Raw genomic sequence first — 68,142 nt, 5'->3', positions numbered from 1 at the left:
ACACATGTCCTTGCCTGGATACAGACACTGCCTGAAAAACAACTGCCTCGAAGGTTTGTTCCCAAATTACTCCCTGATGCATTAGATAACATACACAAGTGTGAATGTTCAACTTTCATTCAGGCATCTCAAGGTCACAGTCTGTAGTGTGTACAGTAGAAATCGAATGGAAAGGAGTGAGCAAGCACATCCTCCACTGATATGAGATGTAAATCAACACTAGAATTGTAAAATTAGAAAAACTCCAAAGATGTACAGTTTTAACAATTTAGTTAACATGCCACACCTTAAACATTTAAAGTTATTGTTATTTATAATCTATTTATTATATTGCAAAATAATCTTAAAATGGTAATATAATGACAGCTCATGATCCATTACCCGATAATTTTACAAGTTAGTAACAACAATCACAATAATAGTCACGGAACGCTCCCCTTCCACTGGTCACATGGTACGGCCCGCCGCGTGGGAGTTCTGAATTGACTTTGTATCATTTGTTAGTACACCCAAGTTGTTAAGCACACACCTGCATCGGTTTAGTCTTGTCATGTTTATAGGTATTTAAACCCTTGTTAGTGTGCCTGTTTCAGTCATTGCGCCTGTTAGAGTTAATGTTTGTGCCTCTGTTCACCGTCTCAATGCCTGTGTTTGTGTACACCACTTGTGTTAGATGTGAGTGCCAATGTCGTTAATGTTCGTCAATAAACGTCCGTCTGTTGAGCGATTCTGTACGTCCTGCTCCTTGCCCTGTGGCACTCGGGCCATTACAATAATAATCACAACAACAATAATAATGAAAATTATACAACAAGAACAAGAATAATAACAATAACAATAATAATAGCAAAAATAAAATCAAAGATGACAATAACAATTATTATTATTATTATTATTATTATGTCAATGTCTTCGCCTTTTCTTCTTAGGCATGGGTTCTCCACTCGTGTCCATTTCAAAGGGTGCGAAGCTGTTAAAAACTGGAGTGGAGAAGGTTTCAGTGACATGGACCTGTCCATCAGGCTTCACTTCCTTCTGCAGAGTTGGACAGAAGAGCGCCTCCCACAAGCGCTGCTTGATAATGCGGCCCAGCTCCAGGCTGTAGGGCTTGGCCTGACCGGAGGGACTCCTGAGCATCGGATCCACCACAGAGTGGTATATTTTTTGGTATTCCTTCACGCTGTGACCGTGGATCACCAGGGGCTCATCACTGCTTAGCTGCCCACCGATGCAGCTCATCTCTGGCTTCGAGGCAGCAGCAGTAGTTGGGAGATCCCTTAGTCGCACTGAAGGTTTTATGTTCCTTCGGAGGCCATATGGACCTGTAAAGGTACGCTTCTAAGTAGAAAACAGAATAAACATCACTTCTTAGGCTCATGAACCAAAGATTCTGTGAACATTTTTTAAACATTTTTTATGCTGTCGCACTTTAAAGCATTAATCTACATTAAAAGTTCTGTATCCTAAGAAAAACATTACCATTTCTGTAGAAGGTTTTAGAAGAATGCTTTTGTAGCAAAAATCTGAAAGCACATGTGATATCGCGCTCAAAATTGAGACTGATGTTTTGTTCACACTTGATTGCTGTTACCAATATTCTGCTGTATGCTAGTAAACATTCTAGAATAGCATTGAACCAATCATAAGGCCCTGCAGAATGTTGATTCAAAATTCCAAACGTATCCATAGCTACAATATCCAATAAACACTGGCCAATAGAATGTTGAGATTATTTAAATGTACACAAAACCAGTCTCCACTGGACTGGGTAAAACATCAATATACAGATAGATCATTTCACTTTACCTTTAGACAAATCCTAATAGCAACCTGTAGAAAACATTCAGGATTTTACAGACACAACAAAGTTTATATATCTATTTGAAGTATTTTTACTTTTATCATTTGTAATTTTTAAATGAATGTTTAATTTTTATAATGAGACCATAAAAACATAAAATATAAGGAATACAACTGTAGAATTTTATTGGACTGTCTCTCTTCGTAGGACATATGAGACCATAAGTGAGAACTTATTGTTCTTCCTGTTTAATTCGTGGCTCATCATTATCAAAGATTCTGAAGCACTGTTTGACAATCTTGAAATTTACTGTGGCATTATTAATACAGAGTATGAGCTGTATGATCCATAAACAACTACTGTATCTCATGGTAACTGATATGACTATCAATGACTACCGCCCTGTCGCCCTCACATCAGTCGTGATGAAGTGCTTTGAAAAGCTAGTCAGAGACTTCATCACATCTTCACTGCCAGCCTCCATGGACCCACTGCAGTTTGCATACCGCCACAACCGCTCCACTGACGATGCGATTGCACATCTGCTCCACACTACACTGACTCACCTGCACGAAGGGAGGGGAAATTATGTTAAAATGCTATTTGTCGACTACAGTTCAGCATTTAACACTATCATCCCCTCCCTACTCACTACTAAGTTGGGAGATCTAGGACTGCATACATCCATGTGCGACTGGATCTCCAACTTCCTAACAGACAGACCACAATCAGTACGGGTGGGCAACTGCGCCTCATCCACCCTCACCCTCAGCACTGGAGCTCCTCAGGGTTGTGTCCTAAGCCCCCTGCTCTACTCACTGTACACCTACGACTGCACAGCCACTTCCAGCTCTAACATCATTGTCAAGTTTGCTGACGACACTGTTGTCGTGGGTCTGATCTCGGACAACGACGAGAGGGCCTACCTGGAGGAGATTAAACACCTGGAAAACTGGTGCCAGGAAAATAATCTCCTCCTAAACGTCAGTAAGACAAAGGAGCTGATCGTGGATTGCAGCAAGAAGCAGGAGCGGCACTACCAGCCTGTGAGGATCAGTGGAACCACGGTGGAGAGAGTAGATAGTTTCAGGTACCTTGGTGTTCACATCTCGCAGGACCTGTCCTGGTCCCGCCATACCAGCTCCCTGGCAAAGAAGGCTCGTCAGCGTCTTTACCACCTCAGACGCCTAAGGGACTTCACACTGCCCTCCAAAGTACTGCGGAACTTCTATACCTGCACTATCGAGAGCATCCTCACGGGGAACATCACAGTCTGGTTTGGGAATAGCACCAAGCAGGACAGACAAGCACTCCAAAGGGTAATGCGTTCAGCAGAGCGCATCACTCACACGGAACTTCCTGACCTGCAGACCATCTACTACAAGCGGTGCCAGACCAAGGCCAGGAAAATTGTGAAGGACCCCACCCATCCCAACAATAGACTCTTCTCTCTGTTGAGGTCAGGGAGGCACTTCCGCTCCCTGAAGACCAAGACAGAGAGGCTGAAGAGGAGCTTCTTCCCACAGGCCATTCGGGCCCTGAATCAGGGAAACTGATAAACTGTGGGGACCACCACCACCACCACCATGTAACATGACTGCATATCTGTACATCTGTATATATAGATTTAGATTTATACTCAATTACCCTGTTACACAACAACAACTGTAGATATGTTATTATATAAAATGGATCTGTACATTCTGTAGATTGTGTACATATATACCCAACCATATACATTGTACATTGTGTATATAATCATAATATACATATATTGTACATACATTGTTAATATATTTTTATACATACATAGAATATATATATTTATCTGCATATATATATTTTTTTTCTCTATGCACCCCTGTTTCTCTTCCTCAGTTTGGACAGAGCACTCTCCACCATTTCACTGCGGGTTATACTGTGTATGACTATGTATGTGACGAATAAACCGAACTTGAACTTGAACTTGAACTTGATATGTGTTTGGGGTGTATTTTTCTCCTGATTCTCCATCAGTCTGTAAAGTCTGACATGAGATTATGTGAATAGATGTAATAGACCATCAGAAACATACATGGTAAGAAATACTGCTGTAGTGTGTGTGAACCACTAGAAAGAAGTTATGAAATGTTACACGTTTAAAAATACAGAAACCAAACTTATTCAAACATGCAATACATCCTTAGTTTCCTTCTATCCACAGTTTCTGCAAGGCTTATCGGTGCTTACAAATGTCAAGGAAGACATTCTAAAAATCTTTTATTTGAGGGTCTATATGTTTACTTCATAAAGAGTGTGTAGAGTACATTGTAAATCAACACTAGAATTGTACAAATAGATAAAACTCCAAAAATGTACAATTGTAATCATTTTAGTTAAGATGCCACACCTTAAACATTTAACCTTAATGTTTTTACAATATATTTATTGTATAGCAATGTCATTTTAAAATGTTATAACAATGACATTGCAACGGCCCGAATACTGCAGGGCAAGGAACAGGATGCACAGACTCCCTCGATGTGGACAGACATTTTCTTGATGAAACACGAAAAGTAAACATAATGGTATGAATTTCTCATGGAACAGTGTCCATCCCCTTCAAATTAGTAGCAGCAGGTTCTCACACTTTAGATCCAACCTACATTGTAAGACATCCTCCTGTTGAGCTGGATATCAGTGTTTTAAGCAGGTTTCTGTTTTGTAGGAGGACAGTAAGCAGCTGGAAGATTCCACCGTCTCAGCGCATCGTAGAGTGAATTATCAACACTGCTGGCGACTGTTACAACTAACACATCACTTTAAATTTTGATATGAGGCCCTTTTTAGATAGAGATTGCCTGATGGGGATTAGAATGAGGCTCTGCTGCATCTCATTTTGAAAAAGAAAGAAATAACAGAATAACAGAATAATAAAATATTTTTAGAGACTGAATACACATTACTGGGTCATAGGTCTCTGCATGTTCCAAATGGGATAAAACTGTGCATTACTTTGTAGTATTTCACTTCTTGAACTGCAGATCTAGAACAATGGCACAATATTGAAAGTCCTGCTTTATTCTCTTAATATAGTGCACCTTCGGAATGAAAAAACTTCATCCAATGGCTTCCCACAAGTGTGCAGGCAAAGTTCACATGTTTAGAATCTGTCTTCATGCAAGATCAAATGTTTGATCAATAGCTGTTACCTACATCTAATGCTTAAATCAAACAGAATGATTAATCCTATACTGAGAGTAAATACAGGAATGTCGGCTATTGGCTTTGGCACCAAAGCGAATGACAGAAGAGGTCTTACTTTACTGCTGGCAGATTTTAGTCAAGTCAGTCGTCTGCCCACCCGTGCGCGGGGAAATGACACAGTATAATTCAAGGCTCAAATGAACCGCACCTACTTTCTAGCACTGTCGATGCCCCAGCTGTGTACTGAGCTTCCTGTAGATGTTCAAATATGACGCCCTATTCCAGGACTGCTCAGAATCCGTAGAGATTCGCGCGGCCTCTGAAATCTCCCAGAGATGCTTGGAGTTGTTTATCCTCGTGTCGAGCCACACACGTTGGCTGTTCTGATGCTATTTAGTAGCTTTTCAGTTGGTGACTTAAGATAAATTGCTGCCAGCCGATCAGAACTAGTTTTAACTCTATCAACAGCAAAAGGGTAAAATAACTGAATTGATAACTTGGTGAATGAGCAAATTAGATACATTTAGACAAATTAACATTAACCGGAGAGTCAGGCAAATGAAAAATAAAACAATTAATTTCTTCTCACAAGAGGTTCTGGACTACAATACTGATTCCTTCTTTTATGAAGTCCAGGAAAGTTTCAATACTTTTTTTTTTGGAAGAGGCAGAAGAAGAAGAACAGGCACTGGTCTCTGTTGTTTTTGATATGTGTCATTTAATATGTGGCATTTTACTGTTAGTTTGGAGGCATTACAAGAAGGGAGTGGGCTCAGCTGGCCTTTCTGTGAATATTAACATTATTACACAAAATACACACACACACACACACACACACACACACACAAACAAAGCACACACAGCAAATTCCTTATTTACTTAATACAAGACTGTCACGGAACGCTCGCCTCCCGCGAGTCACGTGGTTTGGCCAGCCACATGCAGTGGGAGGAGTTTCATTTGTGGCCACGCCTGCACACACCTGTACTTCGTTTTGTCTGTGGGTATTTAAACTCACGTCAGGGTGTGCGGAGTCGTTGGTCATTGTCGGCGTAATGTCTGAATGTAACGTGTTTATGTTAGATGTATTCTTGTGTATCGTGTTTGTTTAACGTCAATCGTTTCATGTTCATGTGTTTCGTTTGTAATACGTGTGAGTGCTGCTGTCGTTTATGTTAATAAATGTTCGGCCCTGTCGAGGAAGTCTGTGCGTCCTGCCCCACGCCCTACGGCACTCGGGCCAACACACATTACAAAGACATTTAATCAAGTTTTAAAAAATGAAACTCCAGGAAATCAAGACTACTTTCAGTCTAGATTTTAACCAATTCTATACACAGTCACAAGAAGCAAAATATCAACAGTACAATTTTGTGATTCAATGTAATTTGCATCAGTCAAAAATGATCATTGCTCCTCACATCTTTCCAGACTTCTTATACACCGTGTTGATATAAAGTTTAAAATTAATACTTACATCTCACTCTGGGAAATCAACTGTGTCAATTTTGTTCAATTAGAACTCAAGGAAGGATTAAGGGAGCAAAATTCCAAAACATAAATTTACTCATTTTTAGCAAATCAGAAATGAACCATTAACTCCAGGACTGATGACTGAAATCAGTGGCCATGTTGATTCCACATTGTTGAAGGTGTACAGTTGATTTCTTTATCACAGTCATAAAATTACAGTGTGTGCTGTTCACGGTCTAAAAACACTCCCAGTTGTGTGAACCTGTCTCTGACTAACACAGAAGTCTGATCTTTCTCATGGACATAGTAACCTTAAATATTAACATGTTGAATAGTAACAGCATTATGATAAACCACATTATGTATTCCTTTCATAATGAAAACATTAAACCAAATATTTTGTAGATGCTACATGATTTTAAGATTCACATTACTGGCAGGATTCATTTTACATTTGTCTTTACCCTACTGACAGAGATTGAGTTCAGTTCACTTTCTGTTTAACTCCCATAAATAAATATGAGGGGGGGGGGGGGATTATAAAAAGTTAAAACAGAACAAAATATCCAGGTTCATACATTCATGTGTTTCCAATATTTTTGGGAAAATATTTCTGTGTAAAATCATGTTCTAATCTTGCTGATCATATGTGATATCTGTGTGACTCTTTTCTTTACAGGTAAAAATGGTGCTAATGACAGCAAACAGCTATTTCATCTCATACAGTGAAAGCAGAGACCTCCAGGCCAAAAGTAGAACAGCCGAAAAGAAGGAGGTGATCTAGGTGACCCGGAGCAACTTTCACATGCAACTTTTGTTGATATGCTATCTCTATTACCCTCTCATGCAGGTCTGTCGTGAAGTAGCTGCACGTGTACGTTTCGCTGTTTTGCTCCACGTGTGGTCCGCAGATCCGCTCGCATGCTGAGAAGGAGATGAAGAAGACTGACGGCATAGTGCACGAGGACCGCAGTGACGCCAGGCAGAGTTAAGCATGCTCAGGGAGAAAAGTGCGCAGCGCTGTGTGTCTCTTTATTTCTTTAGAAACATGCTCTCCTGAAATGTGCGTCAAATGAAAGTGTCTTTTTAGTAAAACCTTTGTTTTATTTTTCCTTTTGGCCTTTTTTGTCTTTACACACTTTTTGCCAGGATCGTGTTACCTTTTATACATTTGTAATATAAATTAGTCATCCAGCGGTATTAGAATTGTCCTGTAGTAGTCCAGTATTATTAGAAGTGTCCAGTAGTAGTCCGGTGTTATTAGAAGTGTCCAGGAGTTTTAATTAGCTACTTCTGGCTCCTTGTGGTACGTTTTTTTTTTTTGCTCATGTTGTGCCGAATAACCTCATACAAATTACACAATTAAACAGAGCAGATACACATTGACATTGACATCAGTAACACTTACATACACCCAAAATGTGAAAACAAACTAAACCACATTAAAGGTTCAGTCGTGCCTCGAGGTATCTCAGTCATCACAGGTTACATAACACTCGGTAAAAGAACAGGATTATGCACATTATGCACCGACATAAACACTGTCCAGCATTATGAGTGTTTACCAGATAAACCGCACTGGTTAAACTGGTACAGTGACAGTAAGTTCTGGTGCTGAGTCCAACATTCACCTGCCAGAGACTTTTGGAATAAAGGACATCCAGGCCAGATGTGACTGTTTCCTTCATATGGACACGGTAGACAGAAGACTGCCCTTAACCCTCAGTGCAGCTTTAAAATATTCCATATATAGCCACATGCAGCAGCATATGGACACACTTCATTTTGTTATGTAAGAACTTGGGGGAGGATTAAGGAAGCAAAACAATATATCACAATTTATTCATTTTTCGCAAAGCCAAGCTGAACACTTCTCTCGAACTCAAGGACTGATGACTGGAGTCAGTGGCCGTGTTGATTCCACGTTGTAGAAGGTATAGAGGTGTGAGTTTGTATCACAGTCATAAAATGACAGTGTTCACAAATCACTCCCAGTTGTGTGAACCTGTCTCTGACTAGCAAAGGACTCTTTCTCATGGACATCATAACCTTTTCCTCTCTCTCGTCACTGTTATACTGGTTACTGCTGTGTACCAGAACACAGGGTACATTCTCTCATCATTCTTATGAACAGTCCTTTCATTTGCAAGTAGTGCTGTCCTGTCTGGAATCTCTCGTTGCAGAGGACCTGGACAAATACAGACAGACTCTTTCTGTCCAAGTCTGATTTACAGGTAACTGTTCTAAACTGTTCTAAAGTTCTAAAGTTATCTTTACTAACTTCTAGAATAGGAGCGGCTGTTTTAGAGTCCAGCGTGAGATGATCTGAAAGAGAAACCAAGCATTTCATCTGTTAAAATCACAAGGTAGATTTGTCGGGATCTCATTGCAGATGTTTGTGGTTTGTGTATTTACCTTTTCTCAGGAGCATCTGGGTCCAGTCTGAAAATGATAATAATAATAATAATAATAATAATAATAATAATAGTAGTAGTAGTAGTAGTAGTAATACCACTACTAAGAGATCAATATGGGAGATGATGCAGATATACATGATAAGGTGGCAAACAACAGCCTAAATGAAATCAAACACTGACAAGGACTGACTTTATACACAAGGATTTAAATATGAACGTTAATGATATGAATAAATATATAAATATACACGTTAACTCGAGGGACTGGTGTAACATGTAACAGACTAACAAGGGAGGGGCACGGCCATGTAAAGACACTCACACACACACACTCACACTCACACAGACACTCACACACACACACACACACTCACACACACACACACACACACACACTCACACACACACACACACACACACACACACACACACACACACACACACACACACACACACACTCACACACACACACACACACACACTCACACACACACACACACACACACACACACACACACACACACACACACACACATCCATGGAGAGGAGTCTATGAGGAGGGGGCTATGTCATGAAAAAGAAGTTATGGGTTATTTTGTTTCAACAGAAACCCTACTGTTATTACCTAACCTCTGTGCCATGGTCTGGTATCTCCTATGAGAACTATCTGAACACGCTCTCCAGAAATACAGGAAACTCAGGCCTGGTCCTGGACAGCCAGCTCTCATTCTTTGCTGCTAATGTAACCCAGACATGCAGGTGTCTGTCAACATCAGGAGGATTCAGCCATTTCCTTCCAGAGAAGCCAATCGGTTGCTTGTCCACTCCCTCATCATCTCAAGACTGGACTACTGAACACCAGCGCACACGCCACTAAACCTATGCAGCTGATCCAGAATCATATTCAACCTTCCCAATTCACAAACCTCCCTGCTGTGTTCCCCCTACTGTTATCCTGTGGTAACCTGCATTAAAACCCTGATGTTGCCCATAAAGCCGAAAACGGTCCAGCATTCTGCCTCTCCGTGTTCCAGCTTAATGGTGTCCTTAGTCTCGCGTCTAGTGTTCTATCATAAGCATTTATTCTATGGAGACAACAGAGCACTATTGTAAGTCCCTCTGGACAAGCGCATCTGCTAAATCCTGTAAATGTAAACATGCAGTTCTGTCTGCAAAGGCCTGTATGTCCCAACACCACAGCAACCCGGTGTTCAATTCTACATTCTCATGCCAGTGGAGAGTTAAAAGTAACACAGATATTACTGGTCAGATTTGTGCACTAAACATAAAAAGCATTCCAAGTCTGCCAGGCTCAGTTCTCTCTGCTGTAACAGGGGATATACCTGGAACGGGGTCTTCTTTGTTTGCTGCCTTGTTTTCAGTGCGTTGTTCTTCTGGGAATTTTCTGTTAAAAGGAACAACAGACAAATCATTAATATTAGAATTAATTACAAGCACAATCAGAAAAGGGGTGTACGTATAGTCAGAACCTGATCACGGTGAGTTTGGATAAACAGTACACTGAAAAAAAAAAAAAATAAAATAAAAAAAAAAAAAAAAATATATATATATATATATATATATATATATATATATAATTTATTTTTGTGTGTGTGTGTGTGTGTGTGTGTGTTTGCTGTCATAAATTTGGTTTATTTGTCTGCACTTTAGGATTCCTCAGATGATCTTGTAACATTTTGTGTATTCTGTTTAATTATGTGACTTCTGTAAGCGCAATATTGACTCATTCAGGTCTATTTGAGTTACTAAAATAATGACCTGACTGGGTCATCTTAACACCTTGGTTGGAGTCAGCATTCATTCCATGTTTCTCCTCAGCTGTTTCAGCTCTTGACTTATTGGCCGGTGCTGTTGATGGAAAATTAGAAAATATGAATTGTTTAATTGAATATTTGTAAGATAGAAAGAACAAATGTACTATTAAACAAGACTAATGACTATTGGGACAAAGGTATTTACACATAGGCAGGTTAACAGTAACATGATGATGAACACATTGAGTGTTTGAACTTCTGCAGTCATTTCTGGCACAAAGACATTTGAAAATATAAATATGTAATCTTGCAAAACACAACAGAATGGCAGATTGCACCATAAATCAGAATATTTCTTGTTATCTGCTATGCCAACCATGACCACCAGAGAGAGGCACAGAGCCACTATTAGGTAATCAAGGGTGATTAGCAGTACTCATGCCAGCCTGCACTCAGGTGGTCTGGTCATTTAGTAAAGATTCCTGTTGGGTTTTTCCAGACTTAATTCTGTCAGAGTTTCTTGAGCTTCTGCTTCCTGTTTTCTGTGTTCTTTTCTTGTTACACTCATGCACTCATTCCTGACACTAAAACATGAACCTGGTGTTGTTTACACAAGAGAAGTAGACCTTCCTCTTCTGTTGACTGGAAATTAAGGAAAATCAATTATGATTAAATAGCTTATATAAATAATATCCTTAAATTATAGAACAAAATAATAAAACTAAAATTTACTTAAATAATGACATGATCAAATTTATGTCTGTCTTTGAATGTGTGCATGTATGTTTATTTAAAATTAAAGGTTTGTGGTAGGGATCACTTAACTCCAGAGATTTCAATAGTTTTTGAATGCCTTAGTCCTACAATCACAAACAGTTAATTACTTAGAAAAAGCATGTAAACATTCAATATTTTAAATTGTACATTTTCTTATATTTACATTTACCTTTAAGATGTGGGGTGAATGGTTTCTTACCTTTGAGCATAATGTAAACTGTGATTGCAGTAAAAGCCAGTAAAGTGAAGACCAGAGTAATGATGAAGGCTCTCCACGCTACAAAAATGAATGAATAACCATTTTCACATCTCTAGTAATAAACACTGAGAGGGTGAGTATGACAGACGTTTGTCATAAACATTTGTGGCTTGTCTTGTTCACATTGTGCTCAGATTTGCAGCCAAAGTAGCAGATCGCTGTAACAGAGATGTGATTGTTTACCTGGTTCTGAAGATGAGGCAGGTTCTTCCACATTGATGGGACAGTCTGAGTGGTAGCACTCTGCTCTCTCTCATCTCCTGATTAGATAAACCCACAGAACAGGAGATCCAGTCTGACGCAGAGGGAGAGAGAAGAACCCACGACATCACACTCACCAGCCCTTCAGAGTCTTAATGAGGAGCGAGAGAGGATGAATATGAAGGATATTGATTAGAAGTTTAGTATACAACACTGATATTCAGAGGCCACTCTGAACTGCTGTGTTTTAGGTTTTTACATTTATGGCATTTGGCAGACGATTTTATCCAGAGCGACTTACAAAAGTGCTTTGTCATTTACTTATAGAATACATTCTAGCTAGTACAGTAGATTAGAGTCCAAGATACCAATGAACTAGAATGCTGTTGCAGTACACATATAAATGCTGACGCCTAGAAGTGCAAAATACATAAGCTATTTCTCAGACAACAATCGGTGTAATAAACAATACACTACAATAAGGACTAAAGTTTCAGTTAGTTAACATAGGAGCAGGAACAGTGGTCATTTAAATATTCCACAAATAGATGGGTCTTCAATCTGTGTTTGAAGACCGCATGGAACTCTACTGTTCAGACAGCATGAAGAAGTTCATTCTACCATCTAGGAGCCAGGACAGAGATTAGTCTTAATGCTTGCCTTCCATGAAACTTGAAGCATGGTATTTCAAGCCAAGCCATACTTGAGGGTCAAAGTACTCGAGGTACAGATTGGGCTTTGACCATTGACATCATATATGGAGGGGCTGGTCCATGTTTGGCTTTGTATGCAAGCATCAAGCTTTAAATCTGATGCTGGAAGTTACTGGAAGCCAATTAAGCACAGCAGTGGAGTGACGTGTGAACTTTGGAAGATTGAAGACCAGTTGTGCTGCTGCACTCTGGACAAGTTGTAGAGGTCTGATGGCTCTTAGAGGAAGACCAGCAAGTAGTGAGTTGCTGTAGTCTAACTTTGAGATTACAAGAGACTGCACATGTACCTGTTTGGCTTTCTGCTAGAGAGTTACAAAGAAGAATTCTGCAAGACCAGGTCAGATTTGAAACATGAGTAGAGAACGATAACTTTGGTTGTCCAAAGTTATGACCAGGCTATGAGAGAAGAAAAAATACTGAAGAGCTTGCATGGATCAGATGCTGATGATTCAAATTTTCCTCTGTAGTAGGATGACTTTGCAGATGTTTCTTCCAGTGCGAACTTGGAAAGGAGAGCCTGGTATGAGCTGAGGTCTGAATCTAGGTGAGTTTTCCTCCACTGCCTCTTTGCAATCCTTAGTTTTCTCCTGTGACAGTGGAGTGTTTGTTAGCCAGGGGGCAGGTGGGGAAGATCTTGCAGGTCTACAGGAGAGAGGGCACAGCAGATTCACTGTGATTGTGATATGTGAGATATGTAGACAGGAATTTCAAGATACATTTCAGACTGGAAAGATGCTAGGTTTGTGGACGTATGTGATGAAAGTTTGAATGGGAGAAAGTGTGAGAAAAAAAGATACTTAAATGAGTTTGAGAGGTCTCAGTGTAGATGAGCTAAAAGAAAAGCATAACAAAAGCCTTCTACAGGTTTTGATCACCACTAGAGATGTGCACTGTAGCAGAGTCATCCTAATTTAACAGTTCAGTAAGTGCTGTGTTCGATCCCTCAATTCACACCCACAACAAATACAAAACTACACCTGCAGCGAGTAATTACAGCTAACAGCAAACAAGCAACTAGTTTCAGACGAGAAGCCTTGAATTTAACAGAATTTAAGATAAAAGTAAGTAAACTCGGAGCCTCCCTTAACCAACCAGAGGACGATCCAAGAGGGAAAAAACAAAGCACACTGTGTTCTTCTACAACTCAATCTATGTATTTGATCTGTAGCTTTAACCATGAGTTAACAGTCTTATATATGTTTTAATTATGAACCTGTTTTATAGTGATCAACACTGTTCTTGAGATCTCTTCCTCCTTTGAGGGTCGGCTTTGGTGACCATCCTTCTGACACACAGGTAATATTCACCTGATTTCCAGCATCAGCCAGTGCGAGGAGAAGAGAAGATCCAATCACTACAGAAAAGAATCCAGGCTAATGAGGGTGGTTGTCATGATTTTACATTGAATAAATAATAAAATTTGAATAAATTGTTTCCAGATCAGGATTCACACCACAAAAGTGAAATATGTGGCATAAAAGAAAATAACATGGATATGTAAAGTTCATTATTTAGAATCAAGGCAAAAGTTTAAATTTCTTACCTGTAATATTCAATGTCATGTTAGCCTTGTCATACCATTCGACAGTCTTAACCAAGCAGACATATTCTCCTCTGTCTGATAGTGTGAGATTCTCCAGTTTGAGAGAAATGTCCCCCTTCTCCAGTTCTCCTACCAGAGACACTCTGTTCCTGTATTGAGGATCTCCAGCATTCTCCTTGACTGTTAGATCCTTGTAGAGCAGAACCGGGTTGTTGTAGTTATCGGGTCGGTACCAGTATCCCCAGTATCCAATTCTGAGTTTTAAAAAAATCTAACATTCAAAATATATGTAATGAAATTGTCCCAAAAACAATATTGTGCTATATATAAACAGGACCTTTTAACCAGATTATTAGCACATATACTTTTATACTGAAAAATACCTGCATGTTGCTCTGGATAGAATCTGGAAAATAATAATAATAATAATAATAATAATAATAATAATAATAATGGACAGTAGAACTAGATGGAGCTGGGAGTTGATGAGAGGCAGTTGACCTGTTGGTGGCTTCTGACCAGGGTTATGTCTCTTTGCTTATATTGTTTGATCTGAGTGCAGAATTTGACACTATAGATCACATCATTTTAATAGATAAACTCGAGAATGTTTTGGGATTAGGGGAATAACCCTTTCTTGGTTTAAATCTTGTCTAGCTGGTCGCTACCAGTTTGTTAACATAAATGCAGACTTCTCAGCATACAACAAGTTTAGCTACGGTGTTCCACAAGGATCAGTTCTAGGACCTTTGCTTTTTTCTTCATATATGCTACCTCTAGGTGACATTATACGTAAACACTGTGCTATTTCCCACTGCTACACTGATGATACTCAGCTATGTGTCTCGGTCAAACAAGAGGACATATATTAGCTTAGTATTACTGGCAAATGCATAAAGGATGTCAGACATTGGATGTTGAGGAACTTTCGCTCACTTAATCCTGACAAAACAGAGGTGCTTCTATTAGGCCCAAAGACAGCTAGGTCCTCACTCTCTAATTACCCAATGAACCTCAATGGTCTCCCAATCACATCTTCTTATGTTATTATGGATCCCAGTCTCTCATTCGAAGCTCATGTAAATAATATTTCTAGGACCGCCTTTTTTCCACCTTAGAAACATTTCAAAGATTAGGGAAATGTTCTCCTCACATGATGCATGTATTACTTCCAGATTGGACTGTAATGCCTCACTATCTGGCTGTACCATTAAGTGCCTAAACAAGCTCCAACTAGTTCAAAATGCAGCAGCCACAGTTCTTGCTAGAACTAGAAAATTTGATCCCATCACTCCTATCTTAGCTACATTGCTTTACATTGGCTCCCTGTAAAATTTTGTATTGATTATAAAATACTTCTATTTACATACATGAATGGTCTTTCCCCACAGTACCTTTGAGAACTCTTACGAACCAGCATGTCTGCTTAGATCAAAAGGTGCAGGCTCTTTACTAGTACCAAGAATAAGAAAATCTAACACAGGGAGTAGAGCCTTTAACTATAAAGTTCCCATACTATGGAATAACCTTCCTGTAAAATTTCGAGACTCAGACACATTCTCAATCTTTAAGGCTAGACTGAAAACCTATCTGTACAGTCAGGAATTTTATTAATTACTTCTCATCTTGGGTAAAGGTGTAGATCTGGCGGTCCATGGGCATTGAGAGTTATGGTAAACTGGGATGTTGTTATGATGCTGACACTTCACCTCTCATTTTTCCTTCAAGTTTGTTGACTGGGAGTGCCTCAGTGCTGATGGAGTGCCCTCATACCTGTGGTTCCTTCTGGCTCTTTCCTTTTAGTTGTGCTGCTATAGCAGAATCCACCTTTGCTCATTATAGTTCCCTAATTTACATACCCTCATACCTGAACATGCCTAAAAATCTAGTTAACTTTTCTGCCGAGGTACACCTACCCCTGATGTTATGATATTAGTGAGCCTCAGTTGCCATGGCTACTCCCACCACTCACTGATGTCCCCTGCTGTAGCCCACGACACCTCCACCACAGCTAACTACTTCTCCATTGCCCTTATTGGATGTTCTCTTGGGGATGGGTTTCAAACACATGCACACCATCGGGACAAGACTAGGACCACTAGAAAATTGGACTAGACATGAATTGCTTATTTTTTCATTTTATTATTAGTTATTTATTTTTCTCTTAAAATTGTTATTATTGTTGTGACCATTGTCATCCAGAGGAGGATGGGGCCCCGCCCTTTGAGTCTTGGTTCCTCTCACGGTTTCTTCCTCATTCTCTAGGGAGTTTTTCCTTGCCACTGTCACCCTTGGCTTGCTCACTTGGGGCTTGGATTTGGACATTTGTAAAGCTGCTTTTTGACAACATCTGTTGTAAAAAGCGCTATATAAATATATTTTGATTTTGATTCTGAGAGTCTATGTTGTGGCTCCTCTCATTGGCTGTTGTGCTTTGACAGAAATTGCTGTTCTCTCTTCTTTCACTGGTCTCTCTTCACTCTCCTTAGACGTTCTGGGTGATGCGGCTCTTTCTTCATTCTCTGTACACATGCTGGGTGATGCAGTAATCTCTCACTCTCCTTACACACGCTGGGTGATGCGGTACTCTCTTCACTCTCTGTACACACACTGGCTGATGCGGTACTCGCTTCACTCTCATTACACATGCTGGGTGACGTGGTACTCACTTCACTCTCCATACACACACTGGGTGATGTGGTACTCTGTTCACTCTCTGTACAAACACTGGGGGATGCGGTACTCTTACTATCTTTATGCACACTGGGTGATTTGGTACTCTTTTCACTCTCTGTATGCACACTGGGTGATGCGATACTCTCTTCACTCTCCTTACTCATGCTGGGTGATGCGGTACTCTTACTCTGTACACAAACTGGATAATTTGGTACTCCTTTCATTCTCTGTATGCACACTGGGTGATGCGATACGTTTTACACTCTCCGTACAAACACTGGGTGATTTGGTACTCTTTTCAGTCTCTGTACACACAATGGGTGATGTGGTTCTCTCTACACTCTCCTTACACATGCTGGGTGATGTAACCCTCTCTTTATTCTCTATGATCACACTGGTTGACGCAGTTCTCACGTCACTCTTCATATACACACTGGGTGATGCGGCTCTCTCTTCACTCTTCAAACACAGGCTGGGTGATGTAGTTCTCACATCACTCTTCATACACACACTGGGTGATGCGGCTCTCTCTTCACTCTCCATACGCATGCTGAGTGAGGTGGCTCTCTCTACACTCTCCTGGGTGCTGGGTGGTGCAGCTGCTGAAATTATTGATTACTGAGAATATTGGGAATGTAGGTGGCAACTTAATTTCATTTAGCTAAAGTCACTCTTATTGGCTCTAAAATTTGTGAAATGAATTCAAATTAAAGTATTAGTGATAAAATGGCTTGATCAGTTTAGTTTTCATCTGCCAAAATTTCATATGTATGCTGTAGCATGCGCAGCATAGAATGCGTAGCTTTTTCTCAGAAAACTAACATTATAGCATACGCATAGAGACACTGGAAAAAAGGCAAGGGAACCCCATATTGTTTATTCTGTATTTGTTTATTATTGTTGTACTGAGTTATAAATACTCTACTTCCCAGACCGCTTTTCGAGTTTCGCGCCAGTCTCTGACCAAGGCGAGCAATCAGATGGCTGCTAGGATGGTCTATCCGTGATTAGGAGGGGCTAGTCTGGGATGAAAAGGAAGGTTTTTGGCTGGAATGTTCCAGAGCGAGAGAGAGCGGAAATTTTTCCCTGACGTTTCGGTTGTTGGAGACTTAATATACGTTGTATATAGGCCCAAACTGTAACTGCATTTTTTTTCTTTCAAGTCTAACAGTGTTTGTTAGCGTAAAAGTATATTCTCTCTCCGGTAGGCATTGTCTGTTTCGGTTCTGTGACGAGAGTTATCCATATTCGGTTGAAGCCTAGCTACGCCTTCAGGCTTTACCACTGAACTGGTTGCTTCTCAGCGGAGAAGAGTTCTCCACTCGTGTGGATAGACAAGGGGGGCCAGAGTCTTAACAAAAATCATCGCACTTCTGTCGTGTGAGAAGCTGGGAGGAGACGCGAGTAGCTGCTCGTTGCGGACACTGCGGTTCGTCTCTATACGTGTCAGAGACGCGTGAGTGTCGGAGCAACCCGCTCTGTGGGTCTCAAACACTTCATCCGGTATTCTGCAAATGTGCACCAATGTTTGGGCCCCAGCGAGTTGTAACACAGACACTTGTGAACATCCAGGCGCTAAACTGGACATAGCTAAACTCTGGTTCATGTTTGTATTAATTGTATTGACTATTTATTATTGATTGTTGCGTTTGCTCATTTCCGTGTTTACTCATATATGTGCATTAAATTTTTTTTTATTAAAAGTGTCGTTAGGGGGTTACTAACGTGAATGATGATGAAATACAGGATGCTGAATTACTGACAATATCTATGGGTTCAGAGATATCTGTGCCTGTGGTCACCTTTTAAAATTGTGCTTGTCCTGCTGAAAGTGTCCTTTTAAAAATATTAAAACATTACATTTTGATTTCATTGACAAAATACAAAACCTAAAGGTTGTTAAACTAGTGATCATTTATTTTCAGTCACTATGCTAAATAAATGTAGATATGCTAATTAAAAAAACATTTATTTACTAATGCTTCTGTTTTTATAATAAATATACATTTATTTATTTATACATTTAATTTTCCTTTGGCTTGTTCTCTGACAGGCATGCAGATTATTGAGACATGCTGCTCTTCTTAGAGAACTGTTGACATTGTAGTCAAGAGTCACTGACAGTGCAACAGTGTTGTTATTATTATTATTATTATTATTATTATTATTATTATTATTATTATTATTATTCACTTTACCTGGGGTTTGATTTTCTCCATTATCACATTTTACACTCTTCTCATCATGTTGAGGTTTTCCTACTGTATAATAGAGAACATGTTGCATTACTTAAGCATCAAGAAGTTTAAACAGAAAATAAGTGACTTAATGATTATTTAACCTGGACAAATGGAAACACTGGTGAAGTAGCAGAGGATTCATTATTATTATTATTATTATTATTATTATTATTATTATTACTTATTACTTTGCCTTACTTAAGCATCAAGAACTTTAAACAGAAAATAAGACTTAATGATTATTTAACCTGGACAATTGTTTTTTTTTCCCCAGACAAGTTATGCTGGAGCAGCCAATATGCATTAGGACTTTTTATATTCTTCTCATCCTGATTATGGTCTCCATACAAAAGGTTTTTTTTTTTACTTAATAAATAAACCCTATAATGATAAAACAACGATTCCATGATAAACATTTGCCGGCATTGAAAGAAGCTGCTTTACTGATAGCTGAGTAATCCGTAGTTGTAGTATGTGTTGTGTAACGTGAGGGTCAGTGCAAGAGCCAAATGACCTCCTTAGACACAGTGAGAAAACAGTCCAGGTCAAAATCAGAGAATGGAAATGTTCTAAAGACAACAGTGAATTATCCACTTTGTAATCCGATCCTTATCAATATAATGTTGGATTTCCATTTGAGACCCTTTAAATGCAGATACATATGAGAAAAGCCTGTTACATTCATGGAGCAGTAGGTTAAACTTTAGCTGTAAGAGTGGCCAGTCAAACAGTCTGTCTGCATATGTAGGTTGCACAAGTAAATATTATCCATTACATCTGCATTAACGCACCAATGAGAAAAGATGTTTCTTCTTCTAAAAAATAAGAACACACCACTTATACCTTGCTTACAAAATCTGAGATTTTTTTAAATAATTTTTCCTATTTAAAAATGTAACTAGTTGCCTAATATAATCAGATTCACTTTCAATCTGTCAAATCTCACAGTATATTTTACAAGAAAGTAATCAGTAATCAGAACAGAATTTATATTGAAGGTTTCCTCACAACTTTGTAGTGAATCTTACTTGCTGATTTCCCCTTTGGATTTTTTGACATTTTACCTCTTAGGGAAAAGGTACATTTAAAAATTAGTTTGTGGTGAGAATTTGAGATTTGGAGAATTATAGTTGCACTTAACATTTCCTACCTCTGATCCTGAAGATGATGCAGCTGTTATCACAGAGAAAACCCTCAAACTGGTAACCAGCAAGATGATAAGGGGTCTCCATCCAGGAGAAATATCTGATTAAAAAGAGCATGTTGCTTATTAGGATATGTGAGGAAATGTTGATGCTTAGGTGACTTTTGAACTGTCCATAGAGAGGTATAATAACCTGGTTGTAATGTTGCTGAGGCATGATTGAGTAGTAACATTCTGCTCTTTCTCGTCTCCTGATCAGATAAACCCACAGAACAGGAGATCCAGTCTGACCCAGAGGGAGAGAGAAGAACCCAGGACGGCACACTCACTAACCCTTCAGCATCTTAGCAATCAGCAAGAGAAAGAGCCAAAATAAATATCCTACAGAGATTTAGCATCAATTGATGATGGTCCACTCTAACCATGAATAAACAGTTATGTTTGTTTTATTTAAAAAGCTGTCTTATAATGGTCAATGCTGTTTGTCAGTTTTCCTTCTTTGTTTCTCCAGGTGAGGGTGATCTCCTAATACTTTAAAAGGTACAATATGGTTGAGGGTTAGTTGGTGTGTTAAACCTGAGATAAAAATGTGAACATTGTTTAAAAGTTATGGTAAACTGAATGTTATGTTGCTTGGAATAGTGGCAACCCCTTTCAAACCCTTAACTCCAATTGTCAAAACTTTTACATTTACAGTGGTCTTCCTGAAGGCTGTAGCAAGGTAAATAAAATAAACTGAAATGGGTCAAATGCTTCCATCTTTGTGATCAGCTGTTATAAATTACTTTAAATGGTTGCTCGAGAATGTAAAAGTACAATAACTTGGGTTAAAATAAGTACCTTTCAGAAGTAAGGAGAATCTAGCTAGGTCATACCACCACTTGGTCTGTACAAAGCATGCATATTCTCCTCCGTCTGCTAGTGTGAGGTTCTCCAGTTTGAGAGAGACATTCCCCTTCTCCAGTTCTCCAAACCAAAGACACTCTGTTCTTGTACTGAGGATCTCCAGCATTCTCCTGGACCTTTAGATCCTTGTAGAGCAGAATCGGGATGTCGTTGTCATTTGGACCATACCAGTGTACTTCACAGCTCTTATAATCCATTAATGGGGAAACTGCACAAGGCAGCAGAACTGAAGATTCCAACTGCCCTGACAGAAAGTCGTCAGGGACCAGCAAAGAGAATACAACTGGAAGAAACATATTACTGATTCAAATTAAATGTAAATTCCAAAGATTCATTTTGCATTCTTCTTTAACATTGCGGAAATCCATTAACAGTGGAAATGACATACCAGCATATGAACAATGGAGAAGATCCAACATTATCCATAGAACAAGCACAGCTGTTAATCGAAAACGATGTTAGTGTGCATAATATTTACATGACAACCTCCAACAACTGATTGAAAGCCAATAAAACAGCTAAGTTTTTTTTTTCTTCGGAATAATATATTTATGATTTTTGCTTGCTTCAAGGCTGCACACTTTCTGTTCACTCTCTGCTTCCAACTTGTTTTAGCTTATTTTAAATTTTCTTAGCAGAAGTCTTAACTATTTTCCCACAAACAGCACATATTGAAACTAAGTTAGGCTACCGTTATCTTCTACTGGCTGTCTGAATAACCACCGTCTTTCACAAAATGCTGTTAAACCACAGAACGATTTCCACACTACCTTCTGTAAGTGGTCAGTAAACAAGAGCTGGACTCACTACTGGTTCTGCTCAAGCAACCAACGCAAGTGTAGTTGTGGAAAATACAGGTCACCAGAACAGGCTTAACACTGGCATGTTTGTAAAACTGCCACCTGGGAAACATATCCAATGTCATTGTTACGCTCTAAAGAGTCAACGGCGAAAAACGTAGACATGCTTTTGTGTAATCTCGTCTGGACTGCTCTAATACTTTACAATACTATTTCTAGCTTACAGAGACTTCGCTGGTGTGAGAACTTTGACACCCTAGATAATATTGAAGATAAGAGATTTTAAGATACCTTCAAATACCTTCATGGTCGCATCCCCCTGTTCCTCAGTGAATTTATTATTACATGTGTATTCCTGCTAGAGCTCTCTACTACCAGTGACATCCTGGTCAATCTTACCTGACTAAAGAGAGGCAGAGCAGCTTCTGTACACATGAGCTGTATAACTGACTCTTATTGATGGAGGCATATTTAAAAGGAGGACTAAAATGTATTTGTTTAGGTTAGCCTTTAATTATCCCTGAGTGCTTCTAATGTTTAATATTCTTTATTTTAATGTCATTGAAATGTATTCTGTTTCATTTTTGGTTTTTGCTTTTCCGTTTTATCCTAATTTATGCCATTTCATAGTGTTCTTGTTTTATTTTACTTTTTTACATTTAATTGTACAATGTCCATACACCAGGAGTGCTTAAGTCTGTTCCCGGGGATCTACCACCCTGCGTAGTATAGCTCCAGCCGTAATCTTGTAAGTCGCTTTGGATAAAAGCGTCAGCTAAATGCCGTATATGTAAAGGTAAATGCAATCTAACATCCCTGCTTCAGTTAAGCAAATCCTTCAGTACCATCTAAATGATCATGCCAGGTGTGCTAGAGTAGGCTTGGAACTAAACTGCAGGGTGATACATCTCCAGAACTGGACCTGAGAAACCCTGCAAACTCTCACAAACATATCCCCAGTAGTATTTACAGCAGTTTTTGCCAAGTTGTCTAGCAGAATTTTTTTTAATGAATCCACAATTTGTTTAATCCACTTGTATTTGTAATAATGCACAAGGTCTCTGAATTTTAGACTCATGTTTTTTCATGGTTGCACGTGTCCTTATCAAAGAAACTGAAATGAAAACAAAATTACTTAGTTAAGAAAACATTAAAAATACATTTAGTAAATGTATAACATTTAATTTTGGTTAACAGTGAAAACTGCAAAAGCCCATAATTCCAAGTGTTGTAGACTCTGCCTGCCAAACACTGTAAATCGTGTTGGTAACATATTGATCTAATGGAGAACTGATTAGACTGCAGCAGCATTTACGGTCGTTCAGAGGTCAAAGAATTATAATAAAGGTCAACAATTTATAACACTGAGATGTGCACACAGAGCACCAAGTATGCATTTATTTTATTATTTATATGGATGCATTTAGTGCTGTATGTGAACAACATGTATTTTTGATATGAACATAAACATTAAAGTGAATGTCTCGCACATGTACTGTGCTCCTAGCTGAGAAATATTTCTCCCTGAGTTTGACTGTCCCCTTCTGGAGATAAAATGTATATAGAGAGAGACAGAGGGAGAGAGTATAGAGACTTTGATGGGCTAACACATTTGGGTCATTTATTAATTCTTCGGATTATTAATTTACAGGAGTACTTGTTGGAACCTTTCTATTCTCTCTTATACTTCTCTTGACTCACCCATAGGGGGCATACTCTCCCCCATTATTTATCATATTTATCTTGAACTCCGATGACAGCTGGATGACAACTTTCCAGGTGATGCTGTTTCATTGTCTGCACTCTGGTCCAACACATGGTAATGGCACACGGTAAGACTTTACAGAGTGGTGTGATAACCCATCACCACAGTGTTTGTCTAAACAGGTATTGGATTTCTAAATGGGATTGCCTCCACAACTGAGGAAGCATGTGAAGCTCTCTTGATATTCCACTGAAATAAGGTGTCTCAGCAGGCAGCATATTTAAGGTATCTGAGGACAAGCAGCCTTCTTGACATTTGCTGTCTCTGTAGAGTACCCACTAGGTATTGAGACATTCAGTTGAGACACGTACTAGGTATTGAGACACACATGAGACACTCACTCGGTATTGAGACATTCACTTGAGACACTTACTAGGTATTGAGACACACTAGCTATTGAGACACATGAGACATCACTAGGTATTGAGACACTTGAGACACTCACTAGGTATCGAGACACTCACTGGAAACACTAGGTATTGAGACATTCACTGGGTATTGAGACACTCACTTGAGACACTCACTAGGTATTGAGACATTTACTTGAGACACTCACTAGGTATTGAGACACTCACTTGAGACACTCACTAGGTATTGAGACATTCACTAGGTATTGAGACACTCACTTGAGACACTCACTAGGTATTGAGACACATGAGACATCACTAGGTATTGAGACACTTGACACTCACTAGGTATTGAGACACTCACTGGAGACACTCACTAGGTATTAAGACCCTAACTAGGTATTGAGACAGCTTTGAGATACTCACTAGGTATTGAGACACTCACTTGAGGCACTCACTAGGTACTGAGACATTCACTTGAGACACTCACTAGGTATTGAGACACTCAGTAGGTATTGAGACAAATATGTATAGTACTGAGTAAGCCACAGCCAGAGTGACAAATGTCTGGGTATCATTGTTGATGACAAACTAAAATTTGAAAATGATAAAGTGTTTATTTTTTATAAAAGCTAGGACTTTAGTTAGTTAGTTACTTAGTTAGTTAATTAGTCCAAGCATTTTTGGTCCGGAACTGTAATTTCAACGATTAGGTCTATAGCCATTTTATTGAGAATATTGTTTCATTCTCATTATTTTTTTCTGGTTTCATTCCTTAATTACAGCCATATAGAGAACCCTTTATTTTGAAGTGCAGCATTTAGTATTATAGTTAGCCAGCAAACAATAAATATTTATATACTGTGTCGATGTGATGTGTTAATTTAGATCAGGCTCTGAATTACTCTACCTTGTCCTTCCATGGCTGGATTTGACCCTTGGCCTGTAAGGGCCTGACTTTGCCACAAGAGGGCAGTCAAACCTATCAAACTGGAGTTTCACCAACACACCAGAGTCTCTATAGGAGCCAAGAGCATCCACTCCCTGCAGTGTCATTGAGGTAATAAAATAATATTGTAAGCAGAAAAATAGGGATGGCTTCAGCGTAAATCCTCAGGAGGCCTCTTTGACAGGCCTCTAGGGCCTCAGTCGAGGAGGGAGCCTTGGTTCAAGGACAGGACAGCCCGGCCAAGCACAATATGGACATCACTGGGAGAACCAATATGTGTAGCCAGTGATATAGAATATGTTCACCTTTTAAAAAATAGAAGTAGTTCAGGATGAACCTATTGGTACCCAGAACTGGTTGGTGTAAGTATTGAATATCAATTTGCATACATTCAATAATGTATTGTTTGGAGAACAATAGTGGAACCTGGCCAAGTTTTTATGAAAAAATAAAAATGGTCACGGGTTTATCACGGGTTTCTTTATTTTTATGTAACACATGGAAACGTCCAAATCTGCAAATTGAATATACTGAAACATACAGAAGAAGTAAATTAATATCACTTGGATTAACTCATAAAATCATCTATGCAGAGGAGAAACTATAAACAGGGTGAACATAGATGGAGCCACTGGTGACATATGAAGAGGAATCACTCCTGGTTTCAGTTTACAGAGAAACAGAAGAAAGTTAGGCTTTCAAATATAACCTATAGAAAGTGTGACATTCCACACACACACACACACACACACACACACACACACACACACACAGAGGACAACTAACCTTCATATGTGCTGCAGATGAAGTTGAGCGTCTGGGTCTCAGGGAGGCTCACCCACCACTGCTCTCCTTGGGTCTGCAGTGCTCCGGTTCTCTGTCCGTAGCTGCAGCCTTCCACCCCTGTCTCGTTCCCCGGGGCCCAGTAGCAGACAGACTCTCCGCTCACCCAGCAGGTGCAGGTATGACACAGACCCAGCCACGCATGTTCAGGGGAGGTGCTTTGAACCACCTCCCTCACCCAGGACTGGATCTCCTCAGTGTCCACTGACACCAGATCCAGATGATACTTCTGGCAGTGACTCAGCGCCTCTCTCTAGGTCATGTTGTGCTTCATCAATTTGAACTTATCTAGAAACAAAAGCAATTCTAAAGGATAAGTGAATGATTTTTGACTGTAGTTCAACATGAAGACCACAATATAATATCGATAAAGGGCAGCAAATACCATATAATTAAATAAGCTATTTAATAAACATAATTGCTACATTCATGCTATAATGAAGAAGTGAAACTTTGCTCACTCTCATGGCAGATGAATGGGTGCTTCTTTTCACAGCTTTCAATATTCCAGGATTCTTTCTTGTCAGCCCTTTTCACTGTAACACACTTCTCAGCTGGAGTTAAGGTATTTGGTGAGTTTGATTTCCAGTTTCTAAACTCAGAGTTACTCTGATCTGACCAGTTCCAGGGGTCATTCACCAGACCAGTCCAAACACGATCAGAATGTAGTGTCACATTCTCAATGGCCTGGTTCACAGTCTGGTTTTTCACATTGACCAGGTCTGTGTAATTCTCTCTGCAGTAGCTCTAAGCATCAAACCAGGTCTTGTTTTCTTCAATCCACAAATAAGGTTCACTGGGGAATCTTGTTCCTGAAAAATAGTTGCAGTACTTGGTGAGCGGAGTATCATATTCCAATAATTGTGAAAATGTTCATATGCAAACAAAAACTGTTGCTCAGATAGTGTTTCCTATACCATCACTGAATCGCAACAGTAATGAGTGACACTGGCCCTTGTGCTGTACAAATAATACATTATAAATCACTTTCCACTAATACCTAATGGCTTGATGTTTCCACAACATTTTGGAATTTATAAAGACTACAAGTGCGCTCAGTGAGCCTGCTCTAACATCACTGCATGAAGGCAGGGCTGTCTAATTAAAGAAAGGTGTATGCAAGCTAGGTAGGAATGAAACTCTGAAGTCAGAGTGATGCTTGGACACCTGGCTGACTGAACACAGAGGCCATTATTCCTCTGTAACCCAGACAGAGTTACTAGCAACTATACAAACAGGAAGTGGAGCGATCCCTTGTATGCGAATACCACAACATCCTGTTGTTATTGGTAAACATCAGTGCATGGCAAACGACAGCCTGACCGTTTTACATCTCTGGTTCCTCCTTATGAAACAAAATGTAATAAATATGAAGTTTAAGACAAGGAGGGAAAAAAACAGTCTTGTAGTATATTCTGAAACCTAACAAAGTGAAAGGCAAAAACACTTCAAATGCAGAAACACGTAATCAGCTCAGTGAACACAGGCTCTCACAGACCTGACCAGGTGACACTCAACCCAGCGAACCTCCTTATAGAAGTGGTGTGAATCTCTGACCTCACAGCAATTCCATAATCATTGTACAGCACTAACAATTGTTTTCTTACAAACATTATGTTAGAAAAATATCTTATGTTTCTAGAGACATTCACAGAAAATATAAATTGTTTTGGATTTCATAATTTCTCAATTTTAATTTGCAGAAGAGGTTTTTTTGTTGTTGTTGATTTGTTTGTTTAAAATAATGTACACCATAATATGTGAATTGTGAGTATTGTAAATCATTTCTAAACTTGTTGCAAAAGCACTGTACATAGACGTTCTTACCATAACACACAAAATAATGTTTTCCTTCACAGGACATATCACGCCAGCAGCCCTTTTGGTTTGAGACCATCAGAACACAGTACTCATTTCCATTTTTGTTATTTGGTTCTTGACTGCACCAGTTTGTGTGTGTCTGTCCCTCTTTCTGGTTGTCCGCCTGAGACCGCTACCATTTGCCAACATTCCCAGTGCTCAAGCCGATCCAAGCGTCATTCCGGCCAGTGCTACGTTCTTTAATATTGCAGGTTTGTTTTTTCATGTCATCCATGTTGTGAATGGTGGCCAGATGTAATGTTGTCTGCAGTGGCTCTGAGCTTCAGTCCAGGTTTTCTCCTCTCTGACAAAGTGATACTGATGAGGAACTCATGCAGCTGGACCACAGACAGCTGGGAGAAGTGAGAAAAAGACACTGAAAGGTTCTCCTTCTCCAAAAGAACAGAAACACCTCAACACAGCCATGTGCCGACTACTGTGTGTTACCATCACACTCCAACACGCAAAAGAACCAGGCATAAACACTGACATAGGCTACCAATTTTCACCAACTTCTCATACCAACTATCTCTCTCTCACACTGTCTACTTGCTCTCGTTCTATCTCTCTCTCTCACATATACACACACAAACACACACACACACACACACACAGACACACACACAGACACACACACAGACACACACAGACACACACACAAAAACACACACACAAACACACACACACAAACACACACACACACACACACAAACACACACATACACACACACACACACACACACACACAGACACACACACAGACACACACAAACACAGACACACACACACAAACACACACACACACACACACAAACACACACACACACACACACACAAACACACACATACACACACAGACACACACACAAACAAACACACACACACACACACAAACCTGAGAGGATGAAGATTAAGGTCCTTAAGATGTTTCCATCCATTTCTAGGGTAAAAAAAAATCCAAATCTGTCTTCAATATAAATTACATAAGATTACTGCACTAATATACACACTAATATCTCAACCATTACATACAATACTAAAAACATCACAATTCATGATCTCAACCCAAATGCAAAAAGCATTTGAAAAAGTAAACAAAACAAAACAAAAGCAGTGAATTCTATTATTTTCTAACAGTTTCTTAGTTCGGTGATTGCTCTTCATTTGTTCTCCTTCTCTTTACTTCTTCTCCTCCCCTGTTCTTGTATTTCCTTCTATGTCCCTCCCCTCTTCATGTTGCCCCATCCGTCACAAATGGACATCACTTCAGCATGTGGCTTTGGGTTTGTCCAGCTAGTCTCTGATTAACAAAGCTCAACAGGTCATGTATCACACATGTATATATATATATATATATATATATATATATATATATATATATATATATATATATATATATATATATATATATATATATATATATATATATATATATATATATATATATATATATATATATATATATAGTGACAGATGGGGCAGGACACACAGCTTTTGTGAAACACATTTGAATTGCAAATGCAGCGTAGGATCGGTGAGTCTATCTGTAGAAAAGATCTGTTTTTAGAGCACTGGAACCTCCAAAATATGTGTGTTTTCACGCGCAGATAAACAGAGATGAATTAACCAGTTCCTAAAAACAATAATTGACAACAGTACTATATAGTATTGGTTAACCCTGCTTTCTTCTGTGCTCAGTGTCACACAACCCCCCCCCCCCCCCCCCCCCAAAAAAAAAAAACACCTATAAAAGAAATAAATAAAAATGTTTTCATTCAGAACTTTAGTCCCTCACCCTACAAGTGTTCAACATATGGGAGAATTTCTTTAGTACTGATGTAGAAATGTCATTCCTAAATCCCCAGTCAGCTAGTTGTAAAGTTAAACATTCAATGAAGATGCAGACTTCAGAATTAGTTAAAGAGAATAGCTGGTCCATCGTTTATTGCAAGTTGACGTTAACAAGAATTATTGAGACACCTTCCAGAGAATGTCTAACAACCAAACAAAGAACCCACATTTTTAAACATTGGTCAGAATTGATTATGTATTCAGCCCACCGTTTTACATAATAGGGTTTGCATTCGCCACCATTACATCCAAACCAACATATACAAACTGACATTAAACACCCACACCAGTTGTAACCCGTTACCACCACATTCCAAGCGAAGACTTTTCTTAACCTTGTCCTAAAGAAAATTGGTTTTCTGTACCATCCTGAGCCTGGTGGAGAAGTCATATATCTTACACTGAGGTCCACCAAAGCCTACCCAGGATCCTTTGCTGAAGCCAGCAGAGGCCTCTACAGGAGCCCTGTATGCAAATCATTCTGAAAGGACAAAGACTCTCTATACTCCTTTATGTTTTACATTATTAATATGTCTAATGCAATGTTAGGCCTCTTTTCCATGTTAATGCTCTTTTATTACCTCAGAAGCCTCACAGCAGCCGCATGAAGCTGTTTAAGAGAAGACCAAGCACGTGTACAGCTGTCGTCAAAGTAAAGGATAGTTACTTTGAAGAATGTAAACTCTAACACACTCAATATTTGTTTAATGCAGCATAAATACTTGTTATTTTCTTGTTTTGATACATTGGCTGCCTTTCTAAAATGTAGAAAATAAAAATAAACAGTAGATGTGTCCAAGTTTTCAACTGGTATTGTATGTTTATTTATAAACACATTAAATATTAATATTCGTATTAAATATTACTATTACAAAAGCAGTGGCACATAGCATCTAAGTATTTAAAACAAACAAAACTACTGCTCCTCATCTTGTATTTGCCAACACCATTACATTGTTTCCATCCCTCTTCTTCTTACCTCTCCATCTGTCACATTACACATGTAGTAGGCTTGTCATGGTGTGTAGGTTTCCATGGTAATTCCCTTCAGTTCAGTTCAGGAATCACAGTCTCCAGGACACATGACAGGAGCGGTATTTTGGGTATCCTAGGTGCCATGCAAAACAAGTACTGACACATTTTCGTAATTTTGGTATCGACTTGGTACTGAAGTATCGGTTCTTGGCCCCTAGGTTCATTATACTCTTACACAGTAACACCTGCTTTATGTAAACTATTTGTAGACTTGTAATAATGTGACTATGTTTATCCTCATACTGGATACCAGCATATCGTGACTGAGACTGTGGTTGAGACTGTGGTTGAGACTGTGGTTGAGACTGTGGTTGAGATTGTGGGTGAGACTGTGGTTGAGATTGTGGGTGAGACTGTTGGTAAGACTGTGGGCGAGACTGTGGTTGAGACTGTGGTTGAGACTGTGGTTGAGATTGTGGGTGAGACTGTGGTTGAGATTGTGGGTGAGACTGTTGGTAAGACTGTGGGCGAGACTGTGGTTGAGACTGGGTTCTTCCTGATCTGTAAGTAGACAGATGTAGATGTTAATTGTGTTTCATGCTGAAAGAGTTTTTTTCCAAGTCAAACCTCAAAGGGAAGTTTTGGACTTAAACCTGAGTTCTTCAAGACATATCACATAATACCAAAACATTTTGACTTAAAAAAGCATTATTTCTTTTTTCTTTTTTACTGTATTAATATTTATGTGCACTGATGGTTTATTGTATTACTGTTTTATTACATTATCAAATGGTCTCACTTGTAGAGGCATCAACAATGAGGTGAAGCCTCTGTAAAATCCTGGCAATGAGAATGAGAGTAAGTGTTTAGGACATGAGTATTTAGGGAATGAGTGTTTAGGAAATGAGTGTGTAGGTAATAAGTTAGGATATGAGTGTTTAGGGAATTGTAACGCGAGGTGGCCCGAGTGCCACAGGGCAAGGGGCAGGATCCGCAGACTCCAACGTCTGGGACATACATTTAACATAAAACACTAACGGCACTCACAAGAATTACACACGATTAATACAAACAAAAAGCTGTTAACATTAAGCATAGACAGTAAACACTAATACGGTTAATATTGACAAAGAGAACATTACATCAAACCATTTACTACATTACAGCTGCAGTGACCAACACTCTGCACACTTCGACACTGGTTTCAATACATACAAACAAACAAGGTGCAGGTGTTTGCAGGTGTGGCCACAAACAGATCCTCCCACTACACGTGGCTGGCCCAACCACGTGATTCGAGGGAGGCGAGCGTTCCGTGACAGGAATGAGTTAGGAAATGAGTAGAAATGTACCAATTTGATTGACATTTATTTTTATTTTATAGAGTCTTGGTTGTTGTGTCAAATTATGATGCTCACTTAAAATAAACAACATTGACAAAACAAGTGACCACAAGAAGCCTTTTCTTACAGACTCTTCTTTATGACTGTAACTAGGCAGACTTCTGCACACTGACTGGGCCAGTCACAGAACACGTATACCAGTGGTAGCAGACAAACAGGAAAAACAGGACTATTTATTCTTAATAGAACATCTTAAAAAATTGTAAGAAAATAAATTCACATCACTTTTTATTCAAATATACAGGGTACTGATCTTTAATTCCTGGGCTGACTAGAGCAAAATATTTAATATTATTTGTATTATTCATTGTGAAAGTGTAGAGATGAGATTGTTTGTCTATATTATAGAAGGACAGAGTGTGATCTTTGAAGTCTAGAAGCATCCCGAGCATGGTACAGTGACCTTCATTAGGTATTAGAGTGTGACGGTCAGTACTGGCATATATGCCATAACGCTCTTCGTAACAGAGAGCTCTGATCACACCTTCAGAGGCGGGTTTTTGAGTCACGCCCACACGCCATGATCTTTTACACTTTGCATTTTTATCCACTGTTACTTCCCAGTACTGCTGTCCTGATGAGAGCTCTTCTTTACCCAGAACATGAGGAAAAGTGAGCCCCAGTCCCTCCTTGGTCAGCTGTCCACGGTAAACACCATTCCTATCCCTCGTCACGATCAGAGGTTTCTGAAGAGTTTCCGGATCAAGAGTGAGATTCACTGTCAAATAAAAAAAAGTCATTAAAATGAACAGACTGGACTGAAATACATAATGGAATGAAAACTCAGAGTGAGATTGTTTACCTTTAGATTTTTTTAACTTTTTCCACTTGCGTATTATTTCTTCATTAGACACCGGAGGTGCAGATGACTGCGACATCAGACCTGCAAGTATATCACCATATCAGACACGGTTCTCTTTCAGACATACTAGTTATAAAGCAGGCTGCTTTGCTTCCTTGTTTTAAGTTGTACACTAATATGAAAACCTTTCCCACTAGCCATAAACAATGAGACCAGCTCACCAGAGGCAACCATCTTCTCTGTGCTCTTCTCTGGAACTTTAATAATGGCAATGTTAGATCAATGAAAGCATAATATTCATTTAAAATCTTTTCTACCAAATATCATTATATGGGATAGAAATGAAGAAATATCTGATTCTTAAAGCAGGAATTTTTAACTCGTCTTGCGCATCTCTGCCCAGCAGATTTTAAGGTTTCTTGCCTTGGCAAATCCATCTGTAACAGCCAGCCAGCAAATCTCTGCACCTACTAAATCCGCACACTTAGCAGTGTGTGAACCCAACATTGACTGGCTAGCTGCTTGCTCCGTGTTTTGTAAATAACTTTGTTAGTGTTCATCTCTACCTGTTGCAGCTTTGTCGTCACACCGATCTAGCTCATGAAGGGATAATGAGGTGGCACGCATGCAGTATGCATATATATATAATAAGCGTAACCACTGTTCATTGCTGCGCTTCACCTTTTCCTAGTTTGCCTTTGTTAGTCTGACTATCTGAGCCCTGTTTGTTCCTTTGCTGCTGGTTATTGTTTGATAAGCTGTCCATGTACTGTGCCTGTGTATGTATTCCTTGTTTTCTGTATTTTGTTCAGTATTCTGCCTTGTAACCTATTAGTATCTTGCCTGTCTATGTATTTGCTTTCATGTTTTGTTTTTCACGTTTGTCAAGCATTCCGGTTCTGTTTTTCTTGGTTCTTTCACCCTTGACTGTCCTAGGGATTGTTATTATGGATTTGCCTGTAATAAATCTCACATATATTAGTGAACAATTTTAATTATTGTATTTGATTATTATTTTGATCAATCTGAATTGAGGATACCTTGAAAATTAAAGGATAACTTATTCTGTTCAAATATTTGAAACATATGAGTGAGATCAGACTAAGGGTTCTGCAGTGCCCTAACATCCCCAGACACTAACATGTTACACTGTAACGGGACTCTAGCCCGTTCCATGTGGATAAACAGGAGAGCCAAATATTAGAGGGATAACATGGACAATACACAGGGCTGAAAGACTTTTATTCTAATTACCCTACTATTAGAGGGAACAAACTTGCCGTTTGCTGGAGTTCTGTAAAATAATAATAGTAATTGTCTTACATTGTTCAAGCTGGCCAACTGACTGTAGATAACTACTAAAGTTAATGTATATGTGTAGCTATGGGTATATTTATTGTAATAAGGTAATGGGAGTTTGGGTTCAAGGCATATACCTACTTGTTTTGTTCAGCGGTTGTAAGGGTGACGAGTTAAAAGAGTTGTGCCCAGAATTGAGGGCGAGTTGTAGTCTTTGGTTCACATTACTGGAGCAGGTAAGTAGAAAGGGGAGGATAAAATTGGGATTAATGGCTCTGTGTTTGGATATGGGTATATTTATTTTAATAAGAGAATTTTGGATAATGGGCAAGTGTTTTAAATTATAGCCTTTATTTTGAACCATAGGGGAGAAATATTACGAATTTAATAATTTATATATCTAGAATGGTTCAGTCTAAGGGGTGAAGATTAAATATAAGGAGTGGCCTTGAAAAGCAATGGAGAGACGCGTTGATTGAATGCCATAATTGGAAACACACTAAGTTTCCTTATTTGGGTTTAATTCTCTGTTGGCGTTGATGACTGAATTTTTTTTTTTTCTTTGGGTTTTTTTTTAATTTAATTGTTGTCTGCTTATGGCATCATGCCCCTGCCATTGGACTTTTGGGGGAAAATAAATCTCCATTATTGGCATGGCCTTTGTTTGATCTCCCCCCGCTATCCTGTTACATACACCCTTCTGTTTTTCTAATGCAAAAGTTATACCTGTTTCTAGCTTTCCAGCTTCTGTACTGGTGCAATTGGTCAAATGAATCAGCCAGTTAAAAACTGTGCTGTTTTATGACTGGTGGGCTTCAGTTTGAAAGTGCGTTATATATTTTCTTAGACATTTTAGGCAACCCTGTCGCATATATACACATTGAATTGGAGTGAAAAGGAAGATATTTTACTTTGAAATGTAGCAGAGTGAAAGTGAAAAGCTTAACAAATCCTAAACCAACCAGTCCACACAGGTTACCTGCAAGCGGGACTGTTTCGTCTGGTGTGGGTTCCTGAGAGCTGACTGAATGACACAAATGAAAAATAAATATCATTCATTTATCACTGTAACATGTGTGACAACATTTCTGACTTATAATTTAATGTGGAATCGAGGGGCTACATAATATTCTCTCTAAGACACTGGTATTCTTCATGTATGTCACTTATAAAGCACACTTCAAAAGTGTCATATTATAGAACTTTATCTCAGTGAGATTCTCTGAGCCTTTCTCTCAGTGAGATTCTCCGAGCCTTTCTGTCAGTGAGATTCTCCGAGCCTTTATGTCTGTGAGATTCTCTGAGTCTTTCTCTCAGTGAGACGACTGAACAGCTGCAGTATTCTAATTAACATTATCATATTTCTAGTGGCAGTTAGACTGGACTAGAGGAATTACCACTGAGCAATGGAAATCATGGTATGTCAACATTTTTAAAAATGTAAATAAACACTAACTGTATGTTTTCTATTAAATATATTAAGTCATTGGACACAGTGAGATGCCAATATACAACAGAGTTCTCAAAGCATTGTAGTTTAATAGCAACGCGTTGTAGTATGATAACAACACATTGTAGTTTGATAACAAGTCATTGGGACTTTTTTAGCACTGTTTGCATCACAAGTACATTTTATCTCAACAAACCAGTAATATCATAATGCAGATGTCACTGGGCAGAATGCTAGAAAATGATCAGTTTTACCTGCCAATTTTGCATTTTTCCGAGATGAGCAGTGTGGTAGTAAACCTATTTAGAAAAATAATGATGGTATTATTGCCATGGAGTTTTGGGCCTTATGTGCAGCAATTCAGTATCAAGGAATGATTTTCTGTTCTTTTCAGTACCTTGTCTTACTAAGAGAAGAAGAACAGTGAGAGTAATGATGACAATTAAAGAAAGAAACAGAGCTGAAATGAACGCCTCTCTCCAGAACCCTACAGACATACCAACATGGATTAGTGTTGAAAATTAAACTTAATGAACCACTTTATGGTGATCTTGGGATTTGGTATTACCCCATTTGTAACCAATAGTGCTAAAACTAGATTTTGATGTAGCATCTGTTTTACCTTTGAGTGGTAGCACTCTGCTCTCTCTCATCTCCTGATCAGATAAACCCACAGAACAGGAGATCCAGTCTGACCCAGAAGGAGAGAGAAGAACCCAGGACATTACACTCACCAGCCCCTCCGAGTCTAGTACACACAGAAAGAGAAGGAGCGGAGAGAAATTATGGTATCCAGCATTCATGTTGGTTAGAAGCACAATTTCCATGCAGTAGATATCTTTTACATAGTACCACGTTTGTAGCGGCTATGGCTGTTTGTGAGTTCACTTCCTCCTTTGTCTCTCCATGTGAGGCTCGGCTTTGGTGACCATCCATCTGACACACAGGTAACATTCACCTGATCTACAGCATCAGCCAATGAGATGAGAGGATGAGATCCAATCACTACAGAAAAGAATCGAGGATAAGGGTGGGGGAGGGGGTGGTCATGATTTCACATTGAATAATAATATAATATAATATAATATAATATAAATTGAATATATTGTTTAAAATGAGATGTTTCCAGAAATTTGCCATGAAACAAAACTAAATGAATATGTAAATTATTTGGAATGAAGCCAAACTTAAAATTTCTTACCTATAATATTCAAAGTCATACTAGCCTTGTCATACCATTCAAAACTCTTAACCAAGCAGACATATTCCCCTCTGTCTGCGAGTGTGAGGTTATCCAGTTTGAGAGAGATGTTCCCCTTCTCCAGTTCTCCTACCAGAGACACTCTGTTCTTGTACTGAGAAGCTCCAACGTTCTCCTGGACCTCCAGATCCTTGTAGAGCAGAACTGGACTATCATAAGCATCATTCTTGTACCACCGAACTTCAAATAATTTATCATTTAAAGAGAGAGAAACTTTGCAAGGCAGGACAATCGACATTCCCATCTGTGCAGAAACTGAAGGAGCAGGAACAGATACAGAGAACTCTGAGAGAGAGAGAGAGAGAGAGAGAGAGAGAGAGAGAGAGAGAGAGAGAGAGAGAGAGAAGAAGAAGAAGAGCGAGAGGGAGAGAGAGGGGGGACACATGAAGTCACAGCAATTGTGATTGCTCATTAATTCATTTAATTGAATTAATTAAAGATGTTATGGAATATATATATATATAAAGTTGTGCTGTATTTACCTGCTGAGGTAAAGAGAGAGCAAGTCAGGACAAATGCAATGCTTATCAGTAGCATAGCTATAAGACATAAAACAAAAATCATAAAATACTAAAAAAGTGATATTCAGTTCAGTTAGCCACCCATTCGAAATGTCCGTGTGACCCGTTATGGTTATCAGATAGACTTGTATATCAGAACTGTTTATGTGGGACAGTGAAATTGAGCTTCATGGGTAAAAACCATGCCCAAAAGACAATAGTTGTCACTGATTCAAATTCAAATAAACTAATAACAATAATAACAAATCCATTATAAATTATACAATATATCAGAAAAACATTTAGAACGTTTTTGTGGTAATGATAAATCATAGATGTAGCAAAGTGACGATATGACTATATTTTATATAAAATGCTCCACCTCCGTTATTTGGGTAACAGCTACACAGTTACATAATGTTGCATGTTACAGTTTTTTCCTGGATTTGAGACTACATAGTTCATTTCTTTCTGTTTTTCTGTTTATTAACTTTGCGATCCTACCTGGCAGATAGAAAGCTGCTCTTGTCCTGTTTGTTTCTCTTCCTACTGCACTCTGCTCAGGGGATGAGTTTCGACTTTATCAGACAGTCAGTAGGAGCAGATAAGAAACCCATATGCACTGACTTCTCTTTGCTACGATGGATATACGCATGTTCTATGCCCTTCTCATCTGCAACTGTCACCAGTCTCATTGACTGCATTTACATTTACATTTGATTCATATTCCACATGTACAAAATACATTTACAAGTACTTCAAATAAGAAAAATAAAAAAAATTCTGTTAGTTGATGTTTGGCAAAACACAAGGAAACTATGAGCCCGTGTGTTTTACTGAGTGGCAGTAAAAAATATCATAGGTGAAAGCCCATATACTGTAAATGATTATTAATTTCATTCTTTTGACTGTTGGTGACTTTGAACCTTTGCGCACATGCACACACACACACACACACACACACACACACACACACACACACACACACAGAGAGAGAGAGAGAGAGAGAGAGAGAGAGAGAGAGAGAGAGAGAGAGAGAGAGAGAGAGAAAGAGCTCTGTAATATCAATTATAATATCAGAAAATTGATTAATCTTTTTTTAATTAATGAAATAATTACATTTAGATTTTTTAGAGTTAAGAGTCAAATATGACAGTTTTTGTGTCCGATTCACACAGTAGACAGTGTACAAAACGAGTGTATCCATTATTCATGCACACTATTAAATTCTGATTAAAAATCAAATAAATCCACTGTTGTAGCTAATTATTAAAATGTGTAATAACCAGTGTAAATACTACACTACTCACTCGCGGACTTGTTTGGGTATTCGTCTACCTTCCGCCGCTTGCTTGGCTTTTGTTTTGTATTATAATCAGGTTGCAACACCCTCCGGTTTGAAATGGTTTGATCCATTGTCACGAGGAATACCGCAAACTTCCGTGTTTATGTCCGCGGAGAAAGCCATGAGACGTTGGAGTCCTGTCAGATCTGTAGTCATGACCCGCGGAGTTTTTTGTTATTGTTTATTAGTTTTTACCTACGTGACAGCGCAGTATGTGCCTCCGGTAAGTCGTATTTACGCTATTTGTGATAGACGCGTGTTTCCGTAATTACGGTGAGTTGATCCCACCAATGGAGCAAACGTCAACACAGTACAGTGATTTAAGCTTTAGGGAGAGCTGTTGGTTAAAAATTGTGTGATAAATTAGAAACGTTAGAGAGGAAATCTCCACTGATAAACTATCCCTTTCTGGTGTTAACTAAGTACGGACTGGCTGTTTTTATTTGACAGTACACCGAAGATTGTCGCACGGGCATGTATCCACCCGAAGGACCAACGTGCGTATTTTTTGTTGTTACCGTTTTATATGCTTTCATACATGATATTCGTGGCTAACGCAAGTAAAGAAGCAGTCCTGTTAAGTAGATAATGATCGATTGGGACGTTGGGTTTCTAATTGTCATTCATATTTAGCTGCCCTTAGTTTGCGCCTCCCTAGCGCGTGACTAAGCACGCCCGTCATCCTTTACGGTCTTGACTTTAATACACATGAAACATCATCTGTTTCTTTAGGTTTAAAGGCGAAGTGCCTTGGTACACTGTGGATCTCGATCTGCCCCCTAGCAAAAGATGGACAGACGTTATCACGGACAAAAAGAATAACGTGAGCTGACCTTTGCCCTGGGTGACCTCACCCCTTCTCTCCTCTCACTGCATAAACCCTAATGCATGCTGGACTAGCGAGGAGACTCTCACGGGGTTTCATGTGAAAACACTCTCCGTTATTGTACACATTTAAAGGGTCTATATCCAGCTAAGTATGTCAGCCTGGATTTAACTTTTTAAAATAAGAGTTCAAAATTGTAAATGTTGTTGCTCCAAACACAGGGGTTTGACCCAGTGCCTTCACTGGGATAAGTAAATGTGGCCTTGAATCTGTTTGGTTTTTTTTAAATATAGATGGAGGCCATGATCCAGGCAATCAAAGACCTAGCAGACGCCTTCGTCCCTAGCGGGAAACTCACTGATCTTGTGGACAGAGATTTAGTGAGTGTGCACACACACACACACACACACACACACACACACACACACACACAGAAACATTTTGTACTAGGCCTTGTTTATTTCAGTAAAATTAACATATCACTTGCCCCCCTTAACAGTTTTCACTTGGTAGAATCCATTTAGCAGGACTGCACTGTCATCTTTAAAAGTTATGTAATGGCTTTCATTTTTTCTTCAATATTTATTATAGAAATATTAGATTCCTTCCTAAATTGTCTAAATACAACAAGGCAGTGAATAGGCACTGTTATTCATATTGGCATGTGCCCAGCAATTATTTCCCTTGTAATTTTGAATGTAGTACTTCTTTTTATAGTGACTTGGTTAAATGTTCTTAACAGCCAAGTATTGATTCACCATGTGATACGTTTGATTCCTAGCCGTTGATGGTTGATACCCTCCCGTATCCTTTCAATGAGGAGATTAAAGGCGTTGCAGCAACTTCTGGTGTCCCCTTAGGTGAGAAATTCAACATGATTTTGTTTCGTTATTTACTCTTTTGAGTGAGCAGTTGTGGTGTAGTAGATGAAGGACTACAGTATCTCTTGCATTTTTCCAAAGCCCTGTGGAAGACAGGATGAAGGCCTCATTCCTGTGTAGTGAATAGGAGCGCTAAAATGTCAGTCACACAGGCCCTTAGAATCTTTACTGCGTAATGACTTTTTGTTTACACATTTAATTTTGCATCAGCAACTTGTCTTATTATTCATTGCCTGTCTTTACCTCTTTGTCTTTCAAAGGTGAGGTCATCCTTTTCAACATTTTCTATGAGGTTTTCACTGTGTGTACCTCGCTGGTCGCAGAGGACCCTGCCGGTAAGCGAACTGTCAGCTGACCCACACGCACAGGGCCCTCAACATGTCTCCGTTCCAGCGTGGTGGTAAATGCTCCACTCCTGCTCCAGTTCCACACTGAGCTACACACTATGTTTTTTTTTGCAGGAAACCTCATCCATGCCAGAAATCTGGACTTCGGTCTCTTCATGGGGTCAGTTCAGCAATAAGCCCCGTTTCTTTGGAGGACATTTTGGGGGGGGTGGTAAATGTTAATGAAATCATCTGCACACACACACACACACACACACACACACATGCAGTTGCATCTGCTGAGGACAGAATAATAAACTCACTGAATGTAACTGAATAGAGTGAAGAAAAATTGTGTTTTCAAATTTATGGTTGTATTTTTTTTTTTCTTTCATTTTTTGTCAGTGTGCGTGTGTCTGTGTCTCTGCATTTTGCAAATAGTATATAGCAGTACAAAAAATCTAATGAGCGTTGTCTTTAATGTTTGTGTGTGTGTGTGTGTGTGTGTGTGTGTGTGTGTGTGTGTGTGGTTGTGTGTGTGTGTGTGGTTGTTTGTGTGTGTGTGTGTGTGTGGTTGTTTGTGTGTGTGTTTGTGTGTGTGTGCGTGTGTGTGGTTGTTTGTGTGTGGTTGTTTGTGTGTGTGTGTTTGTGTGTGTATATGTGTGTGTATGTGTGTGTATATGTGTGTGTGTGTGTGTGTGTGTGTGTGTGTGTGTGTGTTTGTGTGTGACTGCAGCTGGAAGAACAAATCATGGGTGATGACAGAGAAGCTGAAGCCTCTTGTGGTGAATGTTGACTTCAGACGGAACAACCGCACTGTCTTCAAGTCCACCAACTTCGCTGGCTATGTGGGCATGCTGACTGGCCTCAGACCTGTAAGATAAGAGTGGTCATAATGGCACCATTGATGATAATTGAGTCATATTTCAACCCTGCCCGTTTACTTGCGATGCAGCATTTCAGGTTTTACTTGCATGCTGATGTTTAGCAAGCTGAAGATTCTCCACCAGGGGGACCTATTGGCACTGAAGTTGCTTTTGTGTGTGTCGTTGAAAGCAAAGAAACTGTTGGGGATGCATGTCAGTGACACAGCTTGTCCATAACACGGGCTTAGCATGTGCTTAGAGGCGTCTTTCACTTCTGCTGTTGATTTTTAAGGAAATAACACTGAAAGCTGTTTTTGTCACTAATCACATCATCATGTCATGAGACTATTAATGACTTGTGAACTCTCTGTCTCTTTCTCCTACCATCTCACCTTCCCTCCCTCTGTCTCTCCTTTTTTCTTTGTTCCACTCTGTCTGTTTCCCTCTGAAGCAAATGTTCACCCTCACGATGAATGAGCGATTCACTTTGGATGGAGGCTACATTGGTGAGTGTGCATCCAGAATGAAGCGTTCACTCTCAGCTTAGTGCACACTTCAGGGTTCATAATCAAGTGTCCACTCTCAACGTAGTCCACACTTCAGGGTCCATAATCAAGTGTCCACTCTCAGCGTAGTCCACACTTCAGGACCCATAATCAAGCGTACAGTGCTGAGTAGCCTGGTTTTCACCAAAGGCCAGATGTTACCCAAAGCTTTTAATAAACTTTTTTATAAGTACAATGTATGTAATGTACGATGTTATGAATGCAGCATAAATTCATAAACATGCATTCACAGAATATCCAAACACAACCTTCCCTTTGTTTTAACAGTGCTTTCTGACACAGACCCCTGAACACAGCACAAATAAAATGAAAAAGAACATCCAGTGGGTTGTATTCTACCTCATGACCCTTGGCCTGTGTATCAGCTTCACTCTCGCTACATTTAGACAGAACCAGACCCAGTTCACTCCTTCATCTGGCTACACTTAATACGACTCTCATATTGGTGATTCTGTGTGGTGTATGAAGAATGAGCGAGAGGCCCAGTGATTCACCTTTGGTTCAGTGACACTGTGTGAATACCTAGGGTACAGGCTTATGGGGTGAGGTGGAGTGGGTGAGCTGACGTGTGCTGGCATAGCCTCACCACGGCATCACCATGGCGATGTCTTTGCAGGCATTCTGGAGTGGATCCTGGGGAAAAGGAATGGCATATGGATGAGTTTCCTGACGCGCTCCATCCTGGAGAACGCCACCAGGTAAAGATTCCAGAGGCTGGGTAGCACAGCTGCAGCTGTTGCCAGATAGGGTTTGAATGTAGGGCCAATTTGAGTTCTCTAACAGCAAAGCTACCACCACTTAAGATGGGAATATTTCTACAGACACAGGTACTATGATTCTCAGATATATTTAAGAGAAAATCATAACCAGTCCACATAGAGTACCAGTCCATTAATGACCTGTCCACAGATTACCAGTCTACTAGTGACCTGCCCACAGATTACCAATCTAATAATGACCTGTTCACATAGAGTACCAGTCTACTAATGAGCTATCCACAGACTACCAGTCTACTAATGACTTGTCCACATAGAGTACCAGTCTACTAATGACTTGTCCACATAGAGTACCAGTCTACTAATGACCTGTCCACATAGAGTACCGGTCTAGTAACATTGGTGCTAATATTGCTCCTTGATGTTGTCAGATACAGAGTAGAACTTATTGTAACAGTGTAACTTTAGAAATGTTACACTACTTACTGTTTGGTTACATTAGTACAGTTACTATACACCTAAAACAGGTCAATATAAACAAGGTAATAACACACACAGTCATTATTGTGTTGGACTGTGTGCATTGAGGATGATGATGATGAGGTACGTGCATTCCTGTAGCTATGCAGAAGCCAAGAAGCAGCTATCAGACACCAAGCTCTTGGCTCCTGCCTACTTCATTCTGGGAGGGAACCAGACAGGCGAGGCATGTATCATCACCCGATCCAGAACACAGAGCATCCACCCCCTAGAGTGAGTACATACACACACCCCAAATCACACATACATCATCCAGAATAAAGAGCATCCACCCCCTAGAGTGAGTGCACACGTGCACACACACACACACACACACACACACACACACACACATATACATATATCATCCTAAACACACAGCAATAACCATTTTGCTAGTCCATTGTTGTCCTGGAAATGTTTAAAAAAAAAATTAAAAAATCCAGAATGCATGACATCAGTCTGTTACTGTGAGAAACACACACACTCTTCAGCGCACACAGAATCTATAATACAGTAATACATACATATATTAATATAATTTGAATAATTATAATATTTAAATATTAACATAATTTGAATTATTATAATATTAAAATATTAATAGAATTTTAATTATAAGACTGTATATATTACAAAAGACATCCATAAACTAAGGCTAACCTGTGTGTGCGTGTGTGTGTTTTAGGCTCGACATACAGCAGGGACGATGGTATGTGCTGGAGACTAATTATGATCATTGGAAACCACCTCTATTCTTGGATGACCGCAGAACTCCTGCTATGAAATGCATGAACCAGACCACACAATCTGTGCGTATCTCTTCCTGTTCAAAATTTGAAAACTTTTCATCATGTCAGTAAACCATTTCTTTCCAGAGCTCAGATGTTTTACATGGATTGGGTTTAATGGACATAAAATGTAAAAAGCACATGCCGGTTCAGAAATGCTACTGGGGACCACAACTATAGATAATTTGGCCTCTGACTGCAGTAGTGGTTTAGGCTCCAGGACTCTTCCCATGACTGCTTTGGACAGATAATGGCACGGTTTCTGGATTTCCCTTACAGAATATATCCGTGAAGACTGTCTACGACGTCCTTTCCACAAAGCCAGTGCTGAACAAAGTGGGTGTTACCTTACCTAATTGTTTAACGAGATTTTCATGACAAATTTTGATGTTGATTTTTGATACATTGCTAACGATACCATTTCTATTTGTCTCTCCTGTGTAGTTAACTACATACACAACACTCATGGAGGTTGCTAGTGGGAAGTTGGAGTCTTTTATCCGTGACTGCCCTAACCCCTGTATGCCATGGTAACAGAGCACTCCTCCAGCCTTCCTGCTTCTTCGGAACATTCCTCTACACGCATGCTCATTCAGTCATCACTGGTCATCACTGGTTAGACTTGTTCTCTGAAGCGGTCACATCTGACCCCATTTGGAGGCAGAAAATGTGTTAATTTAAAACACTCTCTGTGACTGTTTTGTTATAAACCTTTGATCTGAACAGCGCTAAAATCAAAATAAACAGTTAACAGACATTTCCATAACAATAATTACACAGCAGGTCAACAGTGACCTTGTTTAAGCTTGCTTTGAAAGGCCATATTGGCTTCTGTTTTCCCTGTGTGTGCGTGTGCGTGTGCGTGTGCGTGCGCGTGTGCGTGTGCGTGCGCGTGTGTGCGCGCGCATGTATACACATTATTATATTTGATGGTGGGAGCTGCAATTTGAATGTGAAAACCACAATGATTGCTATCCAAATATAATTAAACCCACAATAAAAATGTAGAACAAAAATGCACAGTTTTTACAGGTAATTGTTTCCCATTTTTTAAAAAATGATTTTTAAATTTAAAAATGCTGTGCAGAATTACTGAAAAATTGCTGATTATATTTTATATGTGGTTATGTGATAAATATAATCGGGTTGTATTAGTAAAGTTTAAACAAGAGAATTTTCATGAACAGATATTGCTTATTTTGAGCTATATTTCATGAGTGGTCACCATGCAATGTTAGGGTATGGACTGTTAGGGTAGAGATACAAACTACTGTGCATCTGCGCCCTCTAGTGGACAAAACCACAAATCATTCATCTGATCTGAGACTGGGTATAAGCAACTCATTGGATTAAACCTAATACTCACTGGAGAAAACTGTTGTTTGTGGAGTAATAGTGGAATGCCAGGTGAGCCTGTTTGAGTGCTCCAATGCCCCACCTATTGGCAAATTGATGAAAATGCTGCTGTTTGATCACAGCGGCTATAAATGTCTACTGTCTGATTAATTTGATTGAATGCTAATGGAACAATTGCTTGAAATCATGATTTTGGGAAATAAAACAAGAAAGACACTCCACAGAATACTGCGTTTAAACAATATGTCAGCAGTTTGTTTTGATGTTTGTGTAGACTTGCGTGATGCGGGTAGAGTCACGAGGCTGATGCTTCAATACTTATCAAAGCATAAAACCCTCTGTGTGTTTCTTACACCTGCATGCGCTTATGCGCTTACACTGTACGTCTAGCTGAACTTGCGTTCCACGAACGTGAAACCCAGACGATCAAATGCTCCCACTGCCTCCTGTGCTGGTAGAACACATGCCATGATGGCAAGACGAATAAAGGTTTCCAACCCGGTCTTGAGAGTCCAGACCAGGTTTTGGATGTGCTTCAGCTCCTCCTAGACCTGAGCCTAGAAGGGGAAGAGTGCACAGCCCTTAATTATTTAGTTGGTGGGTCCATGTTCATCAGGCTGAATCAGCTGTCATTTGTTGAGTGATGCTCACATTTGACATAATACATTTCTATTGGCTCCATATAATGTGATCACAAGCGTATTTAAATACCGCGTCTGCTATTGTGTCTTGTCTACCTACAGATCAGCTTTGAGTTTACCAACAGGGATTTTTGCGATTATATCACACATATTAAAACATTTTAAAATTGAAAACTATCACTATTTTCACTATTCACTATATTCACTATTTCTTGTGATGATGAATGTTAAGGTTTGAATAATAGCAGATCACATGATGGAGTTTGTAGTTTTGGGGGTGTTTTTATGATTGAAATATATCAAAATCGCAACTTTATAACTTATCTTTATATCTTAATATCTTAACATTTTCACTATTGACTTACAAAAAGATCAACAGTAAAATTGGTGTTGCTCTAGAAGGTCGTGACCTGAACACTGTAGTTCATTTTGAAGAGCTAAATGTACACTTATTTTCATCTTTATGTGAGATGATATTTGATATAGCGTAATGTAGTACACAAGGTTTCCAGAGCAACAGGACATTTGGAATGAGGTCCTTCATCAGCTGTGCAAACACTCACACACACACACACACACACACACACACGCGCGTGTTGAGATAAGTTGATTACATTTTTATGTTTGTTTTTTTTTCTGCGGTAAGTTGATGGCATTTTTGTTACTGCTACGTGCAGTTTTGAAGAGCTACAACTGTTTATATCTTCCTTGTCCAATTTCCACCCAGCTGTAGAATATAAGTGGAGTATTGCATGTCCTGACATGAGGAGAACCTGGTTTGGATATTTCACTTAATTCTGAAACATTCTGGTTTAAATACCACCAGCTATTATATCTACATACTCTCAATCCTGTTTATAATACAACTCTTCACATTCTAAGACCTGAGAATTACCTATCTCTTACTCCCAATCATCAAAAACACATTTTAATACAAGGTGAACATCAGGTCAGCCCTGCGTAAGTACACTTCCAGCTCTCGCCACTAGAGGACACCAACTGTCCCTGGAATACTGACTGGTTTCTAGAACTAATTATCACATTCATAAATTGGCTATAGGGACTAATTACTACATACCTATTTAAACTGTCTGTTTGTTGTGTGTTTTTGTGGAGTTTTGCCATTTCTCTAGTGTGTGTTTCTGAGTTAAAACTCCAAGCCAACTGAGGATACACTAACATATGACAACAAACTGGAAAATCATAACGATATACCACGTTTGATACAAGTATGATGTTATATGATATTACAGAGATCATTTCCCTCTTTGGCTCAGTGGCCTACATGTATTATACTTTAGGGCTGTGATCAGCTTTAACTATTATCAGTTTAACTATTATCAGCTATAACTATTATCATCTTTAACTATTATCATCCCACAATTCTGTTTATTTGTACTAGTGCTGTTATACATGATATATACACAAAAATAACAAACATAAATGTCACAGTTACTTGGGAAACCAGTATTCACAAACACCTATTCAAATTATTCAAAGCCTACAAAATAGCATGTGGGTTAGCTGTAGTGTTAGAAACACACATCTGCTCAGACACTCACAATGAATGACAAACAGAAAGTGATTAGACTCCCAGTAAATGCTCCACATTATCCGTGTTTATGTGCCACTACTACTGCGTCTCTACCTCATTTGAGCCCACAGAATCTTCCAGACAATATATTAGGCTGACTACTTCACCCTGTTACAGCCACTTCCAAACCATGACGGGGGGCTCCTACTGTGCCAACCACAGCTGTGCCAACTATGAGAGCTGCATGTAAAAAATGCATCTTGTATTTCTCCCAGAAATCTCCCCATGATAAGCGGAGCGCATCTTCCCGCGGTTTGTTGGTATAGCATCTTCCTTTGTTCTGCTGTAACATGTTGTCTGTCTTCTTCAACAGTTCAGTGACCTGCTCTCTGTTGCTCAGGTCGTTATTGTTAAAGACCTGAAACCTCTCACCACACTGCTCTAGAACTCTTCTTGAGTATTGATTATCTCTCACTGACTGATAATGAATCAGTATTGATCGTCTAGTTTTTTTTTACAAAAATACTGGTGGATATCATTTCAGTGCACACTCAGTAGATCATCAAACAGTTGACATATAACATTAAGAAGAAGGAATTGCACTGGACTACAGTATTCCTCTATCCCATTTAACCACACATTTTATTTAAAAAAATAGATATCATGTTTTCTGCATGTTGACTACTGAATGCACGCTAGCAAACTATTAAAACACTAAGATTTTATCTATTTTAATTTTCAGTTGTTCCTGATTTAGGATGGCATAACAATATTCTTCCAACTGGAAAATTAGAAAGAGGCTTGGCAATATCTCAAGAAAAAGTACTTTTGGACACAAAACCAAACTTCCACGTTCTCTAAGCTGTCTCCCAGACTCCGTAGATCGGCCTCACCTGTCTATTAAATATGAATAATAATATAACACTGCTCATGCTCATAAAGTCTTCTAAGTAATCAGTTGGTCTAAACAACTGGCATAGTGCAACAAGTAAATTACAAAGAACTGAATTATAAAGTGGCAAAAGGAGACAGGATTTATTTTAAATACTCAAGAAGAGGATCCCACATCTTATAAAATATACAGGTGGAGCCTTATAGTGCAGCTCTCATTTTCTCAAGTTTAACAAAACATGAGAGATCTCTCAGCCTGAAAAGGAGTTAATACTCTGGTGTGTGCCGAAATGTGTGCGGTGCGTTAGGTGGATTAAATCTGAATGCGATCTGCTGATCTGAGATGCTTTGTCTGATTGTATCCTCTAGTGAGATGTTTAACAGAGTGCAAGACAGGTGGTATTTATGCAAATGATGTGGATTTATTTTCCCAAAAGTCCAGTGACAGGGGCATGATGCCTTAAGCAGACAAAGAAGAAATTACATTTCAAAGAAAACTACCAAGAAATAACAAGAATTCAGTCAAGAAATAACAAGAACAAAAAGATGCCTCTGCTTATAACCCGCTCCTTATAGACTCTTCGCCCCCTGGGACCAGACCATTTACAGGTACTTAAATTATTAAGTTCCTAATATTTACCATATTGTTCAAAATAAAGGCTTATCATTTTAAACATTTCCAGTTATCTAAAATTTCCTTAATAAAATAAATATACACATATATAGAGCCATCAACCAAGATTTTGTCCTCCCCCTTTCTACTTGGGAAATTACCTGATCTGAACAAAGTCAGTCAATGAAGTTCCTGGCTGACTCTACAGAGTCAGACTTTGGAAGCAGTTGTCTATATAAAATGCTCATTCTGTTGTCTGCACAATCTCCTCATTGCCTTACGTATGCGGTCTCACATGACACTGAAGTGCACAACAGGGACTACAAAGAGTGTCAAACGGGAGTACCTGCCATTTGAACACCGTTGGTTCCTCCTCCATTTTATCCCTCCAAATGAAGCGCAGTAATAGCTTGTCTTGGGGAAGGAGGCAGATTTGGTGAAACATTGCTCTGATGTCTCATTCATAGCAACAGTATGATCCCGAAACCTGAGAAGGACACCTAAGAACGAGGGTCCCAATGCAGGACCGGTCAGGATGCTACTGTTGAGATTTTGCCCCCCATACTGAAATTAACATAACTTCTTTCATTATTTACTTTGCTGATTGTACCTTCCCCCATCTCCAATAAACAATAAAATGAATTTTCCAAGCATATGGTGGTACAGCCCCAACTTGCCACTTAGTAAGGCCATAATGCGCATTACAAAATGAAAAGCACCCCAGTTAAAAGACTAAAACACATTGCGTAAAAATGGTCTGAGAATGGGTACAGTTACATTAAAGATGAAGATTAGTGATCTGAAAACATAACCATCACAGACCTACCAAAACCAAATTTACTAAGAACCCCTTTCTAACTTCATCGATGCACATCCAAGGCTTTTGGTACAACCATCTTTCTTAAGAGATATTGGTGGGGTTTTTTTCAATTAGCCAACATGATGATGACAAATATTCTTTTAGCTGCTCTTGAGGTTGCCAATCTGTATGCCAGTATTCCTCATTCCGATGGCTTAAAGACCTTTACCCTTGTTTCTTGATAGTGGAGAAGAAAAACATCTCTAGTGTACTTCTGGTCAACAAAAGAAAAATGCAATACTAATTATGCAATAAATACACTTTTCCCCTTTGAAGTACCATTTAGTATAACAGTCCACTACCACTAGATGGCAGTGTCATTGTATAAACACTTTGAAGAGACTGCATGCAATACTGCACTGAGTTGTTGAAGACAATGTAAATTTTAAAGGAATCAACAGTGTCTGCCTTTCCACCATCATCCTCCAATGCAACAAGGTACAGAAGTAGCAAGTGTACAGAGAGAGATCCCTTCAGAGAGAGTCAAAGAACAACGATTCCAGCATGTGCAAGTAGCTGTGCACTCAGACAGACGCATTCAGTGCTGATTGTTTACAGGACAACACTGTATTGCATTGTAATGCATGCATATGTAAATGTAATGTATGCGTATGTAATGCAAATCAGGCGTACATGCACTCTACAGAATGAGTCTGTCTTTCTGTAGTATTTACAAAACTGTATCGGTTTCTATGTAGAATGTTTCAACTGGATTTCAGCTGAAAAGATCCCAGGAACACAGTGCTGTGGATGAAGCTGCGTTCAGTCTGCCCAAGAGGAGGAAGAAATGCTGGAACATGATTGGCCAGCAGGCCCTTGTGGACATCCTCTCATGTTCCTGAGAGGTCTGCAGGACGTCTTGTTTGGGTATGAACAGCAGGACCAGGAGCAGGGCAGAGCATCCTGTCTACGCTGTAGTTTGACACGACGTCAGTTTTCTGCAAAGTGTCCTGATATGGCAGCAGCACAGGCATCATGTCGAGGCCAAATGAATCACATTGATTTTTGCAGTTAAATTTACAGTGTGCTATAATGTGCTTTTCGTTTACCTAATATTTCTATATATATATTTTAAATTTATGTATTTTTTTAGAAAACAAAATGTTTATGATATTTTAGACATTTCAGGAAAAATTCCAAGTTTTCTGAAGCAACATGTCCTGAACACTGATGTGTGTAACGAACGCTCAACTGTGTTTTAATTTTGACTGGCATTGTAAATGATCTGAAGATGAGTTCACAGTTTTGAGCACAGGTAAAGCTGTGCTAAGGCGATTGATTTTGCAGGAAAAGTTGAAGGTTTTGTGAATGTGGTTTGAATATTTGAGTCTTGTGTTGACAGTTTTGTGGGTGGAAGGTTTCAAGAAATGTGTTTTAGTAATTGTGAAAAACTAATACGTTTTGTATACTGGTTCAGAAGAATATTGACGTGTGTTGGGAGTTGTATTTATCTGCCAGTTTCTGATACTTGGTTTGATCAAACTCTCAAATGAGATCATACCAGATCATTTAAAGCTGAGACTAATGATTCAGGAAAAAAAACATATCTGTTTAATAAGAGTTCTACCCAACCAGTGATTTATATGCTACCCAAATATATACAAAACCTTAACCATATAGACCTTTTGTAGCATCTTTAGACTCAGACAGAGCCCCTTTCTAACTTCACTGATGCACACACAAGAGCTTTGGTAGTTAAACTACCACCTTACTTAAGATATATTGATGATTTTCTTTCTTGATTTAGCCAACAGCATTAGCACTAATGACAATATCCTATTGACTGTTTTTACCAGTTTATAGGTCAGTATTTCTCATTCTGATGGCTTAGATACCTTAACATTGTTTTGTTGATAGTACAGAAGACAAAACATCCTCTAGTGAACATCTGGTTGACAAAGGAAAAATTCACAGCTAATTATGCAATAAATATTTTTCCCCTTTGAAGCAGCATTATTTTGGTATAACAGTCCACTAGCACTAGAGGGTAGTACTGTTGCATAAATACTTTGCAGCGTCTCAGTGGGTCGTTCCCACACAGTGTAGGGGATAATCATTACAGCAAGAACCTGAGTCAGTCTTAATAACAGGTAATTTACTAATGTTCTTTTCTGTGACTTTTTATGCTCCAAGTAATGCAAGGGAGGGAGAGTAATCTCACTGGTATGGATCCAGTGACCCACCCATGCCTGGACTGAAGCCAGCCAATCTTGACAGATAAATCTGACAGACATGAAATTCAGCACCAGGGTGAGGGCTTAGCTTCTGTAGCTATGATTCCTCATTGTGCCCTGGACGTGTCCAGCAATCTCCGTCTCCCACAGAAGGATCTCACATAGTCCACTCTTTTCCTTCATGCAGGTAAGAGCTAGTATATACACCGGAACATCAGCTGTTAAGACTGGTCAGGTCTTCTCCTGTGTTGGCTCACGTTATGCGTGCTGCTTTACACTGTTGTGAATTGCCTGGTCTTTATAAAAATATACTTTCTCCTTGTAACTGTCGTCCCATAGTCAGTTCACATTTGTACAGGATGTGCATGGTTGCTAAAATTATTCCACTGCATCCACCATTCCCACAGGTACTAATGTTCAGCGTGAATACAAAGCATCTGTTTTCACCTCTCACTCATAAATGCGGCTCACTGGATTCATAAATGTCCTCTGAAGAATGTTGACATTGAAATTCGTAATTGGGCCCTTTTACCTGGTCATGTTTGCAGCTGGTCATGTTTGCATATGTGGTTGAGAACAACAGAAGTCACACCAGTTTGAGTGAGCATCTTTTTTTCGTAGCATTCTGACGTAAAGATAATCATCACCGACGATGGCCATGGGCAATCCAGAAGGAGGTAAGACACTTTGGCTATAAAAGCAAAACTTTTTTTCTTTTATTGAGAAGAAACCAGTACTTTCTTTGTTCTTTTGAATCTATCATTAAGGATTCTAGTCAACTCTATATTTATCTGAGGCTCATTAATAAGTACAGTGTAACGTGACCTCGATTAACTGGCCTCGTTGCGTTCAGATGAAAACTGCATGTAACATTTATGAAATGAAAATTCGGCTGAAGTGGACATGATAACGCAAAATGCAATTGCTCCCTTTTTGTCTGAGCATGAACGTTTTATTGGTAGCAAGAGCAGAGAGCTTGGCACTGCTGAAAAGATGCATGGAGTTGTCTATGAAGACTGATGACTGCTTTCATCCTTACAGATACAGTGAAGCTCCTAATGCCGATGAAACTGACTGTTGAGCCTTCATCTGGATCCTTCATGTAATCCCACACATTCTACTTTTAAAGATAAGAACATTTGAGAATCCACACTTGTTTGTAATGTGGTTGAAACATACATGTCAAACATGCAGCTACGTTTTCCAGCACACATTCCATCTGAAAACGTATTTCCTCACAGATCCGGAGAGAAGACCAAATTTAAACCATACGTCTGGGGTGAGTTCTGTGTGATTGACTCAAGCTGATTTCATAGTTCTTTCATATTTCACAAATGGTAAGTGTATCTATGTAATCTCATTGCATGTTACAGACTGAGTGTGGGCTGTAATGTTTGATTCTGTTCCTGTTCCTGTTCCTGAACGAGTGGTGGAAGCCCTGTTGCTTGGTCTGGTCGCAGGGATCTGTGCAGGTGGGTGTATGGGATGCATGGCGGTTCAGATGGCTGGCTTCTTAAGAGATGCTACGAGCAATCCAGCAACACTCGCAATGATGTCCCCAAATAACCCACGCTTCATCTCGCATCTTACCTGCGCTGGACTGCTGGTAGTTGTCTTGTCATTGCTGGCTGGAGTAGAGGGCGGATGCCAAGTGTATATGCTGGTCCAAAAGCAGAAAAACAAGCAGAAAGAGGTGGGTGAGGCATCAAAAAAGGCAGCGCTTCTAGCTGCACCTGTAGCCGTGCTTGGACTAACAGTGACCGGTGCTTCGCTCGGAGCCGTTTGGGAACGATCCGCACCCATATTTGTACCCCTTTCCATGGAATTTGGTTTTGTGTGTGTGTTATGTTACATACTTGCCGGTCTGATGGTATCTTTTTTAATTTTTAAGTTAAAGGTAAACATGTTAGATAATTTATTGTACACTTTTTATTTCTTATTTGGATGCTTTGTATGCAAGATGATTGCTTTGACTCTGCACAACTTAACACAGTCTGTTCTTTTCCTGGACATTCTTTCTGTTATGCCCCTCAGCAGTTCTCTGCTGACTCCATTTCTGGATGAGTTCTCAGTATACGACAGATATGCAAACATATTATGATATTATGGTATTATGACGGCCACGGTCCTCGCTGCCAGGTGGCTCCTGCGTGACAAAGACAGACCGGTCCCATTAATATCCCTAAATGCCCTTCCTCTACCCACTTTAACAGTGGTGGAGCGCGTCTTCGTCATGGTGCTAGGTCTCCACATGTGCCAGGCTTCCTGCGGTGCCGCGCTCTTCTTCCATTTTGCCCGCCGTGGTGCAGGGAAGGTCTGCCCAGGTGCCGTGGTTGCCTCAGTTGCAATGCGGGGGGCAGTAGCAAGTGCCTCGCCCATGCTGGGCCCTGGGGCATCGTTGGGGGCCCTGCTGGCAGCGTCCGCAACGGCCGGAGTGGCTCTTGGTGCTGCGGGAGCTCTGGGCCAGAGATACGGGCATGCGGGCAGAAGCGCAACAGTGCTAGGAGCCACAATAGGTGCTTTTCTGCCTGCAGGAGCCCAGGATGTCAGATTTGGGCTTCAGGTGGCATTCTGTGCAGCAGTAATCCCAGGATTATCTAGTGCATTGTTGGTGCAACACTAGAAGTGCAGAGCATTGGTGATTTGACTGCTGTGACAACCCCCACCCCGACAAAAGAATAAATAGCATTTTTCCAGAAAAATTCCTTTCATGACTTTTCAGAGTTCTCCTTTTTATATCTTAAATTGTTCCTTGAATTGTTAAAATAATTCTTATGCAAGTTAATTAAACTTGTTTTCACACTTATCTGTGTGAAATTGTTGACATCTCCTGTATTTCATGGCTGTGATTCTCTTTTCTGTGAGCATGTGTTGCAAAGGTTCATTTGTAAATGCATTTTTATTATGAATAAATCAAGAACGTAAATTTAGAAATCAAATTAATCCAATAAAGTTCAAATTGAATTTGTCCCTATGCTTTTGCATAGTTTTGTGAATATATTTATAATAATATTAAATTAATAAAATTAATATTATACTGAATTAATCAAATAAAGTTCAAACTTAGTGTGTGTGTGTTTCATGCTCCATCAAATAAAAGAGAGAGTAATAGTATATACTAACAGTCTATACTAAGAAAAATATTACTAAGTAATGATTTATTGTTTGATTTGACTGAATGATTTGACGCTGTCAATCACCCCCCCACACACACACACACACCACCCAGACCCCTCCCCCACATATTTATTATATAATTCATATTTATATTATATTATATTATTATTATTATTATTATTATTATTATTATTATTATTATTATTGTTATTATATGATATATGATATGATGTGACAATATTATATGGAAATAAAATAAAATACAATGAGGGATCCTCAAAATAGTTTTAATGACAAAAAAATAAATAAATAAAATTCTTTAATTGAGAAATAATCAAGTGATTAAAGTAAATAAAGGTTATGAATCTGTAAGCACACAGGCTTTAATATCCGCTCTGCTCCACCACCGGTCATGTAATGATACTCAAACATGCATATGGGTTTCAGTTGTCTCTCTCTCTCTCTCTCTCTCTCTCTCTCTCTCTCTCACTCACCCACCCCTCCCCACTTACCCCCACCCACCCATAGATGAATACATGTTCTGTCAAAAATTGATATAAATTGATTTTTTTTCTACCCATCCAACTGGTCTGACCAATCCTGTGCAGTGTGCAACTCCTCCCACAAAACCAGACCCTCGTACCTGCTCATTTAAGTTTAGTTGTACCCCCGATGTTTGAGTAGGAATCATCGAATGATTTGTTGAATAGTGAAATAATAATACTATCAAATAATGTCATCAGTGACCATATGTCCGTATGCACCTAAAATGCAATTCACTGCTATGGAAAGAATCAAGAGAATGGCATGGGGTGACTCAATTCGTTATTGGGTATTGAAAGATAATCGTAATGTGGGGTACATTTTTGATGCAGAAAAAGGCAAAGTAACGCTTTTCACAATCTCGGGGCCAGGTGAGACCCATTGGACACATGCTACAGAACAAGTGGTTGACCACTATGACTGGAAAGGGTTCAGAAGATGGCACACGGAGTTTGACTATGTTAACGAGAAAGAGCTATGGTGTTCCAGGGGTGTTAGCAAACATGAATGGAAAAGCCAGAGACCTCCATACAGCACATACAACGTCAAGGCAAAAATGATCTCCGAGGGTGAAGTAGGCATTGGTTTCTCTGTGATTCACGGCCGTAAACGTCATGAACCTGACGCGGATATCGGGAGAGATTCAGTAGTGAACTTTGGATGTGGCAACTGGTTTCAGGAGCGAAAGTATTTCAGCCTTATCAATGTGTTATTTGAGCAGTTTAAACATGTTTTGGATATTGATTCTTTAAAAGTAAGGCTCTCTGATCAGTTTGAATCAGACATTCAATACCCATTCATAGAAGGTAGTGTCACGTGTCAAAGGGAAACTAAGCCCGATTTTGCCTCCAAAAGCAATACCCCCCCCCCCCCATCTAATATAAATAGGGGGCATGGGACTCGCCGAAACATTACAGCTTGAAGCGATGAGCATAGAAACAGGTCTCATATTCTATACTTCTACAATGAACTCATACTACGAAGAAGAAACAGGTCTCATATTCTATACTTCTACGATGAATTCATACTACGAAGAAGAAACAGGTCTCATATTCTATACTTCTACGATGAACTCATACTACGAAGAAGAAACAGGTCTCATATTCTATACTTCTACGATGAACTCATACTACGAAGAAGAAACAGGTCTCATATTCTATACTTCTACGATGAACTCATACTACGAAGAAGAAACAGGTCTCATATTCTATACTTCTACGATGAACTCATACTACGAAGAAGAGGCTCTTATGGTTGTGAAAGACAAAGGGAGCAAAAACCCTGAAACAAGCTTTTGTGAAAAAGTGAATAACAACGAAACCGATGGCTGCATCAACGCAACAGTGCTGGCTGGTCCTTCGAGCTGTGATCGGGAATGTGATGTTTATTGAATGTGATGTTTATTGTCTATTGACCATCCTAGTCAGCGTCAACACACGTGCCTGTACGATCCATATGAATACTATTTCAGCCTCAACATGCCTAAACTGTTAAAAAAAAAACTGTTCAAGCCATGGTTCACCCACACTCTATCCAAAGCTTTGAAGCGGTGCGGCATTCAGACACCTCCATCCTCTAGCAAGATTCAGGCAATCGCTGAGGTTGTGGTAACCGACCTGCAGGAGGAAGAGAACATCAAATCCACTCTCAAAGAGTTCGTAGAAAAAAATGATGGCGTGTGTGGGGAGCAGGTACATGAAGACATCGTGGACTACTGGAATCTGCATGAAAATCTGAACCCTGATGATCAGGTCATATGGTGAACCTCGTCGGCACCCGCTCCAGTCCTTCACCCGAGAAAAAACAGGGATGGAGTTGATCATGCTGTTCTGTAAAACCCTTGAAAATAGAGTTAGAACAGTATGCGTCAGCGAGAAGATCAAATCTGTATATCATTTGGAAAAGCTGATGTGCGTAGTACGTGAGTCTAGCAGTCAGTGGAGTTCTCTAGTATCAGAAGCCAATGTTACATGTTATCCTTTACATATATATATATATATATATATATATATAGATATATATATATATATATATATATATATATATATATATATGTCATGTTCTTTCTCATATATTTGAAAACCTCAATGAATGTAAAAATGGGCATCTTATATGTATATTCATCTATGTAATCGATGTATGTGTTTCGATTACACATACATACTGAAAAGATGCTGAAAAGATACTAATAAAACCATAATCCATTCTAACACTCTCTTCATTGTGTTTCAATCATTTCGCCATGACTGAACATCTGGTGAAAAATATTTACTATACTCCTTCAAACGCTGGGTCCTATGGAAGGGTCAAGAGTCTGCAAATGTGGATGAAATCGGTAAAATGGTTGATGATAATGAAATCAAAATCTGGTTAGCAGGGCAGAATGCGTACACAAGACATAAACCAATCTCTGTGAAATTTAAAAGAAACAGAGTCATTGTAAAAAACAGATGAACAATGGCAGGCCGATTTGATGGACATGACCAACGTAGCGGAATATAACAGCAACATGAAATTTATGCTAACCTATAGATATACTTTCCAAGTATGCTTGGGTATGCGTGATGAAAAACAAGACAGGTGCTGAGGTTACCAAAACCTTTGTTTCGATTCTAAAAGAAGGCAGAGGTCCCAAAAAACTTCAGACTGATGAAGGGAAAGAATTTTTTAATAAACGTTTCAAAACATTAATGAAAAAATATAACATCAATCACTTTGCTACCAGAAGGAGACAAAAAGCATGAGTGTGTGAATGGTTCAACAGGACAAAATGTGGAGATACTTCACAGCTGTCAATATGAGAAAATACATCGATGTATACAAATTTTTCTATCTGAAAAAACTAGGAACCGAAAAAAGATGTGCTTGATCAAGTGGGTTGGGTCGCCCGATAAATTTAACACCTGGATTCTGGCCGAGGACATCCTTGACATTGTGAAAGAATAAAAGGGGTTGCTAAAATCAAAATGAAATTACATTCTGGTCACCATGGAAGAGAGCGGATTCTACGTGACTCTACCATGCAATGTCTCCAAAGACATTTACCCCAATAGTAAGTTTTCGTGCTACACAAACAAATTTTTGAAGCCTATAGAGTTGGTGGGGAGATGGGAGGCTGCACTCACCGAGGTGCAATATCCGCATACATGGTACACGCTGTAGGAGCTGGACATGGAAAGTGTCTTTGTTGTTAAACTCTCTGCAGAAGGAGTAAATAATGTGTTATTTACATATCTTCTGAACCAAGGGTATTATAATAGTATAGAACATCTGGTTAAGGAAATGAATAAGGAAATAAAAAGTTTTATCTAAAAATAGAATACCAATCTGTGAAAAACAAAATTCGTCTGACGACTAACAAACCCTGTTTGACGCAAGGAAACCTTTCACGCATTCTTGGGCTGGATTATAAACCTCTCACACGCGATGAGCCAGAGGCAGCATTCCCCGCCGACATTCACGTGGGGTTTTACACTATGTTCGTGTATACGGATATTATACAATATCAGAAAGTAGGGGACAGTTTTGTTCCTTTACTGAGATGTGTACATAGTTTCAAGTTTCAAGTTTGGTTTATTTGTCACATACATAGTCATACACAGTATAACTTGCAGTGAAATGGTTGAGAGTGTTCTGTCCAAACTGAGGAAAAAGAAAAACAGGGGTGCATAGAGAAATATATATTCTATATATATACAAAAATATATTAACAATGTATGTACAATAGATGTATATTATGTTTATATACACAATGTACAATGTATATATGGTTATGTATATATGTATGTACACAATGTACAGAATGTACAGTTCCATCTTGTAAATGACATATTTACAGTTATATGTTACATGGTGGTAATTGAACATATTTACAGTTACATGTTACATGATGGTGGTGGTCCCCACAGTTTATCAGTTTCCCTGATTCAGGGCCCAAATGGTCTGAAGGGAAGAAGCTCCTCTTCAGTCTCTCTGTCTTGGTCTTCGGGGAGCGAAAGCACTTCCCTGACCTCAACAGAGAGAAGAGCCTATTGTTGGGATGGGTGGGGTCCTTTACAATCCTCCTGGCGTTGGTCTGGCACCGCATGTAGTAGATGGTCTGCAGGTCAGGAAGTTCCATATGAGTGATGCGCTCTGCTGAACGCACTACCCTTTGAGTGCTTGTTTGTCCTGCTTGGTGCTGTTCCCAAACCAGACTGTGATGTTACCTGTGAGGATGCTCTCGATAGTGCAGGTGTAGAAGTTCCGCAGTACCTTGGAGGGCAGTCTGAAGTCTCTTATGCATCTGAGATGGTAAAGACACTGACGAGCCTTCTTTGCCAGGGAGTTGGTATGGCGGGACCAGGACAGGTTCTGCGAGATGTGAACACCAAGGTACCTGAAACTATCTACTCTCTCCACCGTGGTTCCACTGATCCTCACAGTTTGGTAGTGCTGCTCCTGCTTCTTGCTGCAATCCACGATCAACTCCTTTGTCTTACTGATGTTTAGGAGGAGATTATTTCCCTGGCACCAGTTTTCCAGGTATTTAATCTCCTCCAGGTAGGCCCTCTCATCATTGTCTGAGATCAGGCCCATGACAACGGTGTCGTCAGCAAACTTGACAATGATGGTGGAGCTGGAAGTGGCTGTGCAGTCCAAGGTGTACAGTGAATAGAGCAGGGGGCTTAGGACACAACCCTGAGGAGCTCCAGTGCTGAGGGTGAGGGTGGATGAGACACCGTTGCCCACCCGTACTGATTGTGTTCTGTTTGTTAGGAAGTTGGAGATACAGTCGCACAGGGATGTATGCAATCCTAGATCCTCCAACTTAGTAGTGAATAGGGAGGGGGTTATAGTGTTAAATGCTGAACTGTAGTCGACAAACAACATTTTAACATAATTACCCCTACCTTTGTCCAGGTGGGTCAGTGTGATGTGGAGCAGATGTGCAATTGCATCATCAGTGGAGCGGTTGTGGCGGTATGCAAACTGCAGTGGGTCCATGGAGGCTGGCAGTGAAGATGTGATGAAATCTCTGACCAGCTTTTCAAAGCACTTCATCATGACTGATGTGAGGGCAACAGGGCGGTAGTCATTGAGGCCGGAGGGTCAAGGTTTCTTTGGGACGGGGACGATGGTGGATCGCTTGAAGCTAGACAGGACAATACCGAGCGTCAGGGAGAGATTGAAGATGTCGGTGAATACCGGTGCTAGCTGGTCTGCGCAGGCTTTGAGGACTCTCCCGCAGATACCGTCTGGTCCCACCGCCTTCCTGGTATTCACCCTTTTAAACACTCTCCTCACGTCACTCTCCGTGATGATGAGAGGGCGCTGTCCTATGTTGGGCTCTGCACATGCACTGTTGGCTGCGCCGATAGTACCATTACCATTAGCACTAGCGCTATTAGCATTGGCGCTGCTAGCATTAGCACTGTTAGCATTACAGGAAGATGGCGGCGTGGTCCGACTTACCAAACGGTGGGTGAGCTAGTGCATTGTAGCTGTCCTTATATGGGGTGTAGCAGTGGTCGAGTGTCCTATTTCCCCTGGTGGGGAAGGTTATGTGCTGGTAAAGGTTGGGCACTGCAGACTTGAGGTTAGCGCTGTTGAAATCCCCAACTACGATAAGTGCAGCATCCCGGTGCTGTGCCAGAAACTTTGTGAGAGCCTCATGAAGTTCACACAGTGCAGTGTCCATCTTGGCCTGAGGTGGGATGTACACAGTCTTGATGACATATAACTGGGAAGAACAATGAAATAATCACTTCAACGTATAACAAGCCACACTACATAACTGTTAGCAAATCTTAGCAAATCTCTCATAAATCTCTCATATTACCATTGAGGTGAAATCTGATCAAAACATTAAAATACCATTTCTGTATGGGAAATTTAGGCAAATCTTCACTTTAGACCCACAAAACACGTTTCGTATCTGAATAATTAAATAAATAAAAACTTTTTTTTTTTTTTTTTTAATGACTGCCACAAGTTACGCAGATCCTCAGTTCTATGTGGACTACTACAAGCACTAGGCAGGGAATGGACTTCCAGGGTCTGCAGGAACCCCGATGATGCATAGTTCAGGGCTCATTGGTATATTCAAAGTGCTATTTAGGATGGCTGTACCCATTATTAAAAGAGGCACCTCTATAGCAAAACCTCATTAAAGGAATTGTAAATGATGTGGTAAGTAACATCATCACACGTAAAATGCATGCGCACGAAGGGTCAGGACTAGCAGCTATTGCCTTCAAGAACGTTAGACGTCCTCTGGGAAGGTGTGCTTTATCTGTAAATAAAAAATGCAAGATCTCCAAGAGTAAGGTCAGAGTAAAAAAGAACAGAGGAAGAAGCAACAAGCGTTCTTCCTCCTCTTCCTCTTCCTCTAAGAAACGAAGAAAGCAGAATATATTCTAATGCTATGGCATTTCTGCATAGTCTGTCGTCCGAATACACCAAGTTGGAACTAGACATTTTCACATTACCTTACACCCAAACGCGTATCGAAAAGTACATATACATCGCAATCCCACCGCTTTTAGCCATTAACAATAATTCTCTAATCCAATTTTACGTGGCAGGCAATGGAGATGATTATCTGGACTTCAATAACACCGTTTTACATCTAAGATGTAAAATCACAAACCTTGACGGGGGCAACATTGCTAACGATGCTGAGGTTGGCATGGTAAACTATCCTATAGTGTCTCTATTTCACAAGTGGATGTTATGTTGGGCGACCATCTCAGCAGCCAAGCAAGTAACACATACCTTTACAGAGCCATCATCGAACGTTTTTTAATTTATGATAGGGACAGCCTGGATTGTTTTACAAAGACGCTGCAGGACATAACCTCGGACTCAGGATCAGAGCCACTTTCCGCACCAAAAGTAAAACCTTTGACTTGATCGGTCACATACACATTTACATATATATTTTTTTCAGGATAAACTTTTACTGAATGGTGTTGATATGAAAATTAAAATGGTGCTGGGGATTACGTCCTAATAATAAGTAACCATTTCACCAGCTGTCAAGTTAGGTCATGCACAGGCTCTTTTAAGCACCACTGCAAAATACCCCATCGACAGGGTTTGCATGAAAACCTTCAGTTTGCCAACTGGGAATCATGAACCTAAAACTCTCATTATCAGGATGGTTGACAATGAGGCTTACAGCGGAGTCTACCATAAAAATCCTTTTAATTGTAAACACTACGACACAGAGTTTATCGCTCTCTACATCGACAGAACGCAGCATCCTGCAAAACCATATCAACCCAATTTTCAGTCTGGGAACGTGGTCCATGAATATTATTCATTCATTCTAGCTTCAGGAAAACAGCTTAAAGATCTGGCTATGTCCATCAATCGGCAAGAATACGGTGTTGGATATATCCTTATAGCTTTTAATCTATCCCCAGATGATGATTGCAGGCAACATTTGTCGTTAACCAGGTACTGCACCAATGCCCCCTAGGGGGCCTGCTGGCAGGCCCAAACTTGCATACTCAAATAATTGACTTGATAGCATCAAATATTTTTAAAGTGCAGTACATTCATCAACATAACATTTCTTAGGACTAATACAAGTGCCTGCTTACCGATTTTCAGCCGTCTACATGCATCCATTCGCCAGAAATCCCACGCTAAATACACCATGTTTTTCTGATAAATTTCTCACAATCATGCCCTGGCCTTTTAAAACATTCTTCCGGTATAAGATAACTTCAGATTTTGTCGTAAAAAATTCAATTACCATCAAAACAACTGCGTGACATCTTTAAATGGTATACAGAACATTACTAAAGTTCTTTAATTGCGTGTTCACTTCTTTGCGTGAAAACACACATTCAGTTCCTTCGTAAGCAAACCCAAACTACGCAAGCCTTTGGTTAACAGAAAATGCACGTTACTAACGTAAAAGTGTTCCTGAATAGAGCATTAGACCCCCCTTTTCTATTTTATATTGATTTCTATTGGCCATTGCAGTGCCAGCAATTCTCTTGGAGTGACAGCAATTCTCACCTATGTGTGAAGGGGGAAGGGGCGGGGCGGGGGGGGGGTTGCCAAGCATTTACGTCCAGATTTTTCCAAGTGTTTCTAGGGCAAGCAGCATGATTGGGAGTTGTTTCATCAAATAGAGGAGGTTTACATGAAAATGTAGACTCCTCACTTGCCTTATTTAGTCATCCCTTTAATTTTTAAAGGTCTGCGCACTGTGTACTGTCAGTGCTTCAGTGTTGTTAGCAGATAGCCTAGCGCATGGGTTTGACGCTGTTTGGCCAAACAACCATAAGAATGATTTGATCGCCAATACTTTTGGACATCATGGAAAGGAAGATTCTTATTTTAGCTGAAGTTTATGTGGAGTTGTTTGGGTGCTGCTAGCATGGACTAGCTTGGCTGCTAGCATAGACTAGCTTCGATGTTTGCATAGCAAATCACTGGATGTTTCCATTCACTGCTGGAAAAATTCGTAATCCTTCTACAAAGTGTAAGTATAAATGAGAAAGCATACTATTTCTTTACAGTATTACAGCATTTACAGTATTAGCTACAGTATTTTCCTCTAATGATGCTAACAATGATGCTATTAAGCTAATATTGTCGTGGAACTTACTAAAGTAAATTACTGTGATGTTTTAGCAAAAAGAAATGTGCAGACTTGATGTATAGTGACTGATGACTTTGTGTACATTTGGAGAGGTTTTTGGACACTTCAGAGAAGTCTAGGACACCTACTGGAAAACATTGTGTAGCCACTTAGTCATTTCACTTATATGCTCAAAACTGTTCAATTTATTAGACAAGACCCTGATGAATCAGGAAATGTAGAGCATGAGGGAAACTGAATCTCCAGCATCAATAGACACATTATATACCCAAAAATTAAAGGCGTTTTATGTTTTTTTTTTATATATTTTCTTCTGTATTAGATGAGCCCAAACATAACCTAAGTGATGGAAAAATAAGCCTGGATGTGAATGGATGTCTTGTCCCAAGTGTCTATTTCAATTTGAATCCTGAATGATCATTGATCAGCTATCAGTTATGTGTACAATTTCAGATACCTTGTGTTAAAGTGAACAAGTACAAATCATTCAAAAATCATCTTAAAACTGCATTAATAAAAAAAAGGTAACATGAGACTGGAACTCAGATTTAAAGACCCACTTCCGAGGACCATAAATTTCATTATCTACACCAATTTCAACAGTATTTTGGAAATTAACAATCGCCGCAACATACTCACAGATTATCAGTGAATAAATAACATGGACACCAGAGAGCTCACGTGTGACATCGGCGGCTCGGAGAAAGTAAGAGACAGGGTTGCGGGGAAGTGCATTTTATTATCCATAGTTAATACGATAGCTGATGCACGAAACACGCAGATATGTTATCCAAGGTAGTCATTGTTCTGAAGGCAGCACAGTGACAATCACCTGCATATGCTGGGGATTAGTCCGCTAATGTGTAGCGCTGTCTTCGGGTACCTGTGAGTGTTAAATAGACACTTCATTAGTGAGGACAGGTGTGCCCAATTCATACTCCAGGGATTGGGAACGAGGGTGGAAAGTGGAGTGATTCCCACTACGAGTGGACCAGCCGCTTGTGACAGAACCCCCCCGAAGACCCCGCCTGCCTACTGATATGTGGTTGATCCGGTTGTCGAGGAGCAGGCTTTTTTCGGTGTTCCCAGTGGAAGGAGGTGGTGAGGTCAGGGTCCAATACCTGGGAGGACAGTATCCAGAATCGTTTCTCCGGACCAAAACCTTCCCAGTCAATCAGGTATTGAAGTCCTTTGCCCCTCCGATGCGAATCCAGCAGAACCCTAACCCTGTATGCCCGCCCTCCCACAATGTCAATGGGGGAAGGCGGAGAACCCAGGGGGTGACCCTCTTCTGTGAGGGGACCCTCCACCACCAGCTTCAGGGCAGATACATGGAAAGCCTGCGATGCTTTCCTGTGTCTGGGCAAACCCACATGATACGTGACATCATTAATCCACCACAGTATGGTGTATGGGCCCTCATACTTCGCCTCCAGCTTTCCCGAGGGGCCCGACCGGCCGTCTTTTGTGGAGACCCACACCTGTTGTCCTGACACATATTGCGGAGTCTGCCCGCGTTTCACGTCTGCCTTCCTCTTATAATTGGCGATGGCCTTGCTTAGGTTCTGATGTGCCTCCTCCTACACTTGCTCACAGCATCAGCACAATTCCTCCACAGCCTGCTGGTCGGATGTGGGCTCTGGCTGATACCCTAAAACACACTCAAATGGCGTCATCCTCGTGCTAGAATGGCATAGTGAATTTTGAGCATATTCTGCCCACAGGAGAAAGGTGCTCCAGGTCTCTAGGTGTTGATCACTATATAAACGCAAGAACTTACCTAGTTATCCACCTGTCCATTGGCCTGGGGGTGGTACCCAGATGTAAGACTGACCGTGATGTTCAGCCTTTCCAGCAGCTCCCTACAGACTCTGGATGTGAACTGCGGGCCACAGTCCGAAACAATGTCCTCCGGCAGTCCAAACTGCCGAAATACGGAAGAGTTGGTCAACCATCTCCCAGGCCATAGGTAGTCCTTTTAATGGGATAAATCTCACCATCTTTGAGAATCTGTCTGTGATCACCAATATCACTGTGTGCTCCTCTGAGATGGGTAGATCTGTAACAAAGCCTATAGCAATGGATGACTAAGGATGTAGAGGAGTGGGTAAGGGCATCAGCTTACCTGCGGGTGGGGTGCACGGTATCTTGCTCTGGGCACACTCTGTACATGATGCCACATGTTTTTACAATCTCCCTATGCATGGCAGGCAACCAATACCGAGAGCTCAGGAGTTGAGCTGTGCGGGTGGACCCCGGATGTCCTGTTCCCACTGAGGAGTGAGCCCATGTCATGAGGGTGTTGCTGTGTCGAGGAGGAATGAAGAGGTGATTAGGGGGACAGTGTGGGTGAGGGTTCACAGCCGCAGTCTCCCAATCATTCTCCCACTGCAGCGTGGCCAGGAAAAATGAAGGGGAGAGAACCGGTTCCAGATTGGTAGGTTGGGCCTCCGCATTATGCTGTTTTGAGAGAGCGTCCACTCTGACATTCCATGCCCCCGGTCTATAGATAACCCGGAACTGAAATCTTGAAAAGAAGAGTGACCAGCGGGTTTGTTTTGCTTGCATTCAGTCTCTTGGCTGTCTGTAGATATTCCAAATTTTTGTGGTCAGTCACCACTGTAAAGGAGTGTTTTGCCACCTCTAACCAGTGTCTCCACTCTTCCAGAGCAAATTTCACGGCCAGTAACTCCCTCTCTCCTACCCCATAGTTCTGTTATGCTGGGCTTAGTTTCTTGTAATAATAAGCGATGGATCTGAGCCATCCTGCCTTTTCTTGGTGCTGGGACAGGACAGCACCAACCCCCACATCTGAAGCATCCACATCCACCACAAAAGGCTTCTCAGGGTCAGGCTGCTGCAGGACAGAGGCGGTGGAAAAAGCAATCTTAAGTCCCTCGAATGCACCCTCAGCCTCGGGGTGCCATTTCAACCTCCTGGCCTGACCCTTGAGCAAGTCAGTGAGGAGCTGGGCTAAGGTGCTGAAAGACTTTATAAACGGCCGATAGAAGTTCGCAAACCCCAGAAAATGTTGAAGCTCCCTGCACCTTTGAGGTTTTGGCCATTCCCTTACAGCCTCCACCTTACCAGGTTGCATGCGCACGCTACCCTTGCGGATAATGTACCCTAGGAAGCTCACCTCCTGCTTGTGGAACTCACACTTCTCTAGTTTGCAGAACAAGTGATTACGCAAAAGAACGTGGAGGACAGCCCTGTCATGCACATGTTGGTTCCAGGAAGAGGAATAGATCAAGATGTTGTCGATATAAGCAATGACAGATCTGTTCAGGAACTCCCTTAGAACCTCATTAAAGTAGGCCTGGAATATCGAGGGAGCGGTGGCGATACCGTATGGCAGAACCAAATATTCATAATGCTCCAGAAGTTGTGCTAAAGGCAGTGTTCCACTCATCACCCTCCCTAATTCTTATCAAGTTATAGGTGCTCCTTAGGTCTAACCTAGTGAAATAACTAGCTCCCCTTAACTGTTGTGGCCAGAACTAGAGGCAGGGGGTAAGTATAGGGTACTAACAACTCATGAAGGCCCACATACAGTCTTAGTCCCCCATCCCTTTTCTTCATGAAGAAGACACTTGCCGAGGCTGGGGAGGTGGAGGGACAGATGTAGCCCTGCTGCAAAGATTCCTTGATGTATTGACCCATGATCCCCTCTTCCTCTTATGACAGAGGGTAGATCTTACACCAAGGTGGAACAGCACCCACCTTGAGCATGATGGCGCAGTCCCATTCCTGGTGAGGA

At 40.0% G+C, this 68,142-nt stretch overlaps 3 protein-coding genes across 3 annotated transcripts; 1 reads left to right on the top strand and 2 right to left on the bottom strand.

Moving 5' to 3' along the window:
- Positions 1 to 25,753: 25,753 nt before the first annotated feature.
- LOC113591367 (C-type lectin-like) lies at positions 25,754 to 27,007 on the bottom strand. Its single transcript, XM_035530031.1, is given in 3 exon segments — positions 25,754 to 26,103; positions 26,277 to 26,627; positions 26,983 to 27,007. Coding segments are annotated over 3 exon segments (726 nt in total).
- A 4,937-nt stretch (positions 27,008 to 31,944) lies between these two features.
- LOC113591365 (butyrophilin subfamily 1 member A1-like) lies at positions 31,945 to 38,037 on the bottom strand. The gene is made up of 9 exons (XM_027031840.2): positions 37,721 to 38,037; positions 37,199 to 37,255; positions 36,657 to 37,001; positions 36,308 to 36,460; positions 36,078 to 36,203; positions 35,853 to 35,942; positions 35,710 to 35,754; positions 32,707 to 32,808; positions 31,945 to 32,622 (listed from the first exon to the last, which is right to left on the bottom strand). The coding sequence occupies exons 2-9, from the start codon at positions 37,251 to 37,253 to the stop codon at positions 32,126 to 32,128; spliced, it is 1,413 nt and encodes a 470-aa protein (XP_026887641.2). The 5' UTR covers positions 37,254 to 37,255; positions 37,721 to 38,037; the 3' UTR covers positions 31,945 to 32,125.
- A 599-nt stretch (positions 38,038 to 38,636) lies between these two features.
- Positions 38,637 to 45,634, top strand: asah1b (N-acylsphingosine amidohydrolase (acid ceramidase) 1b). The gene is made up of 14 exons (XM_027031842.2): positions 38,637 to 38,784; positions 39,012 to 39,058; positions 39,294 to 39,384; positions 39,681 to 39,767; positions 40,169 to 40,247; positions 40,529 to 40,603; positions 40,730 to 40,775; positions 41,331 to 41,469; positions 41,912 to 41,966; positions 42,643 to 42,724; positions 43,364 to 43,495; positions 43,950 to 44,073; positions 44,332 to 44,388; positions 44,497 to 45,634. Exons 1-14 carry the CDS (start codon positions 38,665 to 38,667, stop codon positions 44,584 to 44,586), a joined length of 1,224 nt encoding a protein of 407 aa, XP_026887643.2. The 5' UTR covers positions 38,637 to 38,664; the 3' UTR covers positions 44,587 to 45,634.
- The last annotated feature ends 22,508 nt before the right edge of the window (positions 45,635 to 68,142 follow it).

Source organism: Electrophorus electricus, chromosome 9 (genome assembly GCF_013358815.1).
Source record: "Electrophorus electricus isolate fEleEle1 chromosome 9, fEleEle1.pri, whole genome shotgun sequence".
In the NCBI taxonomy this organism is placed as follows: domain Eukaryota; kingdom Metazoa; phylum Chordata; class Actinopteri; order Gymnotiformes; family Gymnotidae; genus Electrophorus; species Electrophorus electricus.
Note: the sequence above shows the minus strand (reverse complement) of the source record. Positions and strands in the feature narration are given on the sequence as shown.

Coding starts and splice junctions, on each gene's coding strand:
- LOC113591365 (XM_027031840.2), bottom strand. CDS start 37,253: ATGCTACTGATAAGCATTGCATTTGTCCTGACTTGCTCTCTCTTTACC. Junction 36,461..36,656: donor TATGACTTTGAATATTATAG/GTAAGAAATTTT, acceptor TCTTTTCTGTAG/TGATTGGATCTCATCCTCTC. Junction 35,755..35,852: donor TCTTCTCTTAGTAAGACAAG/GTACTGAAAAGA, acceptor TTTTCTAAATAG/GTTTACTACCACACTGCTCA.
- asah1b (XM_027031842.2), top strand. CDS start 38,665: ATGTCCGCGGAGAAAGCCATGAGACGTTGGAGTCCTGTCAGATCTGTA. Junction 40,248..40,528: donor AACTTCTGGTGTCCCCTTAG/GTGAGAAATTCA, acceptor TGTCTTTCAAAG/GTGAGGTCATCCTTTTCAAC. Junction 44,389..44,496: donor CAAAGCCAGTGCTGAACAAA/GTGGGTGTTACC, acceptor TCTCCTGTGTAG/TTAACTACATACACAACACT.